This window comes from Dermacentor variabilis, chromosome 6, assembly GCF_050947875.1.
Source record: "Dermacentor variabilis isolate Ectoservices chromosome 6, ASM5094787v1, whole genome shotgun sequence".
Classification (NCBI taxonomy): domain Eukaryota; kingdom Metazoa; phylum Arthropoda; class Arachnida; order Ixodida; family Ixodidae; genus Dermacentor; species Dermacentor variabilis.
In genome coordinates this window covers 87,537,125-87,609,213 of record NC_134573.1, presented here as the reverse complement: position 1 = coordinate 87,609,213, position 72,089 = coordinate 87,537,125, and the positions used below count along the sequence as shown (strand labels likewise).

The window sequence follows — 72,089 nt, the reverse complement described above, 5'->3', positions numbered from 1 at the left end:
GCAGCCCTGTCAGAATAACTTATTCTTATGTGAGAATAAACCAAAGTTATTGTTGAAATTTTCTTTCCCATACGCACTTGAATGACTGAGATGCCTTTGTACTTAACTAGAGATAGCTAGTTGGTCAGCACACTTGGTCAAACAATGGCCTGGCCAACTAAGGTACCACTTTGCCAGAAATTATTGGTGGTTTTAAATTACACCTTATTTTTCAAGTAGAACACCACACAATAAATTAAGTGACTGACAGTCACTGAACAAGAGAATCTTCTGCCTGGAGTCAATGTTTGGACAAAGGGACTCGCCTTATTAACAACTGATTTCCGCATAGCTCATCCCTCGCAAGGGTCGAGGAGGATAAGCAGGTGCGTAAGAGTAAAATGAAGGCTATGGAAAGCGGAAGTGGAAAACTTTGAAGGCAAGGATTAGTTTGCGATACTAAAAGGGGTGGGCTAAGGGTTCTCCCAAGTGGGGTGACGAAAACAACACTCAGAACTTCAAATAAACCATTACATACAAGTATGTGTCAATCTACTGTGGCAGCCTTTTAGGAAAACCTTCTAATTATGGTAAGACTTGCACTGTCAGCTCTGTGGACAGCTGAAAGTATCTCGTAATCATTCCACGTAATGTCCTGGCCATGACCAAATATAATCTGGAGCTCGTACTGATCCACTTGCCCTTCGTATTTACTATGATATAGTGCTACCTGAAAACACATCTTTTTTATGGACAGCTTTTAAACTTGCAAAGCCTTTGCTCACTTTAACATACTCGGGATTCCTAAGCAAGATGTCAATTTTATGAGCTTTTTGACAATGGGTAACTGTTCTAAGACCTGTGGTGTACAAAATTTATTTATCTTCCGATGGTGCTTACTTGTTCAACATCTCCCAATATTGCACATCATTTAATATTTAAGACAACAGCAGTTATAGTGGACTAAGGATGACTGTATTGATTGATAGAACTACCCACGTAAAAGATTTCACTTTTAGTGCTCTTAAGAGTTCAGCATTTGAATTGTTGAAACCATCAAATGTGGTCAAATACACTGGGTTACAATTATTGGATTGTGTCTGCATTAGAAAGAAAAGAATGAAACTGCTGCCATGTCATGTACGGAACACCTGGCTTATAAATTAAGTCATGAACTCAAACCCTAGCAGGAACACGGATTTCGTTTTTTCTACAATGGTTTTTTTTGTAGGATCATTTCTGATCACTAACTCAGCCACGGTAGCACCTATGAGTGGCTCACTGACGGCTAAAGTAATATGTGGTACGTTATATCTTAAGCTTGTTTTTTAACTAATATATGCACTTGAAGTGACTTGACTTATGGTTGTGCAGCTTTGCTAAGGTTCACTTTTTTATATATTGGATACGCGTTTAACGGGTTCATGGCAACTCTATTTTCATTAATCACTCTGTTGTGGCAATTTTAATGTACCAACAACCATCATCTTGCACTCATTTCTCTCCTTCCAAGTTGAAAAAGAACACAAAAGAAAGAACCATGTTTATACTTTTTGTGCGCAAACAAACAGGGACGAAGAATAGGGGCAACACAAGGACGAGCATAAATATGTATATGTTCCAACTAGGCCGACTCGCAGTTATGCTAAAGAACCATGGTCACTAATAAAAATGTTTTGCCTTTAGTGTACATAAGACTAAACCTGTATTCCATACATACTAATACAACTAGGAAGGCATTACAGCATGGAGCCCCTCTGGTTGCTTGAAAGTTCCGAGATTCGTGCAGCTCTAATTAATATCAATATAAGTGACGTTTCCTCTGTATATGTTCCAAGTAGTACTTAGTGAACTGGATTGTGGAAATAGGCCTAATGCTGATGCTATTAACTCCAATTTGTCAAAAGACATTGCTACCTGATTTTTGTGAAGCCTGTCTGCAGCTCCTTTTTATAAATATAGGTGTATGAAAGAGGGTAATATTATAAACCTGATGATAAGTAGTCATTGTAGAGAGAATCTGGTTCATATTTTAATGTTTGGAACAGGAGCCAGAAATACCACCGATTTCACCTGCCATTGTTAATGATGGGTGGCATGTCCTACATACATTATACTTAATCTGCTAGTGAGCCCCCCCCCCCTTTTTTTACATCATCCTCTTTAAATCATTGTCCAAACAGGAAGAGCATGTAGGTGGCTGTGTTAAGACTTGTTCTTCATTATTGCCTTTCACTGAAAGCCATGACCCAAGGTCTTAACAGTATTCCTTAGTCTAAGCAATGCAACTTTGTGTCGTGAAGCCTAATATAAAAAAGAACTGGTCTGCCAAAGGCATTTTTCAACATTTTTCACCACATGCCTTGCATTCTTAGACTTTCGTCCTTGCTGTCTAGTTTTGGAATCGCTGATGTACATCATTTCAGGCGTGCTTTCTAGCAAAATTGGTAGACTTAGCTTTCCGTCAATTGTAAGAGCAATACTTGCCAGGTGTGCAGCTTGTGTTCCCCTATTCGATTCTGAAATGAAATACTTGTACACATTGTGGTATGTTTAACATTTTCCGTGCCTTCGACGAGCTAGGTTCATCCGTGGCTTTTTGCTAAAAACGGCCAAAGACAAGCTCAGCTCATAAACAGTACTTCGCATTCTCGAGCAAATGCCATGGACAAGCCAAGATGTGTCTCAATGCTTAGTCAGGCTTTTGATCGAAGGCAATGCATAATCCATGGGACAGCACAAAAAGCAAATTTATTCTTTCTGAGCAGGCAAAACACGTTGCTAACTGAGGTTTTAAAAATACATTAGCCACTTCTGGTCAGAATGAAACAAATTTTGTGATTTTACATGCCAAAACAATGATATGATTATGAGGCACACAGTAGTGGGGGATTCCGAATTAATTCTGAGCACCTGGGTTTCCTTAATGTGCACCAAATGCACAATGTATGGGTGTATTTGCGTTTCGCCCCCATCGGGATGACAGTGCGACATCGAAGGGGATAAAAAATCGCTTGCTAGTACATGCTGCACGAGTGTGCTTAACTGAGCTGGTTAGTGCACGTCTATAATTGAAGTTACCAGTGCTGAAGATTGGTGGAGAGAAGACGAAAGACATCGTTAGAGGGGTGAAGCCTCAAAACGCTGTAAATAATTTAATATAGTAGCTTCTTTACAGCCAATATTGTTTGCCTGGAAGATACTATGCCCTGATGTTACGACGCAGTATATGGTCATGTGGGAGCAGGACATTGCGATGTTACGACACTCGCTCTAGCTCATTCAGTCGTCCGCTAGGCTGCTACATTGGCCTTCACAATTAGCAGCGCATAAGTCGAACGAGCAAGCCGGAGGCCTCACGTGAATCTCCCTTCTCCCACGTGACCACATACTGTGTTGTGATGTCCCTACACAGTATCCACCTAGAAAACGAAACCGAAAGCGGCTCTAGGAAAGCTATTATAATAAATCACACCACTCCAAAGCTTTTTATTATATTTTTAGAGCTCGAACCCTTTATTTAACGACAAAAAAAGGAATAATTGAAATTATCATGTCAGTACCTCTTCAAATGGAACTTTGCAGACAATGTTCGGCCTAAGCGTATCGGGTGCTTTGAATAAGCATTTATGGTCTGAGGATATGTTGTAAATGCCAAAGAAAAGTTGAAGGGGGATAGCCCCCGGGCATAGTTTTGTTCGTAAAGTACTTTATTTGAAAAACCTGAAGGAGCTAAGTAACATTTCCTTGATGCAAATATTGGCTTGCATAGCTGTAACTGGCACAAGAATTGTTGAAGCTTGAAGCAGCATCGACTCTGTCGTGGGCACTCAGGCAGTGGGCATTCCTTCTCTGGACAAAGAGCTAGAGTGAGGGGGCAGAGTAGAACTGAAAAATATTGCCGTCCAGCATGAATGCAAAGACATACTTTATGTTATGCACAACATACGGTATCTGTCAACAATAAACTTGCGCACAGTCATGAAATACAGATATGCCTGCTCGTGGATAGACATACATGACTGCCTTATACATGACATTTAGCATGACAGCCATCTGGCTCTGCCGAGGTATGCAGTAGTGTAACAGCCATGCAAGTGTTGGAAAACTGTATGGCAAAATGTATGCAAATTAAAGGGCAGGCTATTGCTTCATGTCAAGATAACTTGATTCAGTACAATACCAGTGCAATTTATTTCTCGGTATATATGCCCAAAAATATACCCTATTTACGCATTGCACTTCTGCCCACGTTAACTCTCACACTACTGCACACAAATGTTCTTTTCTTTCCCATTGCCGAACTCCTATTTTGGTCACCACTATAGCAGTTTGACTAATTAATAACCTTTCTACTAAGCGAAAACTGCACACATTCAGCTTATCCAAGCCACACATCGCGATTTGCTCACAAGGAAAAAATTTTATTCCATCTATTTCAGGCTTTCAGGTTGAGTTTGCACAGTTATGCAATTTTGGAGCTATTTATAATGTTTTATGTATCGTACAGTGGGGCAGTATTATATTATTATTGTGTTCATGAGGAAATCATTCGTTTAACATAAAGTATTATTTTTACTATTTTCTTGCATTCGGGTGCTTGAGTTCTTTCCCGCAATTTTTCTGCATTCGAGTGCGTGACTTGTCTGTCCAAGCTGCCAAGTGCCTTCGCTTCAGCCTTGTACTCTTCTTGGTGCCTTCAGTATAATGCCTGTCTGTTTGATCAAACACGAACGTGCTAAAACTGTCCTTTGACGTATCGTTCTGGTTCTGATCTTAACTGCCACACCTTATCTCAACGAATCATTGTCTCGTTTTTATCCAAGCTTCATCCCCCCCGCTTTTTTGCGTTTTTGTCTTTAGGACAAATGTTTAACATTTCTTTAGCAGTGGTGCCAGATGGATTATCAGTCCGAGTTAAAGGAATGCTGTCGCCGTCTTCAGGGCAGACACAGCACCCACTGACCGACACAGCATAGCAGACCTGCTGACAGAGAACAGAATGGCTTTTGTGGCACGAATTCAGATTCGCCTCTGAGTTTCTGTGCTTTTGGAGCAATGACTGCTGCTTCTGCAATGCACCTACTTGCTGTGAGAATGTCGCTACTCAAGTAGTGGTAAATTCTTGCAGCATTCTTTAGACAGAGTTACTTAGCTTCATCGATGGGCATCCTCTAGTCATGTGAACAAACCCAGCTCTATGGCCTGCTTATTAAAATCCCTGTTGGCATTGCGGATGTGTAACCTGCTTTCTAGTCTAATTTGGTCAATCGGACCTCGAGCTTCAATTTACTGCAGCAGATGTCGAATTCAAACTATTTACAAGCCTCTACGTCGCTCTTGTTGAAAGCAAACTAAGTTGAACTTAACAACTATTTGTGACATAGATGCAAGTATTCGATCACTTTCCTTTGATGTCAGTGTGCAAGAATATTCCCATAATTCTCAGCCACTCAATGTCCCGTATTTCAGTCTTTTACCTCCCTAGGGCACTTGTGAGTGCACCCCCCCATACAAGGATGCTACATAATTCAAATCAAATCAAATCATATTTTATCCTCCAGCAAGTGTCTGGATGGTCACCTGGGCTAAAAGCTGTACAAACAGCTTGACGAAGACCCAGGAAACCATTACATGGCAGCAGCAGACAGAACGAAATAACAATAGCAATACAGCAGTAGTCATCAAATCAAGTACAGCAATCAAGGACAGCATCAAATCATGTACAGCAATAACACAGAAGTTTTCTTAAACCACATATAAAGAAATACGGATTACATGTGCACAAAGTATGTGCGCAGTTGTTTTCGACTAAACCCAGCAGTATCTTTATGTTTATTGAGAAAAAAATGGCAGATTGTGAGCCAAGGATTGCAGCTTGTAATCGGTTCGAAACTGTGGTAAGAACCAAGTGTCAGTACAACGAGTGTTAACTATTGGTGTACGATATTCAAGGGAAGCAAGTTCTGTGAGGAAATTACTCATACCTGTAAAAGAAAAGTATGTTATTTGTAACAAACGAAATTCATATATATTATCTACACGGATTAAATTGAATAATGCTATTGTGGGATTAACACTCGACTTCGGTTCAATGTTAACAATAAGGCGAATACTTTTCCTCTGCAATACACGAAGCTTGTTCATATTTATTTTATTTGTTGTAGCCCATACCAGTGTACAACAGTTAATGTGAGAAAGCAATAGGCCTTATTATATTTGTAGTTTAGCGGTTGTGGGAAGAAATGTTCGGCAGCGTGAGATTACACCTGTAACTGCAGACAGTTTTCAGGAGATTTTAACAGCATGCGCGTCCCATTTTAGATGGGCAGAAAAACACACACTCAGAACATTGTGCTCGGTGACTATTTCTATATGCTGATCTTGAAATATGAATGAATTCTCCGGAGGAACTGCTTTATTCTGAGCACGAAAAATAGCTGCTTTGGATGTAGTCAGGTTTAGTTTGATTTTATTTACTCTAGTCCATGCCGACAGTTTAGAAAGGATATCATTGCATTTTGGATCTAGTGTGCTAGTATTACTCCCGCATAATTGTTAGTAACCGCCAGTGTTCCTCGCAGTTCCTCCCATCTTTAACACTGCCATGGTGGTACTGGATGCTTGAAAGGCAAAGCTTCCAAATTTCAGATGGGATGACCTCAGTGTCACGCCGCCATTGGAATATGAACCTGGCAACGTTTAACGCTAGAACATTATCTAGTGAGGCGAGCCTAGCAGTGCTATTGGAGGAATTAGAGGGTAGTAAATGGGATATAATTGGGCTAAGTGAAGTTAGGAGGCCAAAAGAAGCATATACAGTGCTAAAAAGCGGGCACGTGCTGTGCTACCGGGGCCTAGCGGAGAGACGAGAAAAAGGAGTCGAATTTATGATTAATAAGAATATAGCTGGTAACATACAGGAATTCTATAGCATTAACGAAAGGGTGGCAGGCCTTGTTGTGAAACTTAATAGGAGGTACAAAATGAAGGATGTAAAGGTCTACGCCCCAACATCCAGTCATGATGACCAGGAAGTCGAAAGCTTCTATGAGGACGTGGAATCCGCGATGGGTAGAGTGAAAACAAAGTACAGTATACTAATGGGCGACTTTAATGCCAAGGTAGGTAAGACGCAAGCTGGAGACAAGGCAGTGGGGGAATATGGCATAGGAGCTAGGAATAGCAGGGGAGAGTTATTAGTAGAAATTGCGGAACAGAATATTATGCGGATAATGAATACTTTCTTCCGCAAGCGGGATAGCCGAAAGTGGACGCGGAGGAGCCCGAACGGCGAGACAAGAAATGAAATAGACTTCATACTCTGCGCTAACTCTGGCGTCATGCAAGATGTGGACGTGCTCAGGAAGGTGCGCTGCAGTGACCATAGGATGGTAAGAACTCGAATTACCCTATACCTGAGGAGGGAAAGCCGGCAATATCATTACTAATATGGATGACATAGTTCAAGTGGCTGAGGAGTTCTATAGAGATTTATACAGTACCAGTGGCACCCACGACGATAATGGAAGAGAAAATAGTGTAGAGGAATTCGAAATCCCGAAGGTAACGCCGGGAGAAGTAAAGAAAGCCTTGGGAGCTATGCAAAGGGGGAAGGCAGCTGGGGAGAATCAGGTAACAGCAGATTTGTTGAAGGATGGTGGACAGATTGTTCTAGAGAAACTGGCCACCCTGTATACGCAATGCCTCATGACCTCGAGCGTACCGGAATCTTGGAAGAACGCTAACATAATCCTAATCCATAAGAAAGGGGACGCCAAAGACTTGAAAAATTATAGACCGATCAGCTTACTGTCCGTTGCCTACAAAGTATTTACTAAGGTAATTGCAAATAGAATCAGGAACACCTTAGACTTCTGTCAACCAAAGGACCAGGCAGGATTCCGTAAAGGCTACTCAACAATAGACCATATTCACACTATCAATCAAGTGATAGAGAAATGTGCAGAATATAACCAACCCTTATATATAGCTTTCATAGATTACGAGAAAGCGTTTGATTCAGTCGAAACCTCAGCAGTCATGGAGGCATTACGGAATCAGGGTGTAGATGAGCCATATGTAAAAATACTGGAAGATATCTATAGCGGCTCCACAGCCACCGTAGTCCTCCATAAAGCAAGCAACAAAATCCCAATAAAGAAAGGCGTCAGGCAGGGAGATACGATATCTCCAATGCTATTCACAGCGTGTTTACAGGAGGTATTCAGAGACCTGGATTGGGAAGAATTGGGGATAAAAGTTAATGGAGAATACCTTAGTAACTTGCGATTCGCTGATGATATTGCCTTGCTTAGTAACTCAGGCGACCAATTGCAATGCATGCTCACTGACCTGGAGAGGCAAAGCAGAAGAGTGGGTCTAAAAATTAATATGCAGAAAACTAAAGTAATGCTTAACAGTCTCGGGAGAGAACAGCAATTTACAATAGGCAGCGAGGCACTGGAAGTCGTAAGGGACTATATCTACTTAGGGCAGGTAGTGACGGCGGATCCGGATCATGAGACGGAAATAATCAGAAGAATAAGAATGGGCTGGAGTGCGTTTGGCAGGCAGTCCCAAATCATGAACAGCAGGTTGCCGTTATCCCTCAAGAGAAAAGTATATAATAGCTGTGTCTTACCAGTACTCACCTACGGGGCAGAAACCTGGAGGCTTACGAAAAGGGTTCTACTCAAATTGAGGACGACACAACGAGCTATGGAAAGAAGAATGATAGGTGTAACGTTAAGGGATAAGAAAAGAGCAGATTGGGTGAGGGAACAAACGCGAGTTAATGACATCTTAGTTGAAATCAAGAAAAAGAAATGGGCATGGGCAGGACATGTAATGAGGAGGGAAGATAACCGATGGTCATTAAGGGTTACGGACTGGATCCCAAGGGAAGGGAAGCGTAGCAGGGGGCGGCAGAAAGTTAGGTGGGCGGATGAGATTAAGAAGTTTGCAGGGACGGCATGGCCACAATTAGTACATGACCGGGGTTGTTGGAGAAGTATGGGAGAGGCCTTTGCCCTGCAGTGGGCGTAACCAGGCTGATGATGATGATGATGATGAGGAGGAGGGAACGGAAGAAACTGGCACATAAGAAGCCGATCAATGAGTTAGCGGTAAGAGGGAAAATAGAGGAGTTTCAGATCAAGCTACAGAACAGGTATTCGCCTTTAACTAAGGAAGAGGACCTTACTGTTGAAGGTATGAACGAGAATCTTGTGGGCATCATTAAGGAGTGTGCAATAGAAGTCGGTGGTAACTCTGTTAGGCAGGATACCAGTAAACTATCGCAGGAGACGAAAGATCCGATCAAGAAACGCCAATGTATGAAAGCCTCTAACCCTACAGCTAGAATAGAACTGGCAGAACTTTCGAAGTTAATCAACAAGCGTAAGACAGCTGACATAAGGAAGTATAATATGGATAGAATTGAACATGCTCTCAGGAACGGAGGAAGCCTAAAAGCTTTGAAGAAGAAACTAGGAATTCGCAAGAATCAGATGTATGCGTTAAAAGACAAAGCTGGCAATATAATTACTAACATGGATAAGATAGTTCAAGTGGCTAAGGAGTTCTATAGAGATTTATACAGTACCAGTGGCACCCATGACGACAATAGAAGAGAAAATAGTCTAGAGGAATTCGAAATCCCACGGGTAACGCAAGAAGATGTAAAGAAAGCCTTAGGAGATATGCAAAGGGGGAAGGCAGCTGGGGAAGATCAGGCAACAGCATATTTGTTGAAGGATGGTGGGCAGATTGTTCTAAAGAAACTGGCCACCCGGTATACGCAATGCCTCATGACCTCGAGTGTACCGAAATCTTGGAAGAACGCTAACACAATCCTAATCCATAAGAAAGGGGACGCCAAAGACTTGAAAAATTATAGACTGATCAGCTTACGGTCAGTTGCCTACAAACTATTTACTAAGGTAATCGCAAATTGAATCAGGAACACGTTAGACTTCTGTCAAGCAAAGGACCAGGCAGGATTCCGTAAAGGCTACTCTACGATATACCTCATTCACACTATCAATCAGGTGATAGAGAAATGTGCAGAATATAGCCATCCCTTATATATAGCTTTCATTGATTACGAGAAAGGGTTTGATTCTGTCGAAACCTCAGCAGTCATGGAGGCATTACGGAATCAGGGTGTAGACGAGCCTTATGTAAGAATACTGAAAGATATCTAGAGCGGCTCTACAGCCACCGTAGTCCTCCATAAGGAAAGCACCAAAATCCCAATAAAGAAAGGCGTCAAACAGGGAGATACGATCTCTCCAATGCTATTCACCGTGTGTTTACAGGAGGTATTCAGAGACCTGGATTGGGAAAAATTGGGGATAAAAGGTAATGGAGAATGCCTTAGTAACTTGCGATTCGCTGATGATATTGACTTGCTTATTAACTCAGGGGACCAATTGCAATGCATGATCACTGACCTGGAGAGGAAAAGCAGAAGAGTGGGTTTAAAAATTAATCTGCAGAAAACTAAAGTAATGTTTAACAGTCTCGGAAGAAAACAGCAATTTACAATAGGTAGCGAAGCACTGGAAGTGGTAAGGAAATACATCTACTTAGGGCAGGATGTGACGACGGATCTGGATCATGAGACGGAAATAATCAGAAGAATAAGAATGGACTGGGGTGAGTTTGGCGGGCATTCTTAGATCATGAACAGCAGGTTGCCATTATTCCTCAAGAGAAAAGTGTATAACAGCTGTGTGTTACCTGTACTTACATATGGGGCAGAAGCCTGGAGGCTTACGAAAAGGGTTCTGCTGAAATTGAGGACGACGCAACGAGCTATGGAAAGAAGAATGCTGGGTGTAACGTTAAGGGATAAGAAAAAAGCAGATTGGGTGAGGGAACAAACGCGGGTAAATGACAACTTAGTTGAAATCAAGAAAAAGAAATGCGCATGGGCCGGACATGTAATGAGGAGGGAAGATAACCGATGGTCATTAAGGGTTACGGACTGGATACCAAGGAAAGGGAAGCGTAGCAGGGGGCGACAGAAAGTTAGGTGGGCGGTTGACGTTAAGACGTTTGCAGGGACAACATGGCCACAATTATTACATGACCGGGGTAGTTGGAGAGCTATGGGAGAGGCCTTTGCCCTGCAGTGGGCGTAACTAGGCTGATGATGATGATGATGATGACACTATGCCAGGTAAGCTCAAGTAAACATGTTCCAAAGAGCAATAAAAAATAAGCCAGTTTATTGAGGATGCAAACTGGATACATGCATGCACTGCAAAGTTTCACATCCTAAGGCCAACTCATTGCTAATGAAAACTGTTATAAGAAATTCCTGCACCGTTTATTGATCGTGGATTTTTCTTTGAGATGCAGATGTCTTAAAACCTCGCCTAAATGATGCAGTATACATGGGAGAAGTGTACATGGGAACCACACCCTTTTGCTGTTAGGTTGCCATGGTTGGAAACGGTTTCCCTCAAACCTCAAGCAAGATGGATGCTGTTTCCTTGCACCCTTATCATGGCTGCTTTATAAGCACATATTATGGGAATGTAAACAAGTTAATCTTGCAGTTATCTTACCTATAGGTGTCTGTTTCGATGCTCGTGCCTAATTGCCTTTTTAGCAACATAACGCTGCCCTTTACCTTGTTTTTTATGGCTCTGTTTTATTTAAGAACCACTTCTTCATGTGAACAGTAATGACGAAATCACCGCATTGAAACCTGCAAGTTGGAGGCAAGTAATTAGGAAATATAAAATGACTCATCCACCCAATCGTAGCAAACTCCTACAATGGAAGCTCATACCTGTTTCTCGGAAAATAATAATAGACTTAGCACATGCTTCAGACTGCCCCCATGATTCAGATGAGTCAGTGATAACACGTGATGATAACCTGTGACATCTTAATATATTTTCTTATTCAGGAAGTTCTGATTCCAGAGAGCCCTGCGATGTCCTAACACTGTCTAAGACTTGATCACGGCTGCTATTATTTACTGGAGGTGACTGCAACCACGTGCCCCGACCGTCGCTCTTATACCGGACTGTGGCAAATTAAAATCTGCTGTTTACAGTGCTTTTCCTTGAACTAACTGAATATGTATATTTTCTCTCTTACTACTCTCTGCAATGCGATCTTGTCTTGAGGGCTTTTAAAATAAATTTTATTTCGAGCAATGGGTAAGTTTTTTTCAGCCACGAATTTTTGCTTCGTTCTTGTTGGACCAATGTGCTTCATGGCTATCATTTGTCATCTTGCCAATCCTTCTCCTTTCCCACACTGCTAATCAATATGTAGTGGTAATCCGCGTTCTAGACAGTTACAGTGTAGTCAGAAGGCTTTTCGGTTCTATGTCAACCAATTTATCCCTCTCTACTTATGACTCAAGTCCGACTGGCCCTTACCTTACTGTATAAAACGAGAACAAAGCTTTTCTTTACAAGAAATGAGCATGCACTTGTATCTCTAGCAAATGATTTCCCAGCAAATTTTCTCAGTCCTGCAATCATACTGAACATGAACGTCTGTAGTAGTTTCTTAGTTTCTAAAGCACATCGTTGGGAAGAGCAACAAAAAGCAGCTACACTTTCAGTGAGTACTTCTAGCTAAGGGAGCATGCCACGAACAATTATTGCGGGCCTCCTTTTTAACATGCCAGAAACACTGTGAAAGAAGCCCCTTTCAGGTTTAAAGGGGCCATGTGGGGGCCATGATGCCTCTGTGACTCCCATGCCCAATTACCCAAAAGAAGGCAGGCTACCTCTAAAATTCCTTTTTAGAAATTTAGTTTAATGTACGTATAAGTTTAAATTGAAACACAGAATGTTGCCTTCATTGACAAACTATGTAAATTATGTAAATAGCAAAAGAAATAATAAATTGAAATGACAACAGTAATGAAACATTGTCACCAACCTCATGCATTGCAGAAGAGAATGACACAGGACTCGGTAATCCAAACTTAGAACCTAACTTACGCATAGTCTACATGCTCAGTGTTGATGCTTTTCCGTTAATTGATACTGAGGCATGACATCCACTACTCGCCTGTGTCATCGAAGACTATTTCATATATCAACAGGCTCTTTATGTGCTATCTGAAATGAAGACATCATCGCGTGAAGATGACAAAGCTGAGATACATTGGACATAAATTGGTTGGCCAACTTATCTCAACAGATGCTCAGGGCAATACCTGTAATTAGTGTAGATATACTAATTCCTTGCACTGTTTCCCACGTCTTTGGTGAAGGTACTGGGTAAAAATACCTTACTTACAGATTCTGCAGATTATTTTTTTATTTTAAAGCCAACAACTTTCTTTTCGTCTTTCTTCAGTTTTCTTGTTTGGACAGGTATGTGGTTACCAAGTAGTTTCACCAAAGACGTTTTAACACATCAGCATAAGACTATGACTGTTATCGTCGTTTTAACATTGACAACAAGACAGAAACACTAGTCCGACGAAGGCTGTATACAGTGTCACTTATCGCGCCGCAATTACCTGTGTATCTAGCTAACATAAGTTCGGTACACATGTAGAGCCGAACAATCAGCCGGCACCGTCGCAGTAGAAAGAGATCATCATCAACGGGGGGGTCTTCGAGCTGTTTGGGCTAAAAAGAGTTCTGTAGACTCCCTAATGGCACCAAAATCCCATGTTTTTCTAATTAACGTATGTTCAAGTACCATGCAGAACCCGACAATTGGCTCGCACGGCCAACTTGGTGATCGTGGTGCTGTTTGGGTACAAAACGCGTTAAACACACAAGTCGATTGACACAAGCGCGTTCTTTGACCTAGCAGCGCTTCGTTTGTCGTTGTACTGTTTACGCATATAAACGCGTCACACATAAAACTCGATTTACAGAAACACCCCGTCCCATATTGTATCACTTGGTTTGATCTGAAACAGCCCTATGCATTGCCTGGGCCATGTGGGCAATGCCTAGGATGTGTTGCACATGGGCTAGCGCCTCTACATCGGTAAACCCTGGATAATTGCCGTCAACGCCGCCGCAACCAGCATCAATCGACTGCTTACGTCTAGCGGTACTTGTGGGTACCCGAATGTGTACTATGAGTCGCTTGCTCCACCAATTATCATCAACTTCGCAAGAGGCGTCCGGCCAATTATACCTGACGACGGGCACGGTTGGGCCGGTAAGATCTTGAGGCAGTCCGGTGTACCAACGGCCACCAACGACGGTACCGAGATGCAACTCGAACACGTACAAATCCCACTTCCTTATGAACCTGCCGGCGAAGAATGGCTCACTGTTAAGTACAGTCGGCAAAAGACATGGCTCGGTTCCTACCACTGCCCCGAAACCTCGGCTCCTACCTCGGCTCCTACCTCGGCTCCTACCTCGGCTCCTACCACTGCCCCGAAACTACCTCAAGGTAGTCATCCGCTCCCGAGAAGGAATCAACCTTGCCACCTAGACCAGGCCACGGGTTACTGAAGGCATCAAAGGGCATTTCATCGTCCCACCACTGAGCGCGTATGGACCCTTACTGTGAGAATCGACCCAGTACAAATCATCGCTATTGTTAGCACAACAAACTAAGAGCTAATTATGAGCATCCGTCCCATCACTAAAATTCACCTGGGTGGTCAAGAATTTGCAGTCATGGCATACGGGGTGGTACCCGACAGCTCCGCCAAAGGGGTCATTTACGACATTCCCGCAAGAACTCCCATAGAAGTACTCCTCAGCAGGTTCTACGCACCTGGCTGAGAAATATTACACGCCTGTATGTTCGAACAAACCGCCATGGTAGTGATCACATTTACTGGCAAGGCTGTACCCTTGTACATGAAATATTACAGCGGTGAAGGGCGATGAAAACCGTACCGACCTACCGCGCTTGTCTGCCGTATCTGCCACCAAGGCGGCCACCGCACCGATGTATGCCCAACTCCAGAAATTATCGTACGCCCCCACTGTAGTAATCGGAACCCCACTCAGGACCACCCCTCTCACTCCCGGTGCGCCCTCTGCCAGCGGTGTCATTCCACGGCTTCCAAGGAGTGCCCTGATTGACTGAAGAAGGCACCCATAACGTAAGAAAGGACCATCCGCCGGGACCACTGACGATCGAAGTCGCCGTGACGCACAGACAAGAAACGGAAGCGTTCCCATTCCTGTTCACCGAACCAACAGGGAGCGACCCGGAACCTCAGCGTACCTGCTGTGCCGAGGTCACAAACTGTGAGCTGGTCAGCACGGCTCTTCCCATCTCACACAGCCCCCCAAAATAACCTCCCATCACATCTACACACCGCATCCACCCCTGACAATTCTTTACCTATACACAATACTGATAGTAAACAGTAAATTATAGCTAAACTAAAGGGCATCAGAGAGGAAACTAGGAAACAACAAACTTCACGCGCACATTGCAGAACTACACGCAAGTCGCACTGCCACTCAGCAGTCCACACCAATAAGCACACACTCAATTAGATCATGTTCGGAACGTTCTGAATACATGATTCTCGCGGAATCAGCAAAACTGAATGAAATCGCACAAGTAGGGAGAAAGTCAATGTAGTGCAACGTCATCTGCTAGCAATGCAACAAAGCATCTAGCAACTGGCAAGTGCAATCAAAGAAACACGGATCGCAAAAGATAGCGACGTAAACAAGCGAGAACACTGGCGCAGCAGAAAGTAGAACAGGGACATCCTGCCTATCTAACCATAAGCCAGGATCAATAGGAAAACCAACCATAGGGAAAAAACCACTCCTAATCTGGCAACGGGATTGTCATAGCTAGAAACACAAGCCAGGATGATTGAGACACTACATGAGTAACGCCAGAACGACACTGAACGTATTGGCACTGCAGGAAACAGGCACACACACAACTCAAACCGGTTACAACACACATACCGCCACGCCTGAAAGCCACGTGGCCACACTTACAGATAAAAAACTCAGAAGCATACAGCATACAATAGACGGCAGTCACGTCAATCACAAGCTAATTTAGATCCTACCGCTGCAACGAGGCCGAAAGGATCATCTCAAACAGAACATCTACAGTCCACCCAAGCAGAAGCAGGCATATATCTACTACTTGATCTCCAAGTTGATTGCCATAGCAAAAAACAATAACCAGCTGATAGCAGGTGAACTCAACATGAATCACCAGGCATGTGGTTTACACGGCAACCACATCAAAAGGCAACTGCACTCCAGTACATGATACAGCAGTACCGTCTCCCCATCCTCACAGACCCCACATACCAGACATGTCTAGGAAACAGCGTCTCCAGAGATACGTGCCCTAACCTCCCCCTCACTAAAGTGATATACAGCGAGCCATCTGGCATAACACGGAGGAAACCCTGTGTAGTGACCACTGCATGCTTGCTGCCACATTGAACGTTACGGATGCACGCTGCCCGACAAAGAACGTAACGCTCACAGATTGGACAGCTTTTCGCAAAGAGTGAGCGGGTGACTCCTCAACGGGTAATACGCGTCTCCAGCAGCGGGTACGAGAGGTATAGCAAGAGGTAGACCGACATGCAATATCTATTGCGCTCACTACAACATACCCGCCGTATACACGTACTCTCTTCGTCTTTGGGAAACACGTCGGGGCCATCTTAGAAGAGGGAATCATCAAAAACATAACAGCACACTGAAACTACGTATAGGGAAACTCACGGTAAACGTGGGATTTCATGCAGAGGAGCTCACCCGTCCGAACTGGCCACAACTACGCAATATGTTGAAGGGCACTCTAAGCACGGCCAAAATATGGTTGCTGCTACGCCATCTTCGTGACCCCACGTAATGCAAACCAGTTAGCTAGGAGACAATCCAACGTATCCTCGACACCCATCCGCGCTCTGTTGACGAAGTCCTGGAGGAGTTGCGGTCACAGTACATAGGCGATTTCGAACCCGCACAGGGACAAACTCCTAAATACAGTGGGGCGACTACCACGACCTCGACAAGCCGATCACTATATTTGAGGTGCAACATGCAATCCATGCACTTACACAAAACACCACTCCAGGCAAGCATAAAATAAATAACAAACTCCTGTGGAATGTGAATGACAGCACCATTCAATCACTTACTGAAATCTTTAATCATTATTGAAAAGCGGGTACCAGCGGATTGGAAGAACGCGGAAATTATACTGATTGCCAAGCCAGGCAAACCCTCGAGCTTAGAAAACATCAGACAAATGTCACTCCCTTTGGGCCTAGCGAAGCTTCTGGAACAAGTCATCCTGAACCGAGTTCAACCTTACCTAGAATCCAGAGGCTTCTTCCCCGAAATAGTGTTCAGATTCCGGCCCCACTTTTCTTCCCACGACCTGGAGGAACAAGTCCTTGAACACATCTCACCAAGCAACACCGTAGCAATTCTAGCACTCGACCTCAAAGGCGCTTTCGCCAATGTGGTTCGCAATAAAAGCCTTAAAATCATAAATCTCGCTAACTGCCGTCGTAATACTTACAGTTACAAACGCGCATTTCTAAGCAGCCGAACGGTCACAATATGCATTCGCTCACTCAGAACCCCGACGTTACCTAGCCGCGACAAACGAGCCCCACGAGGAGCTGTTCTATCAACCACCCTTTTGAACATTACTATGATGAAATTACTTGACAAACTCAACGCAATATCAGGAATTGGGCATGCAATATACTCCGATAATATCTCCATCTCAACCACCAATGGTTCCGAAGCGGAGAAACAAGACGCGCTGGAACAAGCGACCGACATCGTACAGAAATGTGCAAAAACAAGTGGTGTCTGACGCTTCCCCGATGAGTCAGAACTATTAATCGTTCGACAGATATCATGAAGAAAATTCAATGAAATAAGCCACATCACACTCACCCCCGACGGCAAATACCCACAGTTAACCTCGTCCGCATCCTGTGCCTCCACATACAACAGGACGGCGGAGGGGAATACATCCAACGTAACGAGCAGACTAGTTTCCAAATCATGCGAATGATTTCGAATCAGACAATACGGACTGAAAGAAAACCACATAACACAGCTTGTCCAGGCCCTGTAATCAGTCACATCGCCTACGCTGCCCGCACCTGCCCCTTACAAGTGAAGAGAAAGAACAATTAGACATAGTTCTGCAGAAAGCAAACAAGCAAGGGATCCGCCTACCACCGGGAACAGCTACTCAAGCTGGAGGCCCTCGGAGTCCATACCGCAATAAGAGAAACAATAGGCGCCCACCTCCGAAACCAACGGGAACGCCTAGCCCTCACACTAGGAAGAGGAACAGTCCTAGTGTGCCTTGGCTACCCCACACACGGCAAAGGCCACGGAAATGCAATCCATCTAGCCTCCAACACCTGGAAGCATATCAAGGTAGGCCCTATGTCCAAAAGCATGCACCTGGTACATCATGCGGGTGGTCGCCAATCTTGCACAAAGACCCTCCAGAGAATATATGGCGGACTCCCTACCACGCTATACACAGATGCCGCACAGTACCCCCAAAAAGCAGCCATGACGGCTAGTGCTGTGAACCATAACCCTTAAGAGCTGGTCACGGTGACGGGTGGCGCTGCCAGCACCCTCGAAGCGGAGACAGCCATCGTCTTGGCCATCACCTCTAGTGCAACCAACGAGCACGTCAAAATCATTACTGACTTCCAGGCAGCTTGCCCTATCTACGCGACAGGCAGAATATGTTCCATCGCCCACTGACTCCTCAAAAAAGCCTCCCAATTTCGGGTAGTTTATATAGTATGTGCTCCAGGACACCAGTCCCTCGGTTGAAATCACCGTGCGGACGCTGTAGCACGAGTTCATGCCTCCCTGGGGCCACGAAAGAGGGAGATGGCCGCATCTATGCAACCCGTACCTTTCCAATGCAACGCCATGATACAACTCCACGGATTGAACAAACGACAATACCCACCTCCACGCAAGACCCTCTCACGTGCAGATGTCATAGCATGGCTACAATTACAAGTCAACACGAAGTCACATTTAAGCAGAGTACATGCAATGCACACTACACTATACTCGTACAGATGTCCCCTTTGTTAGGATTACGCCTCCCTGTATCACACCACACAGGCGTGCCCCAACGTAAAGGCAGCCCCGAAAATACCCGACCCCACACCCGAGCAGTGGAGGCCAAGCTGACTAGTGTCCCTGTTTGTGCTCCCTGAGGTAGCTGAGTCCCGCATAGGTCCGCCGTTATGTTCCCGATCTGCAGTGAAGCCACTCCTTGCGCGCGCAGCGGGAAAATGCAGCACGGTGTTTCATTTGGTTTTTTGTCTGCTGGCCACGAGCTACATGCGGCAATTATCCGCAAGCGCTGAGCACGATGACACTTTTTGATGCAGGCTGAGCTCTAACGATTGGCGTAGCCGGAGGGGTACCAAACCCCCGCGAAATTTTTAGTTTGTAAGCACTGTCAGGATTGGGAGGTCAATCCCACCGCTGTTAACCAGTTTTCAAGAATGGAGTCGGGCATGAATTAGATGGTAGCTGGCCCATGCCATCGTCCAACATATCCACGCTAAGGTCGTTTTGAAGGGAAGGACTGCATCTCATCGAGAACGAGGAATATGGGTTTATTTACAGTATCTACATAAGGACGTTGCAGTTCATCAGTCTAGCACCATTGCGAGAGAAAGTACATTGAGCAGCCGCACAACAGCGGTTTATAAACGCTCGGTTCTCCCTAGACCCCTAGGTGAGGGAAACGTTCCATCAATGAGACGTAGACGAGCCGCCTTTGAGCGGGAGGGCTTCCGCACCGGTTCCCCGGTCCGGAACACACTTCTGCACCGGTTTCACGGGCTCCACCGAGGGCACACGGACTTCGCAGAATTCGGTGCTTACGTCAGGAACGGTGCGTGGGAAGGGGCCTCCGAAGACGTTTCTTTGGGACCTCCCTTGCTCACGGCAGACCGGATCGGTGGTGGCGTGTTCAATCACAAAGCCTGGTTCACCGAACTCATCTCGGCAATCCCGCGACGAAGGGTCGAGGACGTGGCGTATTGTACTACGCAGAGAGTAGACTTACTGACGCCGTGTGGCTAGAGGGTCGCGGTGACCTTCCAGGAAAAGTCGACGCCGCTCTCGCACCTGGCTGACAAAACTTGCACCTCAGCATGCCGTTCTTAACAGCGCCTCCATGGCCCGGAAAGTCTCGACTGTCAAGCGCTGACAACCGCTGGGCATGAAGAGAACGGCTGGTGGCCAGGGGGTGATGCCTTGACTCGCAACGACCACTTGAGTAATGATGTCACCGGCACAGAACATCCAACAAGGACTGGCAACTGCAAAATGAACCCCACAACACGGCTCTGCGCCTAGACGGCGTACCTTGGATCTCACTTTAGGCCCGCTAGGCTTTAAAGTAAACATAAGTGCAGAAACCAAAAATGCTGCATTTTGCTATGTCAATTTTCGAAGCAATTTCCTGCTCACAAATTCAGCAATCATTGAGGGAATGCTGCTATATGAGAGGGGATCATCTTCTCTTAACAAAATTGACAATAACCCTAAAATTTATGCGGGACCCTTGCACGCAAAATTCAAATGAGCCTGCTCAAACCAGCCGCATTGCTATGCAACTTTCCCTTCTTATATCTGACGGAGGAGTACTCTTGGAGAGTGAGGCTTCATCGGAGCAAGCGGCTATTTTTGTATGACATTTGATTGAGCCACGTCAGAGGACAGTGGTCGGTCTCGAAGATGAACTTCGCTCCGTACAAGTAACACGTCAACTTCTGGGCGGCCCAAACTAAACAAGCGCATTCTTTCTCTGAAGCGCTGTAGGCTTCCTCTCTTACAATTAGTGTACGGCTGGCATAGAGGATAGGATGCTCCTTGTTATCGTCGCCGACCTGACTAAGTACCACGCCCATACCTCTGTCGCTTGCGTCGCATTGAACTATGAATTCCTTTGAGTAGTCTGCCGTGCGAAGCACAGGACGAGAAACCAATAGCGTTTTCAAACTTCGGAAAGCGTTCTCTTTGTCCTTGTCCCAGTGTACGCTACTCGGTGCTCCCTCTCGGAGGGCGTCCGTTAATGGACTTGCCATTTGCGAGTAATTTGGAATGTGCCATTGATAGTACCCCACAAATCCCCAAAATTAACGAAGGTCTGTTTTCATGCGTGGCTGAGAAAATTCTCCAATCGTAGCTATTTTCATCTCGGCCGGCCGTCTCGTGCCCTGGCGACAACATGGCCCGGATAAGTAACCTGCGAACAACCAATTCTACACTTTTGCGCTTTCATTGTTAAGCCACCTTCCCTCAACCGTGAGAGCACCTGTTTGAGGTGCGATACGTGTTGTTCCCAGCTGTCCAAAAAATTGTTACATCATCAAGATATGGCAAGGCGAACTCTTTGCAAGTCTTTTAAGACAATATCCATTAACTTAGAGAAGCTAAACGGCGCGTCCCTCAGCACAACGCTGGTGCGAGAGGGCCAAAAGTGCCTAAAGGTGAGATGAATGCGGCATAGCGGCTGGCACTTTCGTAAAGGGGAACTTGCCAGTGCCCCTGTACGAGATATATAGTTCAAATGTATTTAGTAGTGCTAACTCTTTCAATTCGTTCCTCAATATGGGGTATCGGGTACAGCTGATCCCTAGTGATGGCCTTTCACTTCCTGCAGTCAACACACAGACGAGGGTTCTTGTTAGGGGTTTCTACCAGTGTTGGCGGTGACGTGTAGTCACTCTCAGTGGGCTCAATAACTCCCCACTCAAGCATGCGCTGTATCTCTGCCTGCATAATTTCTCTCTGTTTTAGGGACACTTTGTAAGGCTTTGATCTTACGGGTTCGCTTGATGTCAGCTCTATTTCTTGCGTTATTAGTTCGGTTCTATTGCCCTATTGCCCTAACAACCCTTTTTAACTCATCTAGCTGCTCGGGTCTTAGAGTGTGCGAGCTTACCGAATGTTTTACTACTTTTAGGCCGATTTAAGAGTTGGGAGGTCGCCTTATACTCCTTAAACTTGGTACTAGTGCCATCTTGCCCTTTGATGGTATAGTTAACGACTCCGCTCCGCCCTACATATGACTTCATCAAATTGCATTGATATATCTCACATCCTCACTGCGACGGGGCATTTTCCGAGCATAGTTAGTATCTGAAAGTTTGTGCCACACTTTAACGCGCCCGTCCCAGTGAATTTCAAGCTTGTTCTTTCTTGAAGGTTTGAGGATCATTACCTGGTCTCCGGCGTTAAACGTACGAAGCCTAGCATTCTTGTCGTAATAGAATTTGGTGTTCTTTTGCGCTACTCCCATGCTCTTTTCGACTAGTTCTTTGGTTGCGCTAAGCTGTTCCAGCACATTTAGCACATATTCAGCCACTGTTGTACTCTCTCCTCTTTCCTACCACATCTCTCTTAACATTCCTAGGGGCGAACGGAGTGTACTTCCATATACTAGTTCTGCTGGCGAGAACCTTGTCGCTTCATGTGGAACCGTTCGCAAAGCAAAGTTGCCTGGAGGCAGTTCTCCCAGTCCTCCTTGTGCTCGTAACAGAGCGCACACAAAACTAGCTTAAGCACTGAATGTCACCTCTCTACACTGTTTGACTGAGGGTGATAAACGGAACTGTATATCAACTTTACCCCGCACTCTTGCACGAATGTGGAAGTCAGTGCGCTGGTGAATAGTGGTTCTTAATCCGCCTGAATTTGTGATAGAAACCCAACACGTGCAAATACTATCAAAAGCGCGTCTACTACTTCGGTGGAGCTGACCTCTTTCAGAAGGATTGCTTCTGGAAACTTTGCAGCCGGACACAGCACGGTAAACAAGTACCTGTAACCAGATTATGTGTTTGGTAGAGGCCCTACCGTGTCTATCATAAGTCACACTACCTTTAGTGTAGCTTTTGATGTCTCTCCTGGTTTGCCTGAGCGCTGGCAGGCGTCGCATGATCTTACAAAGTTTTCTACGTCTTTGAAACAGCCAGACCTATAGTATTCCATAAGGAATCTTTCCTTTGATGTGTTTATGCCTAGGTGGCCGGACCACCCATTTCCATGAAAGAGACCCAATAGTTCCTCCCTGTACTTAGTAGGTACGACTAACTGATCTAGAATCCTCCCCTTGAATCTCTGTAGTGCCGATACAACAATCCTCCTCTCTCTTGTATCGTCACGTTGCGCCTAGCAATGCCTTCTTTAGCTGTGTGGTGTAATCTAGCTAAGCTGTCATCATTCGTTCGCTCCGCTGCCAGTGACTCTCTGTCCACACGTAAGAGCTGATCAAAGTTTTTTACCTGGCTCGCTTGCGAGTGCATCAGCGGGCTCTTCCTGCAGGGATGAACTTTGACGCCCTGGTGATACGCTCTCATTGAGCTGGTCAGCTGGCAGGCTTTCCTCGACCATTTTTTCATCCCTCGAGCCTAGCTCGGATTCGGTTATTGAAGTTATCTCTTTTGCTGCTTCCGCTGGAGCAGCTTGTGCATTTTCAGTTGAAAGCAACGCGATTTTACAAGCTTGGCTTCGCGTCAATGCCTGTACTGCGCCCTCTCCCAGTTTAAGCCCCTTTTCACGCAGTAACCGATTCGAACGATTCGAAAAATGTAAGGGTACTGCAGTGACAAAAATTTGGAAACTGCAGCCTCGGTCACTAGCTCCTGAATGGTCCACTGATTTTGACTTTGGCCATGGGTAGGCACACGCTGTGTTCTTCTACAACCTGTTTACTCCATGCTACTTCTCCAGTGCAGTCATCTACCGTCACGTAAGACGGATGGACAAGGTCCATCATGGCGGCACTGTCTCTTAGCACCTGGCATGGTTTGCCATTACCTTCCAGGTCGTGAAGATATGGGCTTAAACGTTCCACAATCTCGTCTTTGTCATCTACGTAGGAAAAAACTACGCTAGGCTTTCCGCAGTTCACAGCGATATGTCCCTGTTTGTGGCACTTATAGCAGTGCATCGGTTTAAAAGATTCGAATTTTCTTTTCAGCTCTTTTTGTACGGTTTCCCAATTACGTTTCTCCTCACTCTTTTGTGTGGGCTTTTCCTACACGTCCACAGGCTCCGATCGTCTAGTCTGCGAACCCCTTTTGAAGGGAAATCGTTTCCGCGGTCCATTTCGACCGTCCCGATTACCGTCCTCGGCGTTCAGCATTCTACGCGTTGAGTACTCTTCGACTAATTCTGCCGCCCTTTCCACAGTGTTTACATCGCCTGTGTCTTGCACCCACAGCTTGACAAATGGTGGGAAGCTTTTGTAAAACTGCTCTAGACACATACATTCAATGATCCTGTCTCTGCTCTCGTACGCTTCCGCGCTTTTCAGCCGCTCGACTAGGTTTGCCTTTAAGCTATATGCAAACTCCGGATACCCCTCGCTATCTTTCTTGCCTGTGCTCGTAAAGCTTTGCCGAAAAGCTTCAGCTGAAAGGCGGTATTTCTTCAGGAGACTAGCCTTAACTTTCGCATAATCATATACATCCTGTGCACTGAGTCTGGCGACTACTTCCGCTGCCTCAGACGGCAACATAGCCAGCAACCGCTATGGCCATGTAATCGGACCGAAGTTCATCTTCTCGCAAGTCATGTAAAAATTGCTTGGAAACAAGCCTATGTCGGTCCAGACGTCAAATGGATTTAATAGCCTGTCCATGCGGTATGATTCTGCCTCACGTGATTGTCCCAGAACCCCTTCGCTTCCTTGAGTCAACTCCAAGCGTTGGATTTCCAGTTCTAGTCGCATTTTTCTTAACTTGTGATCTTTATAGCGTTCCTCTCTCTCTCTGTCCCGTTCTTCTCTGTCCCGTTCTTTTCTGTCGCGTTCTTCTCTCTCTCTGTCCCGTTTCTCTCTTTTTTTCAGAAGCTCCAACCCCATTTCAATTTCTTCCTCCTTGACCTGTTCGGAAATTAGCTCCAATAATTCCGCTTTTAGCATTTCTTTGCGTACATCTACACCCAGTTCCTCACCAACAATCAACTATTCCTCTCTCAGCAGTGTCCTTGGCTCCATGATTGCTGCTTTACTGCCTTGGTCCTGCTTGCTAAATCTACCTACGAAAACACAACCTAGCTAACAATCAACAATCTAGCTTCCCTACAGTTCTAAACAGAACAACCAGAGAATAAAGCCTAGAGAGTCAAAACAGGAACCAAGCGCTCATCGCAGACCCAGCACCACGTCGCAAAGTCCGTGTCACCACTGTCAGCCAGTTGTGAGAATTGGGAGGTCATTCCCGCCACTCGTAACCAGTTGTCAAGATTGGAGTCGGGCATCAATTAGATGGCAGCTGGCCCATGCCGTCATCCAACATATCCACGCTGAGGACGTTATTGAAGGGAAGGACTGCTTCTCATCGAGAACGAGGAATATGGGCTTATTTACATATCTATATAAGGACGTTGCAGTTCATCAGTCTAGCATGATTGCAAGAGAAACTACACTGAGCAGCCGCACAACCGCGGTTTATAAACGCTCGGTTCTCCCTCACCTAGGGGTCGAGGGAGAACCGAGCGTTTATAAACCGTCAACGTCAATGGACGTTGACGAGCCGCCTTTGAGTGGGAGGGCTTCCGCACCGGTTTCACGGACTCCACCTAGGGCAGACGGACTTCGCAGAACTCGGGGCTTACGTGAAGAACAGTGGGTGAGAAGGGGCCTCTGGAGACGCGCCCTCGGTACCTCTTTTGCTCACGGCAGACCGGGTCGGCGGTGGCGTGTTCAGTCACAAAGCTTGGTTCGCCGAACTCATCTCGGCAATCCCGCGACGAAGGGTCAAGAACGCGACGTATTGTGCTACGCAGAGAGTCGATTTAGTGACGCCGTGTGACTAGAGGGTGGCGGTGGCCTTCCAGGAAAAGTCGACACGGCCGTCACACCTGGCTGTCAAAACTTGCACCTCAGCAGGTCGTTCTTAACAGCACTTATATAGACGCACATATACAAACTCACGTGCGAACGTATATTTAAGGAGTACGACCCCCCTCAATCCATCGAAATAAAATCCTGACTGCGCCCATGGCTCGAACACCTGAAAAGTTCGCGCGCAAACGCGCATTACCTTGCAATAAAAAATGGTGCAATGCTTTTCAGCATGCATATGAAGTTTTCTAGCGGAGGATGGCAGGCAAGAAATGTTTTAAAGGATGTTTAAAGAAAATTTCACACACATGTGGTGGACAATTATGTGAGCATATTTTGGCTACGGAAACCAGACGAGTAGTGATCGTCGCCAATTGAACTATAGTGGCTGTAGTTATGTCAGTGACCGTTAACCGTGAGAGTTGTTCTTCGATAACGGTCGTTCACAGCATCTGCCCGTTTTCCATATATGCGCTACAGACACGTACAGACACGTAGACACGCATTTCAAATTTTAACATGCGCACATTTCATGCGAAGCTAATTCGTACGATTCATGCCACAAACTGAACAGCTGCTTCGAAGCAGCAAATCTGCTAGTAGAAAAAGGTTCAAGATGCACGAGCTTCTAGATCAAATTTATTTCGTAGAAGAGAATGAATGAGCAAAGGCTGGTGGCAGCAGGGCATGAGTGCTGGTTCTCGGAGCCTTGGGGGGCAGAATTCAAAGCCATTGGAAAGGCAACAAGGTATTAAGAATAACAACAGGGTATTTTTATAGCACTAATCACATAAGATGGCAAACCTGCAAACTAATTACTCACACATTGCAGACTGTAATACGACAACGCATTTTTTTACCTCTTCGTACTACTCCGGTTAATTTAATATAACACAACGCTTATTAGATGTACAAAAAGAATTTCACAATCCTCACGTCGACTTAGGCTGATCGAACAAGCAACATATTGTGGGCCATAAATGGTGAAGTTACTACAGCTGTCTCCGCAGCGGAAGCGCACGATGTTATCGCTTACTACAGAGCAATAAACACCAGTACATCAATCGACCTAACATAAAAACAGAACGCCAACAAAAATTAAAAAGGAACAGAGCAATGAAAATCAGGGTACCACGGGCGATTGTATCTCCTAGCATTTACTCTGTTTTGAACAGAGTGTTCTAGAGTCGCATAGTCCGAACAATCGTGCAAGGAACGCAGCTAATCGGGCGCGTTGGCAAGTTAACGCCCTTGGCCTTTATTTGGAGCGCGATACAGACGCGTCATTGATTCTTTCTCCCGCGTGTGTGTTGCGCTGCACATATACACCAAAAATTGCACAAGTGAACAACCTCTTATGCCAGCCGTACGGATTTCAGCGTGCACAGGAGTACTAATTGAGATAAATGCTGCTGTTGTGTAAACAAACCGAACTCACTTCTGTAAACAAGCCCTGCGCACCTGGCTTGTCCTTGTTTCTTTCGGAGCCGGCCGGACTTGTCTATCCGCACGGCACCTCGCAAAAAGCCTTGCCACCTTCCGTGCGCTTTTTCCAGTTTGGTGCGTTGCACCCCGTCATACTGTAATACAGGTGTCAAAATTATGTGTTTCGTACCACTTCACCAAAGTCATTAATTTAATATCGCCGAATACCCTACATACAGCCCCGAGCCGATGAATGCAACGCCCCCTCGACAGTCCGCTGATTGCAATTTCAATGGTACCGACGGAAACGAGTTGGCGTCACGCCCGTAAAGTTGGCCTCGCTGCATTGCAGTTGAATATTTGACGTCATTTTGCGCCACCTGATAGCGCTCCACGAATACTGGTGCGAGCGGCGTCGGAAAAGTAATGCGCAACTCTGCTCCGTGCGGGAGCACATACAGGAACGCTAGTGCTGACTAGCTTGGACGCTCGTGACCAGTAGCAACTCTTGTGGCGGTCCCGGAAGACAGCAAGAGCCGCAGAATCCCTAGACTGAAGGCGCCTCCCAACACAAGCAGAACGACACCTTGATGTCATTTTTTTTAAATTGATGTTTTTCCTCCTCCTCCTTCGCTGGGGATGGGAACTAGGAGGCTCAACGCAGCTAGGTATCGCGAACCCAGGCACCAATAGGTCGGAAAGTACCTGTGCGAGATGTTCCCGTTGGTGACGCGTGGGTGCGCTGCGGCCGACCGGCTGGACAGGTGTTAGAATCTAAATGCGTAGCCGGGCCCTTTCTCGCCCATCCATCTGCACACGCTGTGCCATCTACAGCGGTCGCTGCACAAAACTCCGTATGTGACCCTTGAGATGCATGGCGTGCAGGTGAGAATCGTTCTCGCCAGCCGCCCACCCAGTGGAACAAAGCCGGTGACCCAAGTCATCGAAAAAGGCGATTTGAAGGGCGGCACATATGCAGCGTATTTGTGGCGCAGCTTGCTAAAATTAGAAACACGTGTGTCGGGGCCACCATTCCGCCGAGTGGCTTCCTTTTTTTCATCCACGAGGAAAACGGTTAGATACCCTGATGGTGGCAGAGAAAAGTTCATGATGTCCAAGAATGGTAGTCACATTAAAACTTGTTCGAATCTTCGCACGGCGTCACTTAAATTGAGACGTCATTTGCAGCAGAACTTTTCGCCTCAGTGCTTATTGATCTCCCGGTGGGACCTTCAAAACGACTATTGAAGTGTGAAAGCCATGAGGCCCATAACATATTTCTTCAACTATGAGGCTTTTCTTTCGAGGAACCTGTACGGGTTTCCTTTGTAGCAATTGCTACGATCGGGTGGATGTCTGATTTTCCCTTTATTCATTACTTCTCTCCCCCTTGCGGGTTTCCGCAGAACTACTACGTCATAACATAGGAACTTCCTAACCCCGCACATAAAACTTTATTTTCACAAACATAGAAGTTGGGAAGGGGTATCAGGAAATATCATATTGAAATGTAATCACAAATTCAGGTTGACCGCATGTCATAGAGTTAGGTGCTTGTCAGCGGCATTCTGCATAATAGAGACCGATATATAGCTGTGCCACTTCATAAATACTCGAAACTTGTTTCACTCGCCCCAGTACGATGTCGCCATAATACACAAAGAAAGCAAAAATAACCATGATACCAGATTTTCTTAACCCAATACATTAAAACAGCTCATATATAGTACCCGGGAAAAAAATTGCGAAGGTCATTGGCAAAACAGCTAAATACAAATATTCCCTAGACCTATAGGTTTCCTTTGAACGAATGCAGCCTACTCAGATATCGGATATCTGACAGTCGAACTCTATCCGGCTGTGTGCGCATTTTTGCCTTCATAACGTGAATTACTATGCTTTGAAGAAAAGAATTTGCGTACATCGCAGGTTCTCGGCTTCTTTATTAAATGCGCACTTTCTTTCTGCTATGACAGAGTGAAAAATTTAGATTTATTGAAAATATATCAGAAACTGCTTTAAAATTCCATTTTACACAGAAAACAGTTCATGAGACCTCAACCCTGCCCAAATAAGCCACCCAATAACCGCTGGCTTGTTGCCCAGCCATCGGCAGTGTGTAAACGCACTTATTTCAGGATCGGCCAGGCAGGCAAATACAAGATTGTGGGCTTCACAATAGGAGAATCCTGGTGGTGTAGTAAGTGAGCTCGGAGCCGAAGCAATTGCTACCTTTTACGGTCTGTTTTAGTACATTTATTAAGTTCTACAAAGTGCGGGAGCGCAGGTGCGAGCGCTCTTATCATGTTTTTGTTTGACTCTTGCTTTCCCTTCCTGTGAAGCTTCTGGCGCCAGCGTGCGGCAGGGCTATCGACTTCTATTGAGGCCACTGCTGTGTAGTATGAAGGTGCCTGCTGCTCCAGCTTTTAGGTAAGCCGTTCAACAAGCACCATGGACTGCGCACCGCCACGAGACACCCAAGAATATTGGAACTATATGTGGAAGGAAGGACAATCGATGTGGCAGAAGGAAGGCGTTACCAAGTGAGTCAGTATGTCATACTCGTTATGCTGCCAAGCTGAGAGCATAAAGCAGTGATACGTACTTTGAAGTGCTGTATATATTGAACCAGGATATTAGTCGCAGCAGTTTCTATCCCAAAGATTCTCCATTTTCCTTGTTGCCTAAGGAGACAAGAGTAAGAATGTGATAATTGAGGTTCTACTTCTTCTGCTTCAGAATACATTTTGTTCGTTTACTTTCAAACTGGGGTATTAGAACCCACAGCGAGAACAGCAGAAAATGTTTGTGTGTGTACATGTATACAAGCTTTTTGTCACTGCTTACTTTTCTAATGTAGACTTCGACGAGTTGGAACCTAAAATTAAGGAAGTGGTCCTGCGCATGTACATCTGCGTGCTCATTGTTCTTGCCAATAAGATTTTTGCAGCACAAGTATTGAAGTTTATTTAAGCTACAACTTGGGTGGTTACCGTAGCCTTATATGCATTCGTAAATAGTGTATGCGAGTAAGACGGACTCTTTTCACGTGCAATAGAGTAACAGAAATGTATTGTCGAAAATGCACACAGCGCACAACACGGAAAAGCATGCAAATATCATCACGGCTTACTTTGCTGTAATTTGAGAGACATAAGAAACAAGAAAAAACGAATTCTGTGGTTTTACATGCCAAAATCACTTTCTGATTATGAGGCATGCCGCAGTGGGAGACTCCGAAAGTTCGGACTGCCTAGGGTTCTTTACCCTGCACCTGAATCAGGTGTTTTCGAATTCCTGCCCAATCGTAATGTGGTCGCCGTGGCCAGGATTCGAAACTGCAACCCCGTGCTTAGCAGCCCAACACCATAACCATTAAGAAACCATGGCGGCTCTTGAGAGACACCAGCAAAACGCTGATGGTGAGAAATGGGGAAGCAAATTGCTCGGCTTGTGACCCATCTTTGGTTGCTGGAATTATGGCGCAACGAAAGACGCGGCACGGCTGAAGCAACATACGCAGGGGCACTCTATCTTGATTCCGCCGTTCATGGTCTTTGGCTGCGGCACGATCCTGATAACTAATCATGCACGAGGTGGCCTAGCAATGTGTTCTATTGAACCGATGTTTGATTTAGGTAGCGTAGATGTGCCATACAAAATAGAATGCCTAACTAATACTGCTATTATAAAGGAGTTTTAATAAAACCAGCCCATTTTTATTGTTGAGACAAAGAAAATACCACTCTCAATTGTTTTAATGACAGTGTCACTAACGTGCTACTTAACGTGCTTAATCCAAGGCAGTAATGCATGCTTACATACATAGGAGCGCAAATGCCTCAATAATGGAAGAACATTACTGTGCGCGCGTAGTTACAAACAGTGGCGTGTCTATTAACCGTTTAGATTCGTCGGATTCTCCAACCGCTCCAAAAAAGAGAGAAAAACACACATTCCGGCAGAGCCCATCTAACAGCATAGGCTGATATAAGTGCGGTTAACGCTGAATCATTGTATCGATACACCGTAATGCAACCAACGAAACGCGTCTAGTTTGTGGCCTGCGTACAGCCGGTTCATCTCTGGCGCTCTCTACCGTATGCGCTGAGCCAACCGACACCACCGATGCGATGTCTCCGCACGGAGTTTGTATGAATATGTAAACAAACAAGATAGTCTTAATGTATGTGACGCGGATTCGACATTGCTCAGCATCGGATACACTTAAATTTTTGCTCTGTTGTGATTGGAGAACGGTACATACCAAGTGGATCCCGCCCTGATGTCCTAGGTTGCGCCAAAGATGTTCGTTGAAGAGCTACACATATGTAGCTTCATTTAGTTAGATCCCAAAGTAGGCATAAAAGACTTTCTTTAAAAAGAGGAGCATACCTTCCGGCACATACCAGTTGGGGACACCCTGTAAACCAAGTTCTTGGAAATAGGTTGATTGAGCAATGACTAGAATTCAGTTGCATATAGCCAATGACCCAAATTGACATTGAATAGGTGCATTGAAGCGGGGCACATACACAGTTTCAAATACACAGCGACTCAAGTTGGAGTGAAAGTGGTTCAATGTAAAGCGGCACATCAGCACTGACAAAAACCAAATACCGCAATTTGCCATGAAGCGGGTTAACGCATGTCATTGAAGTGCGCCACATACGGAGTGTAACATGCTCATTTACGCATGTTCACCTCAAAGACATTCATTGAAGAAAGGCGCATAACTTGTGACAGATACCCAGCGGCCGAAGTTTCCGTCTGGTTCATTGACGAGTGGCACCGACCAAGCGGACCATACTCACGCCACTTAGTTGGGATCTATGAGCGTCTTTGAACAGGGCCACATACCCAGTACCGCCTATCCAGCGACCAAGTTTGCATCAAAACGGCTAGGAAACGAGAGACAGATAAATCCTCAGACGAACCCCGAAATGTGGCTGAACTACCCTAAATATGCTATACGCATGAACAAGGTTGTTATCGAAACTTAGGAAGCTGCATGTGAATGAGTGTGTCGCAAGCATATCTTATACAGAAGAAAATCGCTGCAAGTGGGAAAGCTTGATTATGCGTGTTAACCAAATGCATTAAATTTAATGCCCAAAATGTTTCTCTTTGCTTCCCCAAGTATGTTGCCGTGCGTGCGGTGGTTATGAGGTTACGTTTGGCCATCTGGCTCGATACGCGCCAATCCGAAAAGATAGCGCCGAGATGCATGGCCGCCTAGAGAAAAAAATACTTGAGAGAATTACTCAGAATACGCGGTGAGATTTTTCGGTTCGCGCCCCACTCCCTTATGCTAAATGCATTGCAGGGCTTTTAGTCTAGATCAATGATGCGATACAGGCAGTTTTAGGATTTAGCATAACGTGTGTGCTATTCAGCTCCTCCAATATAGCTGATTACTTGTGCTTGGTCAATGAAAACTTAATTTAACACTATATTATCGGCAAAAATAAAATAACGAGACTGACCGCCACACTTGATAGTAGGAGCCAACTAGCCCAACAAGTCTTGTCAACCAAATTTACTCTATAACACACAGTTTCGAAAAAGGTCTAAGTGCTAGTTTATGGCGATACGGAAACAGAAAGTTTATCATGCGCCGAATTTGCGAAAAACTCAAAATTTTCACTAACTTGGCATGTAGTTTGCAACTCTAGCTTCCGCATGTATATGCAATCGTCGTGGTGTTGTACGTTTTCGTACGATTCACATTTTTAGAATACTTCAGGCACTTTCAGAGATATTTTATGCGCTCTATTTCAATGTTTCTATGTCGCCAAGCGCTTCCGGGCGAACGTGGGTCATTTGGCCGTCCGTGTCATATAGGTAGAGAATCAGGCTACTACGTTGAGGAAACCATTTTCAAGGACCCCATGTGACTAATTTTAGTCGCTTGGTATGTGATCCTGAGTAGGAGCCTAGCTTATTAAAGAATGGCTGCGGACCTTGTCAAGCCATAAAAAAGGCTTTTTGTTCGCGGTCCATGGCGGCATCCTTGGCTCCGGCCGCAATCGAAGAGGACACGATGTGTCCCAAAGGAGTTCAGAACATTTTTGTCGTGTGTACTCCTCACGAGAAAAACGCGGACGCGTACGCCCGAGTGCAGCAAATCAGGCTCGGTGAAGGCACGTTTGGGGTGGCGGCGTACCTGGCCCCACCCGAGAATACGTGTAGAGGAGTCATAAGAGGAGTCGACGTGGAAGTCAGCGAGGCTCCACTCAGAGCGAGAATTGTAAATAATCGCAATCCGGGCGCTTTGGAGGCCAGGCGGATCAAGAACACTACAGCGGTGGTTGTACTTTTCGAGGGAATGAGGGTGCCCAACTACGTGGCATGCGGCGCGAGCATGTTTCGCTGCACGCTCTACCGACGCCACACGGAAGTCTGCTACGGTTGCGGTGGACTGGGACAACGGGCTGACGTGTGTCCCAACCCTGGAAGCAAGTGGTGTCGCACGTGCGGCAAACGATCGCCGGTGGAAGATCACCAGTGCGATCCGCAATGCACGTTGTGCGGTGGCCCGCACCCCACAGCGGCCAAAGAGTGTAGGGACAAATTTCAAGTTCCATATATTGTCAGAAGAAGGCGGCGGCAGCGGCGTCGACGCGCCGAGCAGCTGAAGCTGGGAACCGACGTCATCACGGCGGGCGGCAGGAGCCGCTCGCGTACGCCAGCTGCGCAGGAGCGCAGCACCGAAAGAAGCCGCTCTCGCACGGCAGCTGCGCAGAAGCGCCGTGCAATCAGGCAGCGCTCCAGCGCTCCTCGGCGCTCGGTGTCCGGCGTGCGGATCCAGGAGGAGCCTACCTAGGCGGATCGTGTCAAAGGGAAGAAGAAGAAGGAGCTACAGAGACCCACGGAGGTAACGCGGTCGGCTTCGCCAGAGCATGGTAGTAGGTCGCACGTGGACGCATTACTTAAGGAAGTTAAGGAGCTTAGAGAGGAGGTGCGCCGACTCAAAGCTGCCATGGCACACCCTAAGTCCTTTGAAATAGAGGCGTGCGACCAGACGCCACAGGTAGTCGAACATATACCCCGCGTAGGGCTCACTAAAGCAAAGCGCAAGGCCCCCCTTCCTAACGACGAGAGCGACTCAGAAACATCTGAGGGAGAGGTACAGCAAAGAAAGATGTTGGAGGAACTACTTAGGATAAGTAGAGAAAATCAGGAAAGCGTAAAGCTTTTGGTCCAAAGAGTGACCGTACTAGAAAAAAAGGCGGCGATTAAGGCCAATGCCAAGGTCCGAGCGCAAAGCAAGGCAGTGAATCACTCCGAGGTTGCTCCGGCTGTGGAGCAAGGTATGTTGTTGTAGCATCATGGCGGGCGATCACAAAGAGCTGGTAATATGGCAGTGGAACTGCGCTAGTTTTCAAAGGCGCAAGGCTCCGCTACGGCAACTTTTGGCGAATGAGGTGGAAAAACCGCAGATTTTGTTATTACAGAAAACACTATGTGACGACCCTACCCTTTCTGGCTTCGACACTGTGTCGGTCAGGAATGAGGGAGGCAGAAGACTAGCTACGATGATAAAAAAAAATCTAGCCTTTATTGAACATTCAATCGAATCTGGACGGGGTAAGATGGAGGCCCTTTTCGTGGAGGTTATACCGCACGGGCGTCTCAAGCAGAGCGTCTTTGTGCTTAATGTCTATAGCCCGCCGTCGGACCAGAGACAGACGTTTAACTCCCTGCTTAGGAAGGCGACTTCGATAGCGAAACACTCTCCTCTGATAGTTGCTGGGGACATTAACACCCCTCATAATGCATGGGGCTACGTCAGACGGACTTTAAAAGGAGAGAACCTGGCGAGGATCCTGGATGATCTTGCGTTTTCGGTAATCACCGACCCAGGGTTCTCCACTAGGCTGGGCACGTCAGTTGCGCGAGACACAACGCCTGATTTGGCCTGTGTAAGGAACGCAGGTAACGTAACGTGGGCCAATAAGTAGGAGAACCTGGGCAGTGACCACTTCATAGTAGCGGTAACATTGACGGTGGAAGCCCGACCGGCCAGGGTATTTGGAGTCACGGACTGGGAGGAGTTCAGGAAACTTAGGAAGAAGCGAACGAGCACATTTTCCTCATTTTACGAGGCCATCGAATCGCTAACGGAGGACGTCGAGAGGGCTACTAAGGTAGTACAAACAGAAGCGGAGGTCCCAAGAATGGATCCGCACCTAGCGCATCTGTTGGAGGCGAAATCGTCAATTCTGATGAGGTGGAAAACACAAAGGTTAGATCGTAGGCTGAGGAAAAAGGTTGCGGAGCTTAATAGAGAGATTGAGAGATATTGTGCGGAGCTCAATAGGCTACAATGAGACGAGGTCTGCGCGGCAGTAGACGGGTTCATGCGCTCAGGAGGGAAGTGGAACCTCCTCAAGCACCTCCTGGGTGACGCGCAGACAAAGCATAATCAAAGGCAAACACTTAGTAAAGTCATACACCGGCACAAACAGCAGGGAGGTACTGAAGAGTCACTTTTGAATGCGATCGCGGATTGATACCTTCCTATAGGGCCGACGCAGGAAGAGGATTATCCGCAGATCGAGTGCGCGACGGTAGAGGAACTGGACGCGCCTTTCACAGAATCAGAGATCAGGGCGGTGATCTACAATTTAAACAGCAGATTGGCTCCGGGCCCGGATAAAGTTCCTAACAGGCTATTACGAAACCTGGACGATAAAGCAGTCGAACTACTTACTAAGGAGGTCAACAGGGTATGGGAGACAGGACAGGTGCCTGACGGATGGAGGTCGGCTATAGTAACACTCATCCCTAAACCAGGAAAACCTCTTCATTTGGACAACATGAGGCCAATATCACTAACCTCGTGCATAGGCAAGGTAGCGGAGCACGTGATCTTGAACAGGGTTTCCGGGTACATAGAGCGCAAAAACCTCTTCCCACATAATATGGTTGGTTTTCGGCCCTGCCTATCGACGCAGGAGGTCATGCTAATGCTAAGGAAGGAAATCTTTGATAGCGGCACCCGGGACGTGAGAGGGATTCTCGCCCTGGCTCTCACTAAGGCGTTCGACACAGTGTTTCATAGATACATTCTGCAAGCCACGGCCGGGATAGGCCTGCGAGTCAAATTCCAGGCCTTCGTCAGGTGCTTTCTCATGAATAGAACTGCTACTATTCAGGTGGGGCAGATTCGGTCGAGCGTGTACGAATTGGGAGCTCGGGGTACCCCTCAGGGATCAGTCATCTCGCCACTGCTCTTCAATATAGTCAAGAAGGGTCTATCAGATAGACTGGGTGGCCTCCAGGGCATAGGTCACGCAATTTACGCAGATGACATCACGATCTGGAGCCCAGGGGGCTCCCTAGCTGAAAAGGAGCAAGCTCTACAAGCGGCCTTGGACGAGACGGAGGCTTACCTCGCGGACACGGGTCTCAAGCTGTCTATGAGTAAATCGGAGCTGTTGCTTTACAGACCCGCAAGGCAAGGGGTTCGGGGTCTGACACCCCTCAACCAGCTACCCATGGCATTATACGCGAATGATGGGCAGAAAATTCCCAGAGTCGACTCAGTTAAGATCCTAGGCCTGCTCATAGACGCGAGGGGCTGTAATGCCAGAACAATTACCCACGTTACAGCCAAAACAGAGAATATGTTGCGGCTAATTGCTAGGGTGTCCAACCGAAAGAAGGGGTTAGATGAAGACAACCTCCTTCGGATGTACAACGCGTTCCTCATGAGCCATAATAACTATGTGGCGTCAGCTCTAGTGTGGAAAAAAACGGAAAAGACCAAATTAAATACACTCATGCGCAAGAGCATCACGAAAGTGCTAGGCTTGCCTATTGCCATGAGCTCCGACAGCCTAGATCAACTCGGTATGCACAATAGCATAGACGAGATCATAGAGGCACAGGTCACCACCTAGGTGGTTAGGCTATCGTCGACCCAAGCTGGCAGGCGAATTCTCGACGGGGTTGGCATGGCTCCTAGGATAATGGAGGACCGGCGTATAACATTGACACGAAAAACGAGGGCGACCTATCTGGTGAGGCCCTTCCCGCGGAACGTACATCCTCAGCATAACGAGGGTAGACGTAAAGCCCGTGCGCGAGCCATATTGAAGAAATTTAGAGATGACAGAGACTCCGCGCTCTTTGTCGATGCGGCGCAATACGGGAACAGGAGAGTGTTCGCGCTGTCGGTTGTAGACGGGCGGGGGATGCTTCGCTCCTCGGCCTCGGTCAGAGCGGCCACCGCGAGTATAGCAGAGCAAATTGCGGTTGCGCTGGCCTTGTGTGATACAGGGCGTTCCTACATTTACACCGACTCGAGAGACGCAATCAGAGCTTTCGAGTCGGGTAACCTCGCACGAGAAGTGGCCTCTATTTTAGAGAAAAGGGCTTACCGCGGTTTTCATTAGATCACGTGGTTCCCCGCACAGATGGGGACGAACGTTCTCGAGGGATTCCCAAACCTCAACGAGCTTGCCCACGACCGTGCGCGAAAACTCACGCGCCACCACGGTCTGGAGGCTCCGGAGGGGCAGGAAGGGCCTCAGCAGAACGATGCACTCCTCACATTTAATGAAATCCCTAAACATTACCAACTTGGCCGGAGAATTTATCCTCTGCCTCACCCGAAGCTCAGTAGAGGTCAGTCAGCTACACTTAGAATGCTGCAGACGGGATCTTTCCCGTCGCGGGGATTCCTCAGTAGGATGTACTCGGATGTGGACCTTACTTGTCCCGACTGCACTGAAACCTTTTGCTCAATGGCTCACATGCTCTGGCGATGTCCCGCGTTGCCTAAGGACTTCCTCTCCAGCGAAGCCGAATGGGAGGAGGCCATCAGAAGCACGGTACTCCGAAAGTAAGCCCGGGCTAACCAGAGGGCCCAGGAAAGAGCGGGGCGTCACGGCGTTCTGTCCTTTACGTGGGCGCGGCCAGCGGCTACAATGGCCTCCCGTTAGGAGATCCTGGTAGCTCCTCAGGATTAAATAAAGTTCGTTGTCTGTCTGTCTGTCTGTTCGCGGTCCTCAACATTGTGGTGTTGAAATAAAGTGAATTGAATTGAATGGAATTGACTCTTCAATGAACCTCTTTCACTCTCACTTGGGGCACATGATTGTGCAACTTGGGATGTGTCGCATGGTGTGCGCCGTACTTGAAACCTTTTCGACACCAACATGGTCAGTGGGCATCGTGTCGGTCTTTAGTGACCTTATGTGATGTCAATTTGGGTCCTTAGAGGCATGTGCCATTGGTTTTGTGCAGCTCTTCGACGTCCAAAACGTAGGCTACTATTTTTCTGATGCTGGACAAAATCACATCCGCCCCATGAACATCTTTAATGGTCAGATATTCTGCATGAATATTGGAAAAAAATAAACCATTTGCGCGTACTGGAATGCGTTCCGTTCATTCAATAAAGCATTCATGTCATTATCCGAAATGCGCGTTGATAATGTCACTGAAATTAACCACTGGCATCACAGGAGCAGCATGACTCTTTTCAAAAGTAGCTCGGGTGACCCAGAAGGTTCATGTCTGGCATAAGCTAGAATCGTATGATCTTCTCGATAATAAGAAAAACATTCTGCCACATCGGGTCCTTAATTACTTTGCACATAACATGGGGCCCCAAATAAAGATATTCTTTCTTACTAGAAATTCGGTCCCCTGAAAAATGCGTCTCACGCCTAAAGTAAAAAATTATGGAGATCAAACGAACATGTTAAAGCGCAAGTGAGGCGAAGTTTTTTTACATTCTTTGTGATTGGGCTTATCAATGTTCGTGATTTCGTTGGTGACGCGCATCGCTTCAGAAAAGATGGCCTGAACTTTCCGAGGAATTAGTTTGTTTCTCATTCTAAAGTCTATGTAGATGATTCCTTCGCATCTTGGTGCTTAAAGGAGACCACTCGAATCTCTACGTGGCCATCATGCTATAGCTAAGCTTGCTCGCTGTCGTTGTTTGCACTTGTGTTTAGTGTGTATTTGTGTTTAGCGGTATAATGTATGCGCACCTGTTCAGCGAGACGAGTCTTCTTGGCCACCGCTTTCTCGACCGTGGAAAACACTTACCTCCATTGGCACGCACACTATCTAATGCTCTCTCGCAAGGGACGCGTTGACGCAGTTCTCAGTAATGACGTGACCTTTTTGGCGAGGGATAAGACCAAACATAACAGAACAGGAGTACATTTAACGAACTTTCTTCCCGTTTCAGTTCTTGAGTTTCTAACTTCAAACATTTCAGGCTTCATACTCATTGCCTTAGATTGGAACAATTATTCTGAGTGAGTGGCTGAGACTGAGGAGATACCTAATGGCACATCCGCCATCGCACGTTTCCTGAGACCCAACTTGTCTACTCGACAAGACAACACTCATTACCTACCGAGGGGCCGAAGTTATCTATTGTACGTAACCACAACTATAGCAAGCGAGAAAACGACAGAATCCAATTCAAGGGGAAAAGTCATCGACAGTGTCGCCTCAACGAATTGTAAATGAGAAATATTCAAAAGCTACATCTATACTTTGAATTCACATTGCATGTTTAATTTATTGAGCCGACGCTTCAATACGTTTCCGTATTCAGACATTTTCTGCGCCAAAAGATGATTTCATCGCTTATTACAAAGCGAGGAATGAGCACGGCCCACTCGCAAGGGAAATTGCTCGATAGAGCACATGGTTAGACACGCCGTCTGCACGTAGCTGAAGGAAAGGATGACTGTGGTGTGCCAATATTCTACGAACTGATGCATGGACAGGCACACCATCATTGAGGAAATTTAGGAATGTACATATCACGTGTCTGTAACGTAGGGCATGCTGTATTTTATTTATTTCTGTATTGTAGTTTGAGTTATTCTCTAATAAAAACAAGAGCCTCACACTAGATTTCATTGCCAGCATACCTTATGACAGGGGGTCACTGGTTTTGCCATCTATTTTTGATTCCTAAAATAACTTTTAGCTTCGGCAGCATTAAGAAATTTTCAATCGTATAAGTGAAATTTCTGAATATATATTCACTTAATTTGAGCCCTTAATATTTGCAAATTTTGCTAAGTTGCTGCTGAGCATGACCTAATTGTTAGAAATCTCAATATGCTCCTTTGGAGTGTCGCCGGTACGGTATGACAGATAATTTATTTTTAATACGTTTGACAATCTCTTCACCTGCACACGGCGCCCTCTGATATTTGAGAGTAACATATTTCGCAGTAGCCAGACGTGTAAGTAAATGTTCCTTGAGAATTTTCAAGATCGTCTGAAACATAATAGGTTTGTTGATTTCAGACTTTTGAGTGACAACAAAGAAGTTATCATCGCGGGAAAATCGCGTGCTCGTGTGTTCATACCCCTCTGCGGAAAAGCAGCAGAACTGAAGTGGTGAGTAAGCCTCTTGAGTAACTTGAGTCTCAGCTAATTCTCACCTGCTTTATAGAGAAGGTGGACTCCTGAAGAAACCTTTGAGTATGTTGGCATGTAGTTAGACGATGTCTTAGAGATAGATCTAAAGGCGTGTCATAATGTGTTCGGCTGTCAGTAACAAATATTTATAAGTTTGGCTCGCCCTTGCTTAGTATTTGCAACCTTTTTTTTGCTTGAAAGGGGTGTGGGATTTTCTTCATGAAAATTTTTCTTTGCAACGACAATGATAAGTCGAGTCATGCTCCCATCTTAAAATTTTCAATGAGAGAAAGCTTAGTAAGTGCTAAAAGCAGAAATATAATAAGTGGTAAATTTCACAAAGAACGGCTGTGGCTCTATTTGCTTCCACATAGTAAATGTTACCTAAAGTAAAAAATTCGACACAATCTGTCTCGGAAAGCAATCATATATGGCTATAAATACAGTTAAATTCTAAGAAATTCAAGAACGCCTGAACAGGAAAAAAATGCAGGGCTTGGTCTAAAATCAAGCGGCTATTCTTGGGGCATCATCTCTATCTTTTAGACTGCTATTGTTTGTCTTGTTTCTCATTTTATCTTGTTTCCGTTACAGGTTTTATGACCTAGGGCACACCGTCATTGGTGTGGAATTCGTGGAAGAGTGTGTGCGCAGCTATTTCCCCGAGAATGGGCTGAAATTGGAAGAGGCAACTTGTCCCATTATTAACTGCAAAATACTCAGGGTAGGGAATTTTTTTGAACGAATAAGTTTCACATACACCATTTACGAAATTGCAGGAAACATGATCAGTTGACGTATTGAGTGGTGAACTGAAGCACACGCTTTGTTGTCTCAGAATTCATCTGTATTCCACTGGAGCCAGTTTACAGTGGAGTGCACCATGAGTCTAGTTACATTTTTGATAAGCAAAGTGCCCACGGTAAAGGTAAAGCAGCTTTTTTTTGAAATACAAAAAGTACACATGGACTAGTCATATTGAGGCTCTCGGTTTGTATCAACTTTAATTATTTGCGGGAGAACATTACGGTTCTTGTATATTTTTTCTCAGAGAAAGGCGTCTGAGAAAAGAAATGATAGGGTGAACGTCTGAAGAAACGCTATCATAGGGAGTACAGCAAGCAAGTACAATCCGCTTTACATACTGTAAAGCACTAATGCGTTGTTGCCACAACGTTTTCCACTAGATTTCGAGGGCTTCATATTCCACATGGACTATACATACGTTTGTAAATTGACGTCTACGAACGAAGCTGTTCTCCAGTTATTGCAAGTGATATTAAGAAAATTCACTAATTCCCTTCTTGAGCTTGGGTTGAGACTCTGTCTAAAAGTCAACGGTGCAGCCTTTTCCGTGCTACATTGTCAACTACCATCGCTTACTGGAATTAATAATGGATGTCAATTAGTGAAACCTGTCATAAGTAAGCAATGTGGAATTGCTGAAGACGAGAGTCAAAAAGTTCATACGTTTGTTGCCACATGCTGAATGCGTGGCGGAGGAGCTCTACAGACACTTTTCTCATTCACTGTATCACTTAGGTATGAAGTGACACAGTGACATTTGCTTCCTTCGGCAGGAAGCGAATGCACAAGTCGGGAACTCGACAAGGAAGCGATGAGCAGGTACTCGCTTCTTTTTGTCGCGGGAGCGCAGTGTACACCTAACTCGAACTCAGCAGCAAACGTTAGACGGCGCTGCCTTACTCTGCAGAGTCCCGGTGGTGCCCTCTAGGCAAGGCTGCTCAACTCTGTACATAGGAAAGACAGGACAGTGTCATAATGACGCCTTAGTAAAGCGTAATATGAATGTGACAGTGTAGCCTGACGATCAACTCTGTTTTCACTGTCATGAATGCGGTAGTGCTCCTTTGATGATTGCGTGCATCTGTTCAGACCGAATGATCAAATTGAGCCCCAGGCTATCAGTGTGGTCAAATCTGCGTAAGTACCCCTTCTATCGACCTGTAAAATAAAGGAACGGGCTTTTTGGAAAGCACACTTTCATGTATTGATCAGGTTTGGCCCTAGCATGTATGGTGTATAAAACTTTTTGTCCTCTAGGAATGAATTGTTGCAGTTGGCGCATTTGTTGTCAACGTCTCTGGCACCTTCCGATGACGATAAATATGTTACCCAAGAAATAAGGCAGATCATGTTACTGGATTAGTTATGTCGGAAAGTTTGCATAAAATGGTCTCACGAAAGTTTTTGCACACATCACGCAGAAATGTCTCGAGTAGTCCTACTGCGCTCTGCTTCATGATTTCGGCGACGCACAACTGCCGGCGGAGGTAGTCATCAAACATAGACATGACTTAATTTCGCACCACATGAAGGCGAAGCAGTTATTGTGTTTTTGCGCTCCAATTGACTAAGTGAACGTTTAGTGCGGCTGTTAATTTCTTTGTCTCTCCTCTTGCATATTTCTACCCATATTTTTGAAAAAACACGTGCAGGGGAGCATATCGGAAACTTGTGTCTGGTTAAACTCTATTTCTCTCCTCTTTGTCTGTCTCTGACTCGCATGACAAACATATTGTGAAGTTTAAAATATTGAATGTATCTCAGGAAATTAAATCACAATATTGTCGCGGCTGCAAATGTAAACAGTCAAAAACAAAAATAACTGCAATCGTACTTCACCAGAAGCATTGTCTGAGAGACCATCACTGTGGCTGCAGGCTTACTTGGTTGTTAAAGTTTGCCTAACCGAGGCTTGTGGAAGGGAGGGAACAGTAACGCACAAGAAAATGACAAACAATTATCCATATTTACAACGCACGTAACACTCAATAACGCGGCACTATAACTATTGTCAATGTAGAACCTCTTCGGCACACTAAGGCAGTGAGCATTTTGTGAATGATCCATGGTACAGTTACTAGATAGGCCAGCGAAAATGGTTGACACGAAAATTCGCGCGTTAACGTGAAGCAGCGCCTAAGCAATAAATAAGACCTTTATTGTCAAATAAAGTTCAAGTGCGGTGTTCTACGAGCTTTTGCATGAACGTGTCCTTCCAGTAATGACACTTCAGTACTGAAGTCGTATATGATTATCATACTACACAGTCCACAACGTTTGCCATTGAAGAAAAAGAAAGTGCGAACTTGTTTTGCCAATGCATCCAAAATGCACGTGACCTGTTGTGAAAGGTAGTGATTTTGCGGAAAATATTAGTGGTATTGATGTGCTTGTGTGTCACTGAGTTGGTGAACGTAATTCGAATGGCCAGAGCAAAAGTATCACGTAGGATGACACAACCTTACACGTTTTTTTTTCTTCTTTTTTGTGTAGACCGCGGATCATCGGCTGCAAGTGTTTATCTGCGACATTTTTGAATTTAAAAGGTAAATTACACATTGCATTTGTCGATAATCGCTGTTCTTCGTTAATATACTGGCAGCGTTGGTGATATGTTTTTAAAGAAGTGCAAAAATATATTGTTCTTACGATGTGGGTCCTCTCGTTGTTACGATAAAAATACCGTCGCTGTTTCACTGAGAAAATAAAGAAATTCCTTTTGAGTATTTGCCCTACGAAGGAAAGGCTCGACTATACTCTAAATATTACTGCTATTTGAACACTAGTTCAAACACAGTAAACTTCATTTATGTAGAAAATAAGGATGGAATATTATCGATAAGTGACCTTTTCAAGGAAAATAACGAACAAGTATATTTTTTATGAGACAATGTTCCATGCCCGCTTGTCAATTGCTGGCGTGGTTTTCTGTTTTTGTTTTCTTTGCATAAAGACACACTCTTGGAGATAAACGACTGAGCGACTACATTCGAGGGTCCTCTTTTAGAAAACCAAAGCACTGTGGAAGCCTGTTTCCATTTTCCTCACAATAATAATCAAAGGACACGTGGAATGATATCAGTGGTATTGATTTCAAGGAATATAAGTGGCTTTGTTTGCTGTGTACGTTAGATAACGTAGAAAATAATTTTTAAAGTGTCTGCCGGTGTGACAGGATATTTTCTGCGACTGTTGGCTTTGAACGTACGAATTTCTATCCGAAGCCTTAAAAATATGTACTAGCTTTTGACAAATGATTTCAAGAGAAATAGTGCGATAAAATAATTTACCCATTAGCTTGCATTCTTAGATTAGCTACAGTGAACCAAAAAAGATATCTGTAGTGACACAGGCCCTTGTTACACAAAAGCAAAACACAAGGATTAGGCGTTCTCTTGCTACTCGTGTTCTCGAGTTACGAAAGGAATGGCGCGGCATTTGACGATCTCTGTATTGTGTGGATGATTTTCTTAAAACAGCGCATCAAGTAAATCTAAGAGCCCGCAAAAGTCGATAGGTTTATGGGCACTTCATAATAGTGATTAAGACTCTCCAACTTGATCACTATGAACGTTGGTGATAAATTTGAGTTTCTTGTGCAAAGTCGAGCATTTAGGTGTAGAAAGGCCTGAGAAACCTGTAATAACAAAATTTTGATGAAAAGCGTGCGTCAAAAAAAACTAATCGCATACTCATATTTACAATACAGCTATAGTAACAGCAACAAGGAGAGAACACTACTATCGATGCCCAGAGCGTCTGATTTACTTAGGCCATATGTGCAAATGGCATATAAACAAACGGTACAGCAAATAAACAATCAACTTTATGTCTTTACACTTCGCCCGAAGAAAACAAAAAAAAATATTAAGCTGGAGAATCATAATGCTGAAGCTGAGCCAGCTCACATTGGAGCTCAGAAAATGTTTAGCGAAAGCGTTTTACCACTTGTTCATAATTTGTGCCTCATTTCATTAATTTGCGCAAAATAGGGTGTTTTTACATGGAAACACTCATTTCAGTGGCAGAAGTGTGGTGCTTTCCTGCTGACTGCTGAAATTTCTTATTTGACCGCCTAACACAAGCGTAGCCGCTTCACTAAATGAACGTAAACAGGGGAGGGCCAGAAGGAACTTTGCGTGCTTAGGCACTCCTCACTGTAACAGTATATTAGATAAAATATTAAATTTTTTGACATGCGGAATGCCTTTTCGTAATTTTTTCCCGTTGCTCACGTAGGTCCGTGCTTTTAGTATCATTGGCATGTACACAAATCTTTTAGGTGGCAGAAATACGTGTCATTGATGTCTGCCTGTGGGTACCTCGATGGCAGCTTACCGAAGACTTTCCCGTGTGACGTTTTGCCTTTCACGTGCTAATTATCGGCATAATGCGTTCTGGAAAGTCTGGGCGGAGCGAGATACGTCCACGATGCTGTGGAAAATCTGTATGAGGTCATTTTGATTCATATGCCCTGGAAGCTGAATCCCTTTATTAGTATTTCATTTTCATCTTGAAGGGGCGGCGCACGACAGAGTACTTACAGTACTCTAATGAAGTACTCTTACAGTACTCTTACAGTACTCTAATGAAGTACTCTACAGAGTACTTCATTTTCAATTTCATTTACCTTAGAAGAGCAGTGCCTTGGAATTAGACGGCAACAGATTGCATCATTCGTAATTTAGCTGCTCGAGATTTCTGAGAAACTACTCCGCTATTTACATTACGGTCCTGTCGTGGGCAATTTGCACTACGCCGGGAAAGTAAAAAGAATAACTTTACGGTAGAGAAATGTTTGGTGTAGTTATTATGGATGTAGCAAATTTCTCGGACTACTCCGACAACTCCAGCGAATTTCTGCCGAAGAAAAGTATATATGCTCAACGTAGAAGTTTTGGAAAAAAAATCTTGCCTTTGATAGTCCTCTCGACGGGTTTTATGATACAGATATGCGAAATTTCTTACAGGTTACCGAAAGGCAATCATAAGTGAAAGCACTTCCGGGGCAAGTTGATCAGTTCTTTGCTAAGCTAAATATATAAACACCCTCTATATTGTACAAAATACTCTGCTGAAGGACTGATCAACATATTTAACAAGAAGATTGAAAATCATTGTGAAATGTAATAAAGGTCACCTTCCTTATGCCGCCGAGTAAGGAAAAAAGACAGGACTCAACCTGAAAACCGGCATTTCCCATATACAGACAAAAAACGTATCTTCATCACCCTGTGCAGGATCCGGAAACATCAAGAAAAATAAAAAAAAGCGCTCCAGAGTAAACAGTTCTGGTTGGGCAGTCACTTGTGCAATTAAATAATGATTTAAACGGCAGATAAACAGTGGCTACGCAAATTCAATAAATCGAGAAGCAGGGTGTAATACGTTTGTTTTTCGTTCAGTCTTTTGCATTTACCTTTTTTGCAGGGACTGTATTGAACCTGTGGACATCGTTTGGGACAGGTCTGGATTTACAGCCGTGAGACTCGAGGACCGTGCCAGGTAAAAATAAAGAAATTATTTTATTCGTACTCCTATGTGCGAAGAACTATGGCATTTTGCAGAAACAAAATACTTTGGAACATCTGCACAAGCTATTTGTTTGCGAGCAAGTCACATATTGAAGTGCAGATTTACAACACGAACCACCTATAAGTACGCCAGATTCAACGGTAAATCCCTTTTTGTAGTTATCATTTTTCGTAGATTACCTGGTGCACGAACATATTTTCGAAGATGTGCCAACAGGCAGTCAGCAACTCGCCTTACAAGTTGCGGTCGTCCTTATATTTGTAATAACGGTGGTGTGGAGCAGTTGAATCAGAACTTCTTTCGATTAAGGATCGTAAAACGAAGTGGCATACTATTAGCGCATATATGCTTTTGCCAGTTTATCATCATTGTCTGAAAGAGAGGCAGAAGGCAATTACTGAGACGTAATTATGGTAATTAATTTAGACCAGGAAAAAACACTACACTACGAGAAAGGGTTACACGATTGGCCCTAATTCAAGATGTCGAGGCAGTTATTCCAATTAGGACCAATCACAAGGCGCTTTTTGTTCAAAAAAGTTCAATAGTGGAATTTTAGTTTTTCTTCCTCCAGATATTACCTCCAACTAGTTTAAATTATAGGCGGATGTGATAAACCTAACACCGAAGAAAATGTTAAATTTCGGTACCCTGACAAGCTTTAGGAATTTCAAATGCCCCATTTTTTAAACTTGTAGAATATTCTCTATTTTGATCAGGCTGTTTCTACATCATTTTGCAACGCTAATGAGGACATTGCTTTGCGGAAACATTTGCATATGTGCGCTTGGAGTTCTAAGTGAGCTGGAGGGAGTGGGCGCAAATAGAGAGGTAATGTCACTTGCAAACACAATACTATGGCATACATAGCTGGGAGTTTCTCCTCTTTAACTGATCCTAACCCCTGCAGCATCGGTCAATGCGTCAAGGAAAGAAGAAATTTACGAATTAAGGAAAAAGAATGTTTGCAGTGAAGGCAACCTGTGTTGTAGCCATCTCACCAGTGTAGAAGGCAAGTTGCTTCTCCACACAATGTTCACGTTAGTCATCACGCCGTTCATTGTTGTCATCACGCCGTCGTCGTCGTCGACAACAGCCCAGTTAAGAGAAACACAGGACATATTGCGTTTCAAGGAGGTACACGGCGCCAGGCGATGCATGTAATCACGAATGCGAGATTGAACATCCACATGTCGTCGTTGCCATGCCGTCATGGCCATTAAGTCGTCGTAATTCTAGCGTCATCAGTCTGACGTGGTCATTCTATTGTCGTAATGCCATTGTGGTCACTACGACATCGTTATTCTGGCAGATTGATTCCAATGATGTCAAGTCATTGTCCTCATGTCTTTGTCGTCCCAGCGTCCTCGTTATTTCGTCACCGTCGTTGCATTGTGGTCGTTTCAAACGTTCGTCATCCCGTTATCGTCATGCCTTCGTTGTCACAAACCAGTCGTAATTTCAACATCGTCATAACAATGGAATCATTTTAACACCGCAATCTACTGTCGTCATTTCATCCTCGTCATTGGAACTCCTTCATTCCGTTCACCACACAGTCGTCGTTATCCTAGGGTCATCCTAAATTGACATTATTTCAGTATAAGCATCACTTTGTGGACTCGCTGTCATCGTCCTATCTTCGTTGACACTGCAGCATCGTCATCGTCTTCATGCCGTTGTTGTCGTCGACTTCATTTTATCGTAGTAGCATTGTTATGATTGCATTGTAGTAATGCGGTCGTCTTCATGCCTTCGTTATGGTTTTATTGCCAATTTATCGTTGCGATTATCATCGTTGTGATGGCGTTGTCGTGATTTCAACCCAATTACAGCTTTTTTGTCATGACATTATCGCCGTACTGTTGTAAATATTTTAGTTTCATCATCATGTAATAACCTTCGTAATACCCTTCACTCTGTCCTGGTCATGTCATTGTCATGCCAATATTATTATTCTTGCAGCCACATCGCGTTTACTTTACAACGTAGTCGTTACACCGTCGTGGTCACTCCAGCTTCGTCATTCTAACATCGTCATAACACAGTCGTTACATCCACGTCATCATCATTCGGTCGTCCTGATGCCGCTGCCCTTCCTTAAATTGAATCTTCATTCTGCCATAGTGGTTACAGAGTCGTCATGCCCATGTCTTCATGCCATCACAAGCCCATTTTTTCTTGTGTCGTCGTCATACATTAATCTTTATGCTATCGCGGTAATTCCTTTGGCGACACGCCTGGCATTTGCATGATTAAGTGCAACCAGATTAGCCTAGCACTGAGGCTGAATAGCGTGAATAAGACAAGGACACGAGGAATCAAATACCACAGACAAGCGCTGACTGCCAACTGGAAGTTTATTTGAAATTCTCCAAGCGCTTGTCTGTGGTATTTCTTTCCTTGTGTCCTTGTCTTATTTGCGCTCTTCAATCTCGGTTCTAAATATGAACCAACGAGCCCTCAACAAGATATTACTAATGCAGTTTATGCTAAGCAAGGCAGTTGCCAGTAATAACGTGTCCAACTGGGTTGTGGAAGATGTACTTGCCAATTATTCCTGATCAGAATGAGTATTCTTCAAAAAACGCATAAAAAGATTTGCTGAACACTATTCGCACTGCGCAGTCGGATCTTCAGACTTTTTAGTCAGCTAAAAGTTTTACGCATGCCTAATTGCGACGCGGCTGGAACGCTCATCATAACTCAAGACGCCAATTGAGAAATGCTTGCCTTTGTAGTTCTGCTCCAGTTGCTGGAACAATATTTTTGTGGTGTCTAAATATTCTAAGGACACTTTCGTGACATGTTTAGTGGTGTTCAGAAGGAAAGTGGTATCACCACCTCTTTCTAGAGCTCTGTTATGTTATTCAGAGTGGAAAGTTATGTTTATAGTTGCCTAACTAATATTTCACAATAGATATGCTGCGGTAGTGAAGAAACTGCTGGCCCCTGACTTCTCATACGGCATGTGGACGGTCACTTATGATTCGCACGGTACTGCTGACATGAGTGAGTCTTCTTGTTCTCTTATTCATTGTTCTTTTAAGTGCAGTTCTTATGCGCGCGTGCCGGCCTTGAGCGTCGGCGTGCCTCGGCTTTGTCGTACTTCGTAACCGAGCGAACGAGCACAACGAAATATGAAAGTGAAGGCAGAGCGTGGCAAGATAAAAACGAAGAGAGAGCGAGGAGGAAACTGGAGGAGGAAGCTACAGTGAAAGTGTTAGGCAGAAAAGCGGAAGAGGAGCAAATGGTAGGGGGCCTGGGCATGCGCTTTGTTGCCGGCTACGACGGAAGTGGTAGCCGCGTCGGCGATCTGATTTTCGCTTTTGAGGGTTGGGGGGCAGGCTGGCACGAGGGGGCGAGGACTATGCTCGAGCGCGGCTTCAGCTACTGGAGTCAGTTGACGGTAACAGTGTGTGTCACGGAGGTAAGTGATCCTGGAAGGGGCGATAGCAACCAGTAAGGCTCAACGTGAAACTCCCAAGGGTATTGTCGCCGTTGATACTGGTGTTACGATTTCTTCGCAAAAAAGTGCCGCTCGCGTCGTTGGGGGAACGGAAGTGCGCGAAGAAACGTATAGTGCCGCGCAAGATGGGCTGTGGGGCGATGATGCCTACGTTGTGGCGCCAGAGTAACACGCGTCGTCTAAAAGGAAACAAAGTGCTGCATGAGGGGAGACTTGTCTGGGACGGCTGCTGTGTATCACGCCCACTTGTCACCCACGCGCTACATCTCGCGATCTCCTGATTACTGAGGCAGTAACGCCATACTTCCCTCCGATTGTAATGTGCTGACATCGTTATCTTCCTAATGTAAACCGTGTACCTATATAGTCATGATACAAAATATTGTTACGTTGCATACGTTACGTGTACAGATGTATTTACAATATTTACAAGAGAGACAACGACGCATAAACATTATGGCTGTCGAGACCGATTGAACGTCCACGCATCAAATCTCCTTCTGACTGGCGGCTCATTGGTTGCGCCGTAACACAATCCCGCCTGTAAAGGCGCCATCTCGGCACTAATGATAAGGGAGGTGAACTCGCTGCAAAATTAGGCTTATGCTGGAACACAAGCGCAACGTCCGTGGGGACGCGCGAGTCCAGCGAAGCGATCTCGTAGTTCACGCCGCCAAGCTGAAGCAATATCATGTTGTGGTCTGTGTAGCGTGGCAGCAGATTTTCAGGCAAGCCTACGCGGCGACATGGTGTCCATAGGAGGACAACGGAGCCAGGAGAAATTGAACGCCCCGATGTCCGCTGACGTACATGATCCTCTGCGCAGCCTGAAACTCAGTGAGCTAAGAGCAGGCAATCAGGCATGCCGTGCGAGCCCGAGCGAAGACGTCTTAAGCATATTCAGTGGAGGTTTTCGTCGAGGAAGGAAGCAGTATGTCAAAGGGCAAAGAAGGGTGGCGGCAAAACAGAAGGTCAAAGGGTCAAAATCCAGGGATTTCTTGACGGGACGAATTACAGGTGAAGGTCATGAAAGGTAATGCACTGCCCCAATCACTGTGGTTGACCGAAACCTGCACAGACAACGTTACAGTCAATGTGCGATTGAACCCTTCCGTCCGTCTGTTTGTCTGAGGGTGGTAGGTGGTGAAAAGCTTGTGCTCGGCAGAACAGGAGTGAAGTAGGTTTTCAACTATTCGGGGCAAGAAGGTGCGGCCGCAATCAGTGAGAGGCCGCCGGGGTGCGCCATCATGGAGGATGACATCATGTACAAGTAAATCTGCCACCTCAGCTGCACAGCTTTGCGCAAAGCTTGCGTGATCAGACGCGACAACAACCCACTTTACTTCCGAGAAGATTGAGACCGGCGCGAAATAATGGCTCTCAGGGCACGTTGATGGGGTGAAGGCGTCCAGCGGGCAGCACAGCAGATTTCTTCCGACACTGACAGAGCGCACAGGCTGCAACGTAGCGGTGCGCAGAACGGTACAAGCCGGGCCAGTCGAAGTCAAGGTGCATGCGGTCGCAAGTACGCGAAACGCCGAGGTGGCCTGCAGTAGGGGCGTCATGCAACTGCTCGCGAACTGATGTCTGGAGATGCCGTGGTACAACGAGTAAAAATTTCGATGCTTCAGGGCGTAGGCTGCGACGGTAAAGAACGTTGTCGCCCAGCAGAAACATGCCTAGCGTGGCCTCCGAATATCCAGAATTGAGACCATCGATGCGAACACGTAAGCTGTCATCACGCCGTTATTCAATGCGAATGTCATGCCGGTCAGAAATGGCCTGGGCGCAAGCGTAGGTGTCATGCATATCATAAATGTATTGAGCACGATCAACAGGATGACGGTATAGTCAGCGCCCTTGTGCAAGCGGCCTAACATGTATATAAAATGAATATTCTTCGAGCCATAGTGCCGTAGTATCAATATCGATTCCACCTCCGCACGTAAAATTGTCTTCTTCTGACTGGCATCACTCTTCGTTGCGCCGTGACAATATTGCCACGCGAAATGAAAACAGGTATATAGCTGCGCTCAAACTTGGCATTAGGTAGTACCGCGATCCTCGGCGATTTTTTTTTTACTTCGAGCATTAAAAATCGCTACAAGATTTACTTGGATCACGTCCATGCCGATGAGCTATTTGTCCAGGCGGACATGAGCTGCGACAAAAGAACAATGTGATCCATTTCTTAGATTTCTTCTCAGTTGCAAAGTATACTGCACATGCTTATGATGAAAAGCTGAAGCGAATTGTCATATTAGACTATTTCCGTGTTTTCTACATTTCATAGTGGCCATGTAGACTTAAACAGCTGGCGTCAAATTAATGATTCAATATATTTGCCTACGTGCACGGCCCCGAGAAGCATGGATCGTGGTGCAGCCCTTTTGCGATATAGCGAAGTGACGTGAAATAAGCTTCACCGTACCTGTCTGTTAAAGCAACCTATCTCGCCCCTGCTTCCAAAGTGACTATGCGTCTAATCACGAGTTGCGCAAACCGCCAATCGTAATCAACTTCTGGGTAGACGGAATTGCGATGGCAGCATTACATTAGGCCGAAACTTTAGCTTAAGGCGGAACTGAGCGGAGAACAGTGCTTCGCGGGGCCACGTATGTACTCAGGTAAACTGAGCGAATTGTTTGACGCCAGTTATTTTGGTGTACACGACCGTTTCCGGCCTGCATGTAGGAACCACGACTTACTGAACTCCAGACCTGCACAAATGTCCTTTGCCAGGCGCGCCTGGTCTAGATAAACTGTTTTGTCGCTGGGACAGAACGTGTGGGCAGAGAGGCGCTAATTATAACCTGTTCGCTGTTGTCTGCTTCCGCGATGTGTTACATCGCTCATGCTGCCATTTCTACAAGCATAATGCGTGTAAACTGGTTGTGAAAGAATAAACCCACAAATAAAACAAACAACATTTGGGAGCAATTGGATTTTGCGTGGTGGGATAACAGGAAGAGGATAGGTGCGAAAAAGGTAAACAACCAGCACTGATGGCCACTGCCATGCTACACGGCATAAGTTTCCCTTTCGTAGCCTCCGACGAGAACGGATATAAAGGATCCATAGATAAACTAGTTTTTTTTAGTTTATTGCAGATAGCCTACTTTCAAAGATGCCATTAAGATTTACGTCTGTGTGCCCTAATGAAAGGCTAAGGATCTGGTAAAAGCTTTCGCAAGTCATTCCTGCGCCCAATGTGTGCAAGAAATTGATCAAGTTTTTCAAGGAAAGGTGAACATACTTTTTTTGTAAGTATTGTTTGAGCTTTAGGTTGGCTGAAAGCATGCAAAAGTGACCCCAGTCCTTTAAAACGTGCTGCACGGCAGGCCTTCTGTCACAGTTCTCTTTCCAAACTGCAAGGCTGGCTTTTTTGCATGCTAATACAGCAGCGAAAGATACGCACGCACTTAATATGTGCAGTTCTGTTTTTGACAAACAAGACATAAGGTAAGTGGTAATCGTTCTGGAGTCGAACGTTACAGTGCTTTCCAATTTCCAAAACGCGCAGAAGCGAATTTTACAAGGTAAACAACGAAATAGCTGTGAAGTTCACGAACTACACCATAAACGATGTGACTTAATGTGCAAAATTTGTAATGTTTATTACTGCGTGAAGAAGGCTGTATGAGCGGCAATTTAATGCAATTTCAGCGAGCAACGGACTGTACACAGCGGCATTTCTCATGCTGGGCCGTCAACATTTAGAGCAAAGTGACTGATCAAAGCCTCGTGACATCACTGTGACTGTGTTCGCAAAAAACATCAACTAAGCGTGCAGTTCGTTACAACACAAGAGCCGCCGTTTTAATTGGAACGCCACCCTAGTCAACCATCAAGTAGCAAACGAACCAGTCGTGAAAGCGAAACCAACGGCCAACGGTTGAACGGTAGTAGGCCCAACAGTTACAATAGAAGCTGGACATATAATGTGCAGGTCTTGACTTCCAGTAGGTGGTGGTGGTAACACAGAACCAGATTTTCATGAAAATTCCCCAGAATTTCCCATTTGAATATGTGCCTTAAAGCTTGTAACTAAGACGGTATTTATGTATGTAGGTGCATTAGGGAATGGAATATCTTCTTTTTCATTTGTGAATGCATCCGCGCCGGTAGGTTATTAATCGGTGATGTCGTATTGCTAGTAAGCTTTGTACGTTCTAAAAGTATTTGGTAAAAAAGGAAACGCATACACTGTGTGGTGTTTCTTCACGCCGCTAGCTTTTTGTAGCAGCTTTTCAAAACGGCGTCCCGTATTTTAAATTGTGCTCGGGGATAAACACGAATCAAATGCCGTTTTGTTCGTGTCTAGCAGTAATGTTGCTTAATTTTGTAATTCGTTTTCCAAATTGTTTTGTTAAGATAATAAATACTAAGCTGCTTCAAGAACCCTCCAAATAGACATGGGAAATAAAGCAACAAAAAGAAGATACATGAAGGGAAATTTCAGCAAAGTTGGCTGCTCCAGAGACATGTACCAGTTTGCAATCGAAGCAATTGAGTAAATGAGAGGCAATGGCGATGCTACGATCTTCCGTCTACATTAACTAGTTCCGTTGTCAAATTAAACCTCGCAGAAATTTAAAAAAATTAAGGTGGGGACTGCGAAACAGTGAAGCTAAACTCGAAAATTCTGTACTTTGTTAGTAATTTCTTACTTGTTTATACAAATGTATTCCACAGGGTGATTATTTTTAAGTTTTACAGATTTTCTTATGGTAGCCTGCGGTTGATGGTATAATTCTTGTTCTTGAGCTGGATTATTTGAACAGGCGAACATTATTAGCACGAGAAATCGAAACTTATGTAAGCTATTTAAGAAAATCAGCTAATTAAGTTTTTAGTTAATTACTTTACGGCACATATTGCAGTTTTAAAAGCGTAGACGGTGTACTTGCTGGACGTATCTACTTAAAATAATTTTCAGGATGACGCCTATTTCGACACATTTACCGAAGTGTGAAATGAAATACATGGGCATTCCAGTTACTTTTGGGCTTCAAAGTATAATATAGTGTGTTGTTAAAAAAGCAACTGGAACAACAGTGAATTTTTATGGCAAGTTTGATGGCGCATATCTCCAACCTGGCGTCATTCAAGGAAATTCATTCCAGAAAGCAATATGTGCCATGAATTATTTCAAAAGTAATTAGTGTCATTTTGTTTATTAGTTGAATGTATGTTAGTATTTCTTGTTGAAGAAATGTACGCCTCTCTCAATAATCCAGACCAATGAGTAAATTTATGGCAGCTGGAGAAGGCGATATTTCAAAATTCCAGCAAATATTAAGGTTATCAATCTGTAGGTAAAGTGCGTCAGCAATTAAATCATTGGTATTCATAAATAATGAAATATTTTTCCCGCTTTTGCACGTTCTTTGCATGGATTTAAAAGGACCAAAAGTGAGAGTAAAATAATTTTTGGCAGCTACCTGTCATTTACTAGGAATGCAAGAATCGCTATGTTTTGTGCTACATGGCAAAATATGTGTCACACATGAGCTTGAATGTTAACCGGATAACACCAATAGCCCAACGCCAATATGTGCAGCTCACTCACCGCTTACATGGATAAAATTGTTGTGACAGCTTTCAGCAAAAAAGGTGTCAGTTGCTTTTCTTACCTTACCATTGCAACGTGCTCTGATGGAAGGCCTCACAAGCCCGTCATAATGCGTAACACATTTGCTTCCCAGTTGGGCCTCGAAGCGCCGGAGAGTCTGCCATCCGGGAATGTTTCGGTGAGGACCATGCTAAATCACGCACCTTGCTGCATTTCATATTTGCGCACTAACTTAGTATTTTACTGACTTTGCAATGGGGCCGCAAGCCTGACTTTTTGAGGAACGGACTACCTTAATAAGCTCGTCAATCACATTGCGTTGCTATAAATTGCCATGCTTATCTACTTGCGCTGCAATATCAATGTGGTTTCTTGCGCTGCAATAGCGATGTGGTTTTCTAGATCTTAAGATTTACTCCGACGGCTCATCTGAGACATAGAACATTTTCCCATGCTTTGATAATACCTTGAACAATGCATTGTTAGGATCCTGATCTGGTTAAAGATATTTTGGATTTGTCGCCAACCAAGACAGAAAAGTTGATATTTGAATATGAAGGGATATGCCTTTTAACACAGGATTAATGTGCTGCTTGGCATAAGCGACTTTGTCTATGACCTTGAAATGGCATCTTCAGGTCTTATTATTTTTATACTTGTAAATGCAGTTTTAATGGAATATTATTATTTACTATCAAAAGCTCGTAGCTGAAATACAACAAACGTTCTTAAAACAATTTTTCTGGGGCTGCATGGTCATTATTTTGGCAATGTAGTGGCCACAAGTAAAGGGAGAGCTTCTAAAATCTTGTTCTCTGTTACCTGAGAAATGGGCTAACGAAAGTATGAAATGGCTTTCCCCCAGTAAATACACAACTTCGTGTATTCCTGTCTCATGCCCAGCGATTAGGCTTTCAGAATTTCAAAATTTTTGCTCAAAAGGCAGGAAGCACTGTGGTAAAATTCTGTTGCTGGTTCTTGCATCACCCAGTACAACTGGTTGTAGGACTTTACTAAAAAGTCACTCCTCTAGATTTCTTATTAGGCAATTCGATTCGCTTCAGCTTTAGGATCAAGAGAAACCGTAAGCCGCCATCCGGATGAGCTGTATCTACATAAGGTAACCTTGCAGAATTTTAGTTTTATTACGGTAGACTCCGAAAACACTCTCAGAAGAGCCGATGTAAACCCGTCCTTCTTAAAAATTAATTTTTAAACGCTCTTTTGATGAATAAAATCTTCCACAATGAAACGCTGCCCGTAAACACATTCTCGAAGAGTTTTTTTCCGCCTAAGTAGTTCCAACAAGTAGTGTAGAAATAGCACGCTTAGCGGCGGAAACTTCGGAGTAATGAAAGTGAACTTTGGCGGCCATGCTTTTGTGCGCTGCAAGCTCCTGAAGCGGTTGAATTAGCCGGAAAAACCTCATTATCACTATGTTTTGCATGTCTTCTACTGCAACCAGAGTTGTGTCACCGCGCTGATGATAACAATGTTGGCTATAAGCCGCGCATCATAACAATGTGCTTTTGCATCGCCTCCCGTTAGTGTTTGTATCTTTGTATTTGTCGTACTTGTCCGATGAATTGAACAAATAAGTTCCTGTTTTTTTCAATTCGCTCACTTGACATTCGCTTGCAGCATCAGTTGACGCAGTGCCTGGTGTCAGCACGTTTTATTTATTTGTTTTTTTAATTCAATAAATCGCAGGCCAGGATTGCTTGCCCAAGCAGGAGGTTAACGACGGATAAAGAGTGGCACGATGTACCGTGCTCGCCAGCTAGGGAAACACGATACTTGGAGGACGTGGCGGCCGGCGCTCGTTGCGCAACTTCTGAGCGCTCGTGAAGGTCAGCTGGTGCACTGTGGTATATGCTAGATGGCGAAGTGGGTTGGTGACGCGTTAAGGCTGCGTCCGGCCAACGGTCGTTGGGTCTGTGTTCGGAGGTGGCGCTGCCGCAGCACTGTAAGGTGTGGTTTCTACACCACGCTTGCCTGCTGCGCCGCTCCAACTGCACGTGTCGGGGCCGTACATTCGCGATAGGTTGTTCGTGCGAGTGCGACAAAGGATTTTATTTGGCGTTTTGTCGACCTACCAGCGTGGCGTAATGCTTTGAAACGGAGTGAATGTGCTGGCAGCATATTGCCTGCTCAGGAAAACGAGAAGAATTGGCGCTGAGAGCCATCTAAAGAAAGAGCGGGAAACAAAAGAAAACGCAGGAGAAAGAAATTACAAGAGACTGCGAGCATTTTGAGCATTCAGTATATTACACACAGTTTTTTAGCTCGGGAGTCTATAGATAGTAGAATACTTCAATATACCGATTCGTTGGCCATGGCAGCCAGCATCCGTGTACAGGCAGGTCTTTGAACAGGCAGGCTGCTCAGTCGGAGGCTATAGGATTGCGCTGCTGAGCTCGAGGCTCGCCTCCCCACTTCTCCAAATGAAGCTGTGACTCGTAAGTTTATTGGAAATATAGAGCGAGAAATTGTACCCTTCTCATGATAGAGCATTTTAGATGCACACGGTATTTCAGCTTACCTTGTGTATACTTCATTGAGCACATTGCAACATTATTGAAAGGGAACTGTTGCACAGTGTATTAATTTGCACCACGTTTTCGAGGCAAGCGCTTTGTTGTAGTTTCATGGCCTTACGGTTCTATGAGATTTTTAATTGTATCTTAGCAATCATTTACTCCATGAGAAATGTGAAATACACTTGAGAATTGTGAGCTATTCAATAAACAGGGCTTGGTGGGCAAGATTTCAGCCAGTTTATTGTACTCTCGTTCATGTCTTTGTGGACGTAACGACACGCCATACAGCATCATAGGTAGATCCGTCTCTTTCACGTAAAACTGTGCGATACATTCATCCATTCACCAAACGACTCCGCAGAACTGATGCCGGAAAATTGATGCGGTCATATGATGTTGCCTTGGTCTACGTTACTATGAATAAGTTGTCAATAAAGTGCCGGTGAAGAATAAAGGGAAGAAATTAGTTGTTCACGAGATGACCGTTTTCGGCGGCGTAAAATCGGCCTAGAGGTTAGCAAGCTGCACAACACGCTCGAGCAGCACAAGACTTCTGCTCGAGCACCTTATTGATGCAGCAATATCGACCACCGAACACACTGATACTCATGTGCGTGCTCCGTAAATCAAATCCTGTCATACGCAGCCAACGCTTTCATTGTGTGCCACTGCATTCGGAATTATTGCTCGCATATCACGCCATTATAAGAACGTATCAGTTGCAAACATTTCTTCGTTTTCACAGATTCGAAGACGAACACTTTCAGCGAGTGCCCAGCAGCAGACACTGCTCCGTCAGCGTCTGGGGAGCCACACCACAGAACGGGTTCGGAACCTTGCTGCGACTGGAAGGTCGTTTCAATGCTTCCTCATACAGTGATCTCTTAGACAACAGTCTGCTCCCCCACGTCTTCGAAGGGGCGTTTTCGGACGGCTTCTTTTGCTACCAGAAGGACAGGAGCCCTGTCCATATGAAAATATTGGTGACTAGTTTATGGAGCAATGAGGCATCATGGTGCTGGAGACGCCAGTGCAAGGTGTGGACATAAATATAAAGAAAATGTCTGGTGTGTCCCAAAGCCTCGTCTCGTCGATCACTTCACAAAGCCTCGGTCAATGAAGCGTGCACCGACCGTCGTGGAGGCCAAGCGCAATCGTCTGGAGCACATCGATCTCAGCATCCGCCAATTCAACAGCCTGCACGCCAGATGGTGGCCGTCGTGGCTGCTGGAGGCGACATGACGAAGCACTAGCATAATACAAGGCCAAAGCCAAGTGGGCCGAAGTAGCGTGCATGAAGCCATGAGGGAGGGAAACCTATTTTTTTGCGGGCTACATTTGGAGCAAGCTCTTAGGCGCACGTTCCTGCGCCGAGCGTTCGCACCATCCGACGGCGTTGGCGTAACCAAGTGAAAGAGAGCGGCGAAGAACGAAAGCGAACGCTGAGCGCAGCGGGAGAGAAAAGGCGATAGCGCAGGAGTAATGTGCAGTTAAACCCTGATGAGGAAAGCGGAGGAGGAGCAGAGGGGAGCTAGACCATTCTTGTACAGTGTAAGGAGACGGCCTGCGCATGCGCAGAATTGCCAGCCGCCACGTGGGCGATTTCATCTGCACTTTCGAGGGCGGGGGCAGGCTGCCGTGAGGTGGGGCGGCCTACGCTTATTCTCGGTGCGAGCTGCTGAGACCAGTCCACGGTACCAGCTGTGTGACAGGGATCAGTGTTGCTGCAAAGATCGATGGTGAGGGGCTACGTGCAAGGCTCGATGTAACGCCCCTATGGCTGTTGTCGCTGCTGGCACTTGTGGCAAGACACCGCCGCGACGAAGGGCCGCACTCGTCGTTAGCGGACCTAGAACCTAAGAAAAGCGTAGTGCCACGCAAGACGGGCTGTGCGACGACAATGGGACATGATATGGCTCCAAAGTAGCGTGCATCGTCTCAATGGAAACAAAGCACCCACTGCTTGAGTCGAGGCATGTCTGCGGCGGCTGCTGTGACTCGTAGCTACGCCTCACCCACGCGCTGCCTCTCGCAGTATGTTGATTAGCGCGGAAAGCGCGCTACGCTTAGAACGTGCTGTACGAGACATTGTGCGAGCCATCCAATATATCACGAAATTAAAACACGTGTAGAGCTGCACTAAAATTCCGAGATTTTAAGAATAACAGTAAATATTCTTATTCTTTGTTCGATAATTCACCTTCGTGTTTTATTGTGATAGCAATTACATGGAGACTCCAGGTGCATTTCTGGCGTCGGCGTCGCCGTGAGGTTTATATGCGAATGAAATCTTCCGCGTGTGAGCCGGCGAATGCGGTTCAATCTAATGTGCACGAGGGAAGAACGCGGGCGGGAAGCGTGCCTTCTCCTGTCGTGCGCGAGGCAGGGAGTTCAGGCAAGGGAGGAGGGGCGTTCTTCTCCGCCGGCTGCTAGGGTGCCTCGATGTCCTCCTCGCCGGCAGCTTCCCTACAGAGTGGAGAAAACTGCGGCGTCTCTAGGGCGTGTGCCTCGCGAATAGCGCACGCCCTAGTAGAAGCCTTTGGCGGATGCTGTAGGGGCCTGTTGCCGACGCTCATCGGTCTTGTAAGCGATTTGCGACGTGGGCAAAGTACGCGCCCGCGCAGGCCTCATCTTCAAAGCGATATGCAGTGTTTCCAGAGTTCTTGTAGGTGGCGCTTCGTATGCGCTCTGCTTTCGACATTTCGTTCGCGGTGGAGCGACAAATGGTCCAAGATCGATTCGGGTGCTGCTCCCGTGATTCCTCACTCCAGCATTTGTACCGCGGGTTTCCACCCACATCGAGCAAGATGTGTACATGTTTACCTGTGCACGCGTGGCACCATGCTTGTTAATTTAGTTAAAACACGTTGGCGGGCTAGTTGATTGGGATCCATGATAGAATGTGTTAGCGCGAATGAACAAGGACGTAGAAGGAAGCTGACAGAAAAACACAGCGCTTTCTCCGTGTGTATTCTTCTTCCTACGTTCTCGTTCATTTCTGGTTAACATCCCCGCCTTGTCTCTTTATTTCCTCATCTTCCTCCACGTCCTCATTTCGTCACTCTTACATATTGTACGATTGGTAATTTAGTAAATAAGCGAACGCTTACAAATTGATGCGTCACTGAAACTACTATCCTAACTTCGTACAGCTATCCACTAATTTGCTATCACAATCGGTGCTTTGCCTTTCAGGCGAAACTGAGGATTTTTTAGAGAGCGCACAGTAGGCCGCAAGCACTTTGGCCCTGCTCCGCAACCTTGAGCCATTCTAGCACATGGCAAAGGAATACTCATTCAAGTGTTGCAAAACGCGTGGTGTCACATCCTGCCACCACATTAGCACGGTGCCGAAACCATAGAGTGTCGTCAAATAATTGCTAGAGGGAACTCTGCCGCCATTATCTGCGGCAGCTGATATCGGGACAGTCCAGCCAGCGTGCAAGTTATGAAAAGTTGATGGAAGTGCCTAAACTTCGTCCTTCTGTCTTCAAATGAATTCGTTACTATGTAAGCTCGTAATTTCCAACAAAATTAACATAGTAAAGCTTTCTTACGGCAGGACTCCATCACATGGCCTGGAGTACGGAAGCCCGATATTGAAACCATTATGCCATGGACGCTTGCATGAAGAAGCGGCATACGAGTAGAATGCCCTTATCAATTCCTCGCGGGCACGTGAGTGCGTTGAGACGGTTGGAGTGTTTCGATGTGGAGAACTCGACAGGTTGAATCAGCGCAACTTGTAGCAATTGCTTGTGTCAGCTGAGTATTCTGCTCTTGGAAAATATGCGCTGCTCTGAATTTTATTAAAATGAAGGCAGATAAAGCGCATAATAAACAAACCCACAGGAGCGTCTGAATCAACAAGCACGAAGAACAGACAAATCCATTTACTTTCCATCATTCCCGTGGTAGCTGAACAACCGCAGCGCCGGAAAACTTATTATTGAAGTAATTATTGCTTGAAATTCTATGGCAGAAATCACGGCTTGAAGCGCTGCGGCGGCGCCGCCACGAAACAGCCCGAACGCCTGTTGGCCGGATGCAGCCTCCACGCGTCACCAACCGTCTCGCCCTCGAATGTATGCCACAATGCACCAGTGCACTTTGAAGAGTGCCCACCGGTGGCGCAACAAGCGCAGGTGGCCACGCGCTCCGCTATCCCGTTTCATTTGCTGACCACTGTACACCATTAGTTAGAGCTTGTTCTATGTTGTCCCAAGTTAGACTTAAGTTTAGTTTACTGCGTGTATACGTTTACCCATACTTTTATATAAACATGCCTACTTAAACTCACATGTTGCATCAAATAAAGTAGGACAGTAGTGCTAATAGGCTTCATTATAATCGATTTACAGAAACTGCTAGATGAATTTCAAGAAGGCTAATACTGTTTCACTGTTTCTGCAGGGGATACGGCCGCGAAGATTGCACTGGTGGATAGTCACGTTGAAGAGAGGACAGGGTCCACGCAGGGATGCGCACCATACACTTTCTGTCTGTGGCACATGACCCCGCGAGCGCCGTGAAAGCGTAGAGTATTTTTGACATAGAATCTGTTTTGCCACAATTGCAGTGCTCATACAGCACCGTGTTTTGAGAAATATTGTCCGCATGCTGTGTACGGTGAGGGATGGAAAATTTGGCCAAAAAATAAACGCTATTTTGGTATTTCGGTAAATTTCGGCTGACCATAGCAGTAAACGAGTGCATGCTACTTGTTCCAGGAAACATTGTGGAAAGCAATGTAGGCTAAAAGCTGAACGGAAAGCTTGAATGGGCCTATAAACTCTAGAAGGCTGTTATGTTGTATCTGGCACCAACGTACACAGTAAGAAAAGAGGAATAATGCAATGAAGGCTTCAGAATGAGAAGGCCGAACGGTAATTAGGAAATGATAATATATCTCAGAAGGAATATTTTTTTCAACTTCGCAGTGAACTTTCAGCAGAAATTCGAACAATACCAATATTATGCGAACGGTGCAAGCAACACAATGATCAGGCAAGCAATTTCTAACCTTAAACGCTTAGAGCTATATGTATAATAGCATTTATTGTTATACAACGAGTATAACAAGAGCTCAGGTACAAAATAACAGCACATATAACATAAAAAAAGAAGAATGGTGAGGTAAACAGCGCAATACAAGCAGTATGCCAACTCAGAAAAACTATATCTACATCTAACACTCGTATATAAAGAAGAACATTCCATTTTATACAAATAATAGCGATCATTCGGGTGCCTTTTTAGCATAACATTAGACCCTAATACAAAACGACACTGGTACTGCATAGAGGCTAGCGAAAAATAATTGTAAATTATCAAGTGGATTTTAATTTCTTAAATAGTTTGGTGTACACTTAGGGTCGTAACTGCTTAACGTGGCGAGGCGATTAGTTTAAAGAGTGCAGAATTTATCATGGTCATCATCAGCCTATTTCATGTGAACTACAGGACGAAGGCCTGTTCCTGCGATGACTGGTGGTATCTCTACTGAATCAAACGCCTTTTCGTAATCTTTGAAAGTCATAGAAACAGGTTGATTATACTCTGTGGATTTCTCGATCACCTTATTAATGACATCGATGTTACCCATTGTAGAGTATCCCTTCCTGAAGTGAGCCTGTTCCCATGGTTGACTTAAGTCCATTGTTGCCTTTATTCTGTTGGAGATTATTTTGGTAAATATTTTATACAGTACTGGGAGTAAGCTAATGGGCCTATAATTTTTCAATTCTTTAACGTCTCTCTTTTTGTGGATTAGTTTAATGTTTGCATTCTTCAAGTTTTTTGGGGCCCTTGCAGTCGACAGACACTTCGTATATAGAGTCGCCAGTTTTTCCAAGCATTATGTCTTCCCCATCTTTGATTAAATCGACTGTTATTCTACCTTCTCCAGCCGCTCTTCCTGGTTTCGTGTCTTGCAAGGCTTTAACTTCATCGCTAGTTATAGAAGGAGTCCCTGCATCTTTTCATTGCTACTTCGAATCGAGGTATCGTGGCTGCTCTGGGTGCTGCACAGGTCTTTATAGAATTCCTCCGCTGCTTTTACTATATGTTCGAAATTGCTGATGATATTACCCTGCTTTGAGTGCATACATCTCGGCTTGTTTTATGCGAAGTTTTCTTCTGACAGATTTCACGCTGCGTCCATTTTTTACTGTTTTCTCGGTCTTTCTTATGCTAAAACTTGAGATATCCCTTTGCTTTCTCCTTTTTGATCAGTTTTGATAGTATTGCGAATTCTATCTGGTCTCTTTAGTTGGACACTTTCGTTCTTCGTCGTTTCTTTATTAGGTCATTCGTTACTTGGTAGAGCATACCTACTGGTTGCTTTGGTACATTACCGCCCACTTCAACTGCTGCGTCTGAAGCCAGCATGTTTACGGTTTCCTTAATTACCTGTATGGTATTTCCATGTCTCTGTTCTAAGGCTGCTTATTTTTTGGCAAGTACCAGCATGAATTCGTCTGCTTTTACCCCTACTGAGTCTAGGTTGGCCTATTTCTTTTTCACCAATAATGCTCTTCTTTTCATCATATTCAGGTGAATCCTAGACCTGACTATCCTATGATCACTGCAATTTACCCTTCATAAGACATCTACATCCTGCACTGGGCTGGGATTGCCAGAAAGTATGAAATCTATTTTGTTTCTTGCTTCACAATTAGGGCTTTTCGACGTCGCTTTTCTGTTGCTACGGTTCCCGAAGAAGGTGTTCATTATTCGCACCTTATTCCTTTCTGCCAATTCTACCAGCATCTCTCCTCTAGCGTTCGTTGAATCGATGCCGTAGTTGCAAATTGCTTGTTCACCGGCCTGCTTTTCCTCCACTTTTGCATCGGAGTCGACCATGACTATAGTATACTGAGTTTCAACTTTTCACATATCTAATTCAACATCTTCGGGAAACTTCTATTTCATAATCATTGTGGCTGCACCTTGGAAAATTGGACAAAAATGCTTTGAAATGTTGACCAAGGATCAAAAAGGATTTAGCGGACAACCACGAGAGGGCATTCCCATATAACACATGCATTTATGAAACTTAGTGGGAACTTCGGTGGTGCTTTAGAGCAGTGATTTGGTCACATATTGGCGGTGAAGTCACATGTTGTAGCAAATAGTTTTTGCACCCTCCCGGCAAGGCTCAGATTGACTTGAAGAAGCGCCAGATTTAAACAGTAGAGCGATTCATTACAGCTGGCGTCGGAGCGGCCATTGTAGAGAGTGTGTTATGCAGTCTCTTTGCACGCGCAAGTTTTTGAGAGGCAGGCAAGACGGAAAAAGAGTGATAATGTTTGTGCACGTCTTAAGCGTGCGTGTCCCTGGTTGTATGCACAAGTGCGCGCGTTTATGTGCGCGCGTGCCTCTATATTCGCAATTGCATGAACGTGAGTGTGCGTATGCATCATTGAGCATTCAAAGCCTGTGTGCATGCGTGCATTTCCGTCTGTATGCGCGTGTAGCACGTGTTGGCGCATGTATGAGTGCGCTTGCGTTGCAAACTGAGGCGCGCGGGAATGTGTACGTGCGGGAACGTTTGTGTTCGTTTTATAGCGCAGCTCTGTGGCGCCCGTTAGTGAGTTTCGTGTTGACGTCGCTGTTGTGCCTCGCCGTAACCAGATCCGCAGCCGGAGAAAGCGCGCTGCGAAGGCTGCGCTAAAGGTTGCGCGCGCTCGTGGTGCGATCTCTCGCGCACGGCGCGAGCCTTGGTGCCTTCGCTTCTCTTACAATGCCATACCTGTGCGGGGGCAATCAGAGCGCTGGCTGGGTGGCGGCTGTTCTCGATGATGTGCTGCGGCCCAAGCCGAAACACATAGCCGCAGCCGTTTTCCAGTGCGTGTACACTTTCACCCTCCCCCCTCCTCCGTGGCGGCAACCACGCGTGAGCGCGCGGTGTTCTCTGGTTGCCGAAGCGCCGGCTGGGTATCAGCGGATCACGGTGGGCTCTTACCAAGCTGGAACGCAGAGCCACCTTCAGCGGACTCGCTAGCAGCGTCAGCGGCGTCATTCAGTCGTTACCATATTCGCTGTGCAACGTTCCTATGCGCCCATGCGCTGTCTCCCGCGACATGTCCAGAAGCGAGGCATTTGCGCATTAGTTGCGCCATGGTACGCTCCGTTTGCGGCGGCTGCTGCGAAAGGTTTCGCCTCAGACGAATTGTCCGAGCCTCAGAGACAGTTTATATCATAATATAATCACTCTGCCTATATAAATTGGTTATTCTCACCCAGTTCTTCCTTAGTCATGAGCGAGGGAACCAGTGGAAGTACTTCATCTGCCGCTGCTGCTAAACGAGCTGCCGAGCAGAGGACCATCCGGGTCGCCGCCAGAATCCAGAAGTGCGCTACGTCGATTCAGGCATTGGTGCAGCAAGTCTAACATAAATCCATCTATTTCTGCGACCACAAGGCTTCCTTCATGACAATCAAAAACTGGTGGAGTGTTTCTTAAAGAAGCAATATGGTGTGAAGAATAAAAGTTGTCTGTAACTGTACGTCCATGCCTTGCTCGAATTCTTTGCCGCAATATTTCAAAAGCCGAAGCAGCTGATGACCTGCGCTAAAATTTTGCGTTAGGAAGTAACGTATAATTGATGGCAATTTTTTTTTCAGCACGCTCGCTTGTGAAGAAATTTGTGCGCATTTGTATGTTCATGGATGCGTGTGCGTGCTTATTGTGTGTGTGCATGTGTGCGAGGGAGAGAGAGAAAGTGTGTGTGCATGTGAGGGAGAGAGTGTGAGCGTGCATGCGAGGGCGAGACAGCGTGTGTGTACTTGTATGAATGCGTGCTTATCTGGTTGCTCATTGTGTGCGCTAGTTTGTGTTTGCATACGTGTGCATTTCCTTCCTTACACCTACTCTCGGAGACAAAGTGCATTCAGAGTTCATTTAAACCCATATTTAAATGCACGACACAACAAATGACACTGCACCCAACGTATTATCTCTTTATGAAATCGTAATCCACGCATAAAAAACGCAGTTTTCTTCCAATCCGGGACGAAGGATGACCAGAGAAGCTGTGTATGTGGGCCCCTTATTGGCGAACTGCACCTCCGCCGCATGGTCGGCTCGGCCTTGGAATACCTTCGGGGTCAGCCCAGTACGGGGTGTGTTTAACGCCTGTTTCATCTCCGCCGCGGGTCGGCCCAGCATTGCACTATATTCGAGATCGGCCCACGTATGAGGAGTGCTTAACTCCTGTTTCACCACCACCACCGTGGCTCGGCCCGGCATTGCAATACCTTCGGGATCAGCCCACGTATGGCGAGTGGTTAGCACCTGCTTCATTTCCAGCGCGAGTCGGCCCGGCATTGCACTATCCTATATCCGGGATTTGTGCCAATCACGGACACGATTCTGGGAGAACTAGCCATTATCAGCTTCGCTTAAAAAGCAACTCAGGTGTCAAGATCGCCGCCTCAGATTTCGTCACCAATCAAGATCGGCACTGCTTAGTTGTACATCTTCCTCATTCCTTCCCTCAGCCGCAGCCCATTTTCTTGATGCTTGTGATGCGCCTAATCTGCACCGACATTGCGTCGTGCGTCGCGTCTGAGACCAAGCAAGCTTTCAGCACATACATCCCTTTTGATATGCCCAGCACCCTCTGAAACGTCACTGCTTGAGTTCCAAGGTTTTTCTTAATGAGTTATGGTGTATTTGGATCGAAGTAGACATCTCAGATCGCACGTTCTTCACCGCATATATTCACAATAACAGCTCCATATTAAGATGCATTTCTGGATGATGCTGAAAATATTGTAAACCTTGTCAAGATCAAGAGATGAGACCCCCCCCCCCCATGACATGATATAGATTACCCAAAAACATTTTAAGAAACTCATAGCGAATACACCTATCCTATTAGCTCATTGTGATTATCTGATTGTTTCCAAAGATAGGATGGATGTGTCTTAGCGCGACAATAAGCTTCTTACAGGGTCGATATCTTCGATAGTTGGTATTCCGCTCTCGCCAAAACAGTTGCACAGGAGACGAGACTCGAAAAAGGTGAGACAAAACAAGCGCTGGTGCCGAATGTTTGCGTTACGCTCCATTTTCTGTTTTCTCGTTGTTCTAGCGCGCTAGGTTTCCGATGAAATAAGCTGACCTCCCTCGAATAGAGGTAGAAACCCTTGATGGATACATACACTGCGTTCGCAGGCTCCGTCCTGCTGGTGTTCTCAATGTGGTTGTGAACATACAATGAAGCTTATGTTATCAAGTCATAGTACCAACGGGCACCTGCTGCAGGAGACGACCAGCGGCATCTCGAAGCACGCGACTGAGGGCACTCGAGTGAGAACGCAGCTGCGCTGGAATTCTTCCTGCTTGCCGAATATGTTGGGCGAGTGGCGGCGCACATGTACGCCATCCGTGATGGTGTAAGTACAGGTGCGGGTTGAGCGGCGGTAGCAGGCCTCGCGACGGAGCTTCATGCAGTAGATGCAAAAAAGCAAGCCGCACCTATACTTCGGCTTTATACGATAGCGAAAGAAACAGTGAGCTGTGAGCGAAATCTGAAATAGTAAAAATAAAAATGAAGACCAGCGGACACCACGCACCGTAGGAGTCGATGTAAGCGAAGCTTTGCATGCAGTTTGCGTAGATTGATAATAATTAGAGGTGATGTTGGAGGAAACGTATAATTTCTTCAGCGTTCATTCCAAACGAGAGTAGTGAGCCGATGTTAAACGTGAACTTGCGTGCACCACTGCTGTTTCTCTTCGTAGCCCACATAACTCACAGGGAGGTGTGTTTGCCTGATGCGTTCTTGTGCATGACTATTCATAATCGCTGAGAGGGTTGCGCATTATCCTTTTGTCACATGGCACATCACATCGTGGCGGAATTGTTAAGCCTTAATTATATGGCGCAGATCAACGTGACTGAGCTATTTATTCTAATTTTATGTACACATTGTATACACACTTTCGAACTCGACCCCACGTTTCGCTGCGTAACCAAGGCGTCCCCGTTCTGCGCCCTGCTTCTTTCAGGCTTGGGTGTCCTGAACGCTTTGGAGTCATTTTGCTTGAGCGTGTTTACGTGCTCTTTCTGCATTTGTGACCAGCACGCTGTTGAGACACCACCACTAAGCGGTCTCTTCAGGCTATGGACGATTGTAATCGTTACACCATCACAGACGAGTACGAAAACTTCAGCGCGCAGTACTTGCGCTTTTGTCGCATAGGAAAGCAAGCCTAGCACGTGCCATGAGCACAAAGTGTTCAACCCTGCTGCCGCGGCGCCGGTCGAGATGCGCGGTGGCGAGCACCCTGTGGTGGTGTTGCAAGAAAGCCAGCGGTGCGCGCGATCAAGATCACAGCAGCAGCAGCAACAGCCGGAAATTCGGGAGATGACGCAAGCAAAGCTTCGCTTTAATAAAGCTTAAAATTAACAGCTTTAATAAGCTGTTCATTCTATTGTCTGTGGTTGTCCAATGAAACTAAATTGAGGTATGAAAATGCTGAACTAATATTTCGGTTAGTCTTTAAGACGAAGAGAACGGACAACCGCGCAGTCGTCCCAACCCGCCCAATTCCCAACCACCCAAATCACCGCAGTGTAATAAACAATAAAGGCATACAGGAAAAGAACGTGCCATTCAAGTTTATATTGCCTCTATATTGAGGCGAATGGCTGTAGCCCTCTGGACATGCTTTGTGCGACGCTCCAAGGATATCTGCTAGTGGTGAAGAAAATTTAGCTACCAACTGCAGATTTGATGTTGAAGCGAACATTATCCATCACCTGTTTCTATGGGCAAGATTTTTTATAGACTCATAATGCGGGTGTCTGCTGCAAAGCTATGCTCGACACCAGGAGCTGCCATCTGGTGAGGGCTGCGGGGAATGCGGGAGATGGTAGAAAATGGCTGAACTTGCGGTGCGTGTTCGCATGTGGTAATGTGTTTGTTTTAGACGTGTTTTCAGCGCATCTACTGAATGGGATATACAAATGTCATTCGTCGGGCCGGCCCTGTGCCATCGTTGTAGATGTATCAATATTCAGCGAAAGATAAATTGCTCGTGCAAGTATTCTGCGACGTTCACGGAAACACAAGAGCCTTGCGTTTGTCTAGAGTGTATTCGCTTCATAAGTTACCCACGGCGGTTGAGAAACGGCACCTTAGGATAGTGGCATTAAATAGCAGAAACTACTTGCCCAGCAAGCTTACTCGGGTGTGTTTAGTTTTCGTAAACAACGCGATAGTGTGCGTCTTGCCTGCCAGCGCTGAAGGCCTCTAGTAACGGCAAAACAGCGCTGTTTACGGCCTGTCGGCGTCCTCATATTGGGTATTCTTGGTGTGCTTTCAGGATTATTAGCGTTCGGATGTGCGTGTCGACTCTGTAACTTGTGCTGCGATTGTTTCGTTGCAAGATATATATGCCAAGATATACATAATAAAAATAAAGTATGAAAGGAATGACGGCTTTCGTATCCTGTGTTTTTCATGCACCTGAATGGGACGCGTCCATGTGCTCGTGAGCGCGAAACACTTGTTTCGACAAGAAACAAGAGGAAACGACTGAAGTGCGCGGAAAAACGACTGTGTCCCCGCACAACGCATCACTTAAGTTGTTTTCTTTCTTAGCGCAATATGTAGGTGCTTAAACTGCTACAGTTGTGCGGCGTTCACACTCATCTACACGAGAAGCATCTTCAGTCGCTTCTGATAGAGCTGGTTCACGCTTCAGCAGTGTCGTACGTGTGTACGCAAACTATTGTGCGTTCTCCATTGACGGCGAAGAAGAAAATAATAAAGCCTTTATACCCGGTTACACGCCTGATATAAAATGTATTCCTTCTATCTCTACCAAACTGCGCTATCCCACTAATTGGCTATGTTGCTGAGTGTGTTCTTCGTCCGTGTAAAAAGCTGCTCATACCTGCCTCTTGTCAACGTCTTACGTAAACACGTAGGAGCTAGAGCTTTCCCCGCCCCCCCTTGGAACGTGGTAAACATAGAAAGCTAATTTATTGCGCTCATATGAAAAAAAAATTATGAGGTTTGTAAGGAAGAAGAAGTGCGCCGTGCAGAGCTCCGCAGCCGCATCACCAATGCTACTGAAGTGGGGCTCGGGCTAGACGCTGTTCCTGGTGTGACTGGCTAAGCCTACGCTGTTGCGTCTCCTTGTCCGCGTCCATCGTGCCGTCCACAGCCGTGTCGGATTTTTTTGCCATAGGTTTTATGTACCAAAACCACTTTCTTATTATGAGGCACGGCGTTGGTGGAGGACTCCGAAAATTGCGACCACCTGGGGTCCTTTACCGTGCACCTAAACCTAAGTACACGGGTTTTTAGCCTCCATCGATGTGCGGCCGCCATGGCCGGGATTCGATCTCGCGACCTTTGCTCAGCAGCCCAACACCATAGCCACTGAGCTACCATGGCGTGTTATATGGCGCTCATATCGGCCATGATATGCTAAGACGACATGGTAATCGAAAAGACAAAGCAGGGTGAATATATATTTAAAAAAAAGTAAG

The 72,089-nt window shown here is 45.5% G+C and overlaps 1 protein-coding gene across 2 annotated transcripts; it reads left to right on the top strand.

The window, feature by feature from the left end:
• Window positions 1-29,629: 29,629 nt before the first annotated feature.
• LOC142584253 (thiopurine S-methyltransferase-like) lies at window positions 29,630-63,254 on the top strand. 2 transcript variants are annotated; one of them, XM_075694398.1, is made up of 8 exons: window positions 29,630-29,786; window positions 40,537-40,629; window positions 41,245-41,374; window positions 43,951-44,003; window positions 46,888-46,962; window positions 49,913-50,004; window positions 56,170-56,214; window positions 62,990-63,254. In XM_075694398.1, the coding sequence occupies exons 1-8, from the start codon at window positions 29,695-29,697 to the stop codon at window positions 63,106-63,108; spliced, it is 699 nt and encodes a 232-aa protein (XP_075550513.1). In that variant the 5' UTR covers window positions 29,630-29,694; the 3' UTR covers window positions 63,109-63,254. The 2 variants fall into 2 exon arrangements, with proteins under 2 accessions (XP_075550513.1, XP_075550514.1); XM_075694399.1 differs by lacking the exons at window positions 49,913-50,004; window positions 56,170-56,214 and having other exon boundaries at window positions 62,990-63,110.
• The last annotated feature ends 8,835 nt before the right edge of the window (window positions 63,255-72,089 follow it).

What these genes read in the sequence shown, in the direction of transcription:
- LOC142584253 (XM_075694398.1), top strand. Translation starts at nt 29,695, where the DNA reads ATGGACTGCGCACCGCCACGAGACACCCAAGAATATTGGAACTATATG. An exon ending in AGACTCGAGGACCGTGCCAG is followed by an intron (nt 46,963 to 49,912) that starts GTAAAAATAAAG and finishes ATTTCACAATAG; the next exon opens with ATATGCTGCGGTAGTGAAGA. An exon ending in TGCCATCCGGGAATGTTTCG is followed by an intron (nt 56,215 to 62,989) that starts GTGAGGACCATG and finishes CTGTTTCTGCAG; the next exon opens with GGGATACGGCCGCGAAGATT.